The 71,793-nt window shown below is 41.1% G+C and overlaps 1 protein-coding gene across 4 annotated transcripts; it reads left to right on the top strand.

Moving 5' to 3' along the window:
* The first annotated feature begins 13,043 nt into the window (after nt 1-13,043).
* PPM1A (protein phosphatase, Mg2+/Mn2+ dependent 1A) lies at nt 13,044-49,844 on the top strand. 4 transcript variants are annotated; one of them, XM_056492101.1, is made up of 6 exons: nt 13,045-13,492; nt 27,358-28,209; nt 29,921-30,038; nt 35,025-35,133; nt 37,703-37,760; nt 39,988-40,999. In XM_056492101.1, exons 2-6 carry the CDS (start codon nt 27,376-27,378, stop codon nt 40,033-40,035), a joined length of 1,167 nt encoding a protein of 388 aa, XP_056348076.1. In that variant the 5' UTR covers nt 13,045-13,492; nt 27,358-27,375; the 3' UTR covers nt 40,036-40,999. The 4 variants fall into 4 exon arrangements, with proteins under 4 accessions (XP_056348079.1, XP_056348076.1, XP_056348078.1 ...); XM_056492103.1 differs by lacking the exon at nt 39,988-40,999 and adding an exon at nt 49,773-49,844 and having other exon boundaries at nt 13,048-13,492; XM_056492102.1 differs by having other exon boundaries at nt 13,052-13,492; nt 40,060-40,999.
* The last annotated feature ends 21,949 nt before the right edge of the window (nt 49,845-71,793 follow it).

Here is a 71,793-nt window from a genome sequence, read left to right as displayed (position 1 = left end):
CTTTAGGCACTGGAAGATGCTCTAAGGACTCACTGAAGCCTTCCCTTCTCCAGACTGAACAATTAGGACAGGATGAAATACTGTGTCTTCTATCCATTTGTAAAACAGTAAATACAGCTGTGAGCCACTGCTTTCTAGTTTAACACAGCCTGTTCCCAAGCAGTAGATGGTAAACTAGAGACATTGCACTTATTTTGCCAGAGTTAGCTGCATCTGTACCAGTCAGTCAAACAGGTCCAGAGAGTGGAGTAGTACACTGGCATCTGGTCATCCATACCTTCAATCTGTTACTGAGGTTCTTGCTATGGCTTGGCACACAAACACTGTCCCCAGGAATGTGGGGCATGTCTGTCAGCTACACAACAAGCCAGGTCAGCCCAGCTGATATCTGTACTAGAAAACTCAAAGATTGCTTTACTTGCCAGCAAAGACAGAGCAAAGGTGATTACACAAGTCTTTGCAACTCTTTAGTTATGTGAAGTGTAACTGTGAGTAAATCATTCTCTCCTCCTCTCCCCTCCTTACACCTCACTATTTGCTCCCTCAGAAGAAAAAATAGAAAATTATATAGAAAAATGTCTTATAACAACAGAGAATCACAGAAAAATACAAAATAGCAATGTAAAATACACAGGGGTAAGACAGTGCTTACCCAGAGAGCCAGGCCAAAAATAGGAGCATCTTCAGGCACAGAAGATTGTGTTGGTTGTTGGTCAGTGACTTTTTGTGGCATACCCTGGGCAGGATTTGCTCAGTATAAGAAGCAAGAGCCATTTTCCACCTTGTCCCTGGTGTGACACTTGTGTTTGAAGCAGTGAAACTCTGCAGTGATCCCAGGCACCTGCAGCTCCACTTGGCACTGCCCTTCCTCCCAGTTTCACATCCATGGCTTTTCAACTGGATTGTAAACTGCTTGGCTTTGGGTTCTGTTTGCAAAGTGCTCTGTGAGCATTCACTGACACCTGCACTAACTGTACTTATTTAAAAGAGGCACATTACTCTTGAAGGACAATCTTTCCCTCCAGACAAAGAACTCCTGCACATCAGGTCTCCCCCCTGACCTAACCAGATGTTTTATTGTGACTGAAGTGATCCAGATGTGTCCTGCACATAAGGGTGAACTCCAGTCAGGTCTGCTGAGACTTAGACCATTCCTCCAGACCACTCTATTTTGACTTCTCTTCCTGTTTATTGACATTAAAAGCACTTTTACTCAGAGAAATAATAAAAAGGAAAAATGCAGAAAAACTTCAAGCTTTTTTGCAGGAGATGGGCCATCTATATGAAGATAAGATTTGTTTATTATGATGGGACAGTGATGGAACCCAGAGTCCTTGAGTCATATTATCCATTTCCTTTTCATAACATACTTTTTTTGGTTTATATTAGGGGTGTGACTAAATCACCTGTGTTTATTTAAATAACAGAAATAGAGAACATGTTCAGGTAAATTGAAGAAAATCCCATTTGATGATAATGGCATTTTGTTACTTCTACACAATTCTTTATGATTATTCAAAGGAAACATTAGAAGAAGTCAAGATAGAAGTTGTTGATTCTGTTTTGCTTTAAAGGAACAGCTTTCTTGCAAACAAACCATCTTCTCAGGGTGAAGAGGCAGACAGATCACTGTTATTTACATTCTGATTCTTAGATCCCTGTTTTGTGTCTATCACCTTGGGGTGGTTTTTCCAAGGTCACCATATTCAATGGAAAGATTTGCATTCCCTTTCCACATCTGGAATTTTATATATGTATATATCTCTACATATGTGTATATATACAATATTTATTCCATTTAAATCTGCTGTGATAAATCTAGAAAGGTCTTTTTTTCCATGTGGGCTCTGTCAGTGTACTAGAACAGAAAGGATTACTCTAAGGGAACTTTCTTGCAACATTGAGCATTGTGACTGACGGGCAGGAGGAGGAAAAGGAGAATTTCCAAAAGGCTGATTCTGCAGAGTTTTGCCTCCCTGGGCACCTGCATTAGTCAGCAGAAACAAACTCCACCATGGGGGTGGCCAGGGAACAGAAGCTGGGAGCCTGCTCTAAATCCTGCACTAAAAGATTCTTTTCTTCCTCCATCTCCTGACACAGAGGTACCTTAAGGAGCAGCTTGTGGAGGGAATGTCTTCCAAAACGCATGAAAAGATACTTCAAGGAATCAGTCCTTTAGTAACTGTTAGCCAATGACAGAATCATAAAATTTCTTTCCCAATTGCCAATTTTTTTTTCACTTAATAATTAGTACTACTTTTTGGACAGCCTCTTAATAGTGCAGTCTTCCTGAGACAGCCACTTTTCCTTCCTTTTCATAGGTGTATTCTTCCTTGATTTTAATAGAGAACTAAAATAAAGTGGGGCTGGTTTGGGTTTTTGACACTGATATTGTTCACAACTCCAGCCCAAATCTGGGATGGGGTTTGCTCTCTGGCTTAGGCCCCCTCTGCTGGTCTTCCCAAAGCAAAACACAAAATACCAGGGATTTTTCAATACCAATGAACCTTTTCAAGAGAAAAATCCAGATTTCTCTTTCTTAACCTTTTACTATCAGAATCTAAATCACAAGGAATATCATCTTTGGGGCTGTGAACCCAGCACAGGGGCAGTTTTTAAAATGAATTCAAGAAAATAATTGCATAATCAAGCATGTGAACCTGTGGAATTTCTCAGGCAAAAAGTCCAAAAGTGAACGAGGCCCAAAAAGTTGATTCCAGTCTGATCTGGCTCTTAACAGCACCCTGTGATTGGCATTTTAATGAAGATATTATGTAAGGAGCTCGAGAAGCACAGGCTGCTGGGGATGGGGTTTTTCTGTCTCAGCTAACAAAATCCAGAGGCAGTAGTCCTGCTCAGACAGCACATCTTTGAAGGAGATAAACAGGTAAGGAGGTACAGTGGCTAAATATTAGCAACCATTCCAGCAAGGCTGTAAAACAAAAATCTAATTATCTGAGGAAATCCCTGGATGTCAGAGAAGTGAATTAAGGCACAGTGCTTTCTTAAGCAGGTGAAGGACAGGACACACTGGCATTGGGAGAAAGGAAGTTTGGTACTCCAGGAGTTCCTTTTTGCCATCCAAAACTAAGAAAAAAAAGCTCTAAGACTGCTCTAACTAATACCAATACCTAAAATGTTTCCTGCATTGCCCAGGATCAGGCAGAAAACATGGTAGAACAGGTGTCAACCCAAAGATGTTCAGGAGAGTCACAAAAGACAATAATGGTTTGTTTTGCATGGGAGGGATTTTTAACGATGTTAAAAAGCATTTCACATGTCACAGCAACAGGTGAGGTCCTGGCCATGGGTATTTAAATCAAAGCTCTCTAAGCAGCCTCCTGGTACTTGCCCTGGGTGAGTAAATTCTTGAACATACTGGAGGAAATACAGTGGAGGCCAACCAAGCTGGAGAGAGACTTGGAGAACTGTCTTTGCTCAGCTGTAAGGGGGGAGGGACAAGGGAAGGTTTTATTGCTGTCTTCAATCACCCTTTTCAGAGTTACACAATGATAAGAGACAACACAAATTATTACACAGGAAGTTCTGATGGGAAACACAAAAAGTAAGTGCCCAGCCAGGTGAGCTTTCCATTCTCAGAGATATTTGGGTTGGATGTCAGGGAAAGGTTCTCTACCCAGAGGATGCTTGGCACTGAAACAGGCTCCTCAGGGCAGTGGTCACAGCACCAAGGCTGACAGAGCTCAGGGAATGTTTGGGCAATGCTCTCAGGCACAGGCTGGGATTCCTGGAGTTGTTCTGTGCAGGGCCAGGATCTGGATTCCATGATCCTTCCAACCAAGGATACTCTATGATTCTATGGTTTAGCTGGATAAAAACTTAAGCAACTCCTCACTGGACCTGCTTTGAGCCAGGGATTGAACCAGGTGACCTCCAGAAGTCCCTTCCAACCAAAATTATTCCATGATTTTATGGTAAGTGACTACTGGATCATTAATCCAGCTTAACCTGATGGAAGTTACTTTGACAGTTCTAATGCCTCCCTGAGCAAATAAGAAATTTAAACACAATCCAGACTCATTGAAGTCAGTGGGAATCTTGAGCTTAACTTGAAAGGCACTGGATCAACATCAATGCTTTTAGGATTCACGTTCAGAAAAGATACAAAACTTTAGTTTTGTAGGTGACACTAGAAACTGGTTTTCTGTTTTTTACACTATGGGTTGTCTCTGCAGTTGGATGAGAACTGCTCTCTTTTGAGTAGTCACAAATTCTGCCCAGAGAGTCACCAGCAGATCAGGAGTTTGTTTAGTGCTCTGGGGGGTGTAACTCCACTTTTCAGTTTGCACTTGCAGGAAAATTCCCATTTCCCAAGTGCTATTGGTAGTGAGCCTCTTGTCTAACGTGGGTTCAGCTCAGGTCAACTGCTGCTTTTGCATTGAGACACTGTCTATAATAACTGAAATTTATGTCATAGAATGGCGATCCTGAGACCACTGTAGAGTGAGCTAATGGTTCAATCCTGTTTTCAGCAGACTGTGAATTAACATAGCCGTGCTTTCCCTTTTTCACCTCATCATTTTTCTTTGTAAGACAAGCTTTTTTCCTCTTCCTTATCTTGTCTCTTACAAGGGATCCTGTTATTTATCTTCAACATGAAACAGAGTAAAACAACACAAGGGAGTAATTACAACACAATAAATGTCAAGTACTAACCAATTATTTTGATTATTCCTATGAAGGTTAAAAATGGAAAAAAACCCCCACATGACTTTGTAAAAATATAGTGAAAACCTTTACACACACAAAGAGAACAGAAAAATAGACTTATCTTAATAAATATGGGAGTCATATGCTACAATGAAAAAAAACAAGCAAGGAAGCCAACATGTTTCAAATCCTTAAAAGAAATCACATCCACAATCCCTCAAGAAGTAGCTGTCCAAATCCCTTGGATTAACTGAAATTTCCTGAGAAGGAAGGATACCTTTCTGGTTAGGGTGGAGACTTGGATTATCTCCAAGTAGCATCCATGTTTTGAGTAATCCTTTGATATGAAACTGCACCACACTACTTGCACTTAAATGTTCTCCAAAAGAATGTATGCTAATGTGACCTGCAATACGAGATTTTCCTTTCCTGATACTTCCTTCTCCACAGACTCTGGGCTTGAACTGCTTAAGCACTTTCTTTTCATAGTGGCCCCTGTTGTTTTGCTAATATTTTGTCCTCCACCATCCCCAATGAAACAGAACACTGTCATTGCAGGGTGAGGGTTGTCATAAAATGCTTAAAATCCAAATTGCTTCTTGTTTCACTTTCCTAAGAAAGCCAACTCATGGAATTTGTGATCTCATATCCATTTTTACCACGTTCTTTATGCCAGCAAACATGAAACAGAAACAATGTCTTTACTTCTAAGTCATACCCCACCAGCACCTATGTAATGGAACTAAATTTAAACTTTGGTTATCCTGTCAAATAAAAAGAGGCACAAATAGCAAAAATCCAACTTCAGGCCAGGATTATCCTGTAATTCTGGGACTCTCCAGAATCCTTGGTACTGTGGAAAATTTATTTTGCAAAATACCGAGTAATGTTTAGATTTGAATATCTCTATGCCTTGGTTATTTGATTTGGATATGTTGCTTTTAGCTTAATTTAACTGTTTAATTGACACACAAAAAAAATTAATCTGCTCAGCTATGTCCCAGCTAAAAGCTTGTTAAAAGAGACAGCTGATAAAACACATTTATGTGAATGAACATAGCAAAGCATAAGTTGTGTGTGGTTGTACAAAGAACTGTACATGCGACTGTTGAAAAATGGACTGGTAAGACAAAAGGAAAAAAAGTGAGTTTACAGAAAAATATATAAAAATATATAAATATTATCCTCTCATCCAAACTAATCTCCTTCCCATCTGGAAATTCCAGTCTTTTTCAAATTTCAGAGTCTCTTGCCTGGATGTTAATAATTATAAACCCCTTAAGAGCATCACAAGACTCCTGATGACTCAGGATGAAGTATTCTTACGCGTCGTCAGTCCCTCATGTAATTTCAGCTGTGATTGCTAAGCTAATTCTTAGGTTAAATAACCGGCAATTGTGGGCAGGCCCATCGCATTTGGCTGGGCAAGAGTGGTTTTTACAAGGCGCTAATAACCGGGGATTGATCCTGCCATGCTGAGGTCATGGCAGCTTTGTCACCGGCTCCAGTGAGCAAACAAAACCAGCAACTTCCACGTGCCTCACATCTTGGAAAAAAAAAAAAAAAAAAAAAAAGTGTTAGAATTTTGGAAGTGTTAGAATTGGGAGTTTTGAATTTTTTGTGTTGTTTGGCAGTGATTTTCAAAAAAAGTACTGTTTTTGATTTGAGGCTTTAAAGAGAGTTTCTAAAATTAAATAATAAAATTAGAATTACTAGTGTGTAGTTGAAATAAAAGTGTGTAATATTACATGGTAAAAGTTTTGAATTCGGGGTTTAGAATATAATAATAAAGGGCAAAATAAAATTTTTAAAGTAAAAGGATTTTTTCTTGTTCTTCCTAGGTTTAAGCAGTACTTTCTAATAAAATAAAAATGCTATATTACAAATCACAAGTTTAGTTATTAAGTTAAAAGTAAAAATAATTTAAGTGTTAGCTTTTAATGAAATTGTTTAATTTTAAACAACTTTGTAACAAGTAAAATAAATAATTATTTTTTTCATTTTTAGTTTGTTAACTAAAAATACTGTAACACTCACTGTAACTTTGATAAAAATTAATAAATAATGGAGTCTGAAAATTCTGTGTCTTGTGCTTTTAATCACAACTCTGACTAAAAAGAAAAAGAAGATAAAAAGTAATAGAGAAGAGCATCTAATGAATGGAATAGGGGAAAGTCAGGCTGATAAAATATTCTGGGTGTTCTCCACTCCACAGCTTGTCTTGTAGCAAAAGAAGATTTTGTCAAGAGAATCTGACTTTGAGAAATTGAATACCAAGATGCAGGCACTTCTTGGTGTCCAGTGAGGAAGATTAAATGAAGTTTTCCCCTCCATGCTGGAAAGAACTGGAAGGTTTCCCTGTTGGAGTCCTGGTGTGTATTAATGTGGCCCAGCCTTTTAAATACTTCAAATCTATGAATGTTTTCTGCTAACGTGGTTGATGGATTGATGGTCTCTGTGCTGCAGGGAAGCACAGATGGTCCCAAAGAGACCAGATGCATTGTGCTGCCGAGAAACTGGTGGAGAGCTCAGGGACAGGGGCCAAGATGAATTGGCATAGCCAGGCAAGCCATGCCAGAGCTTCCTCAGACACCAAACGTGGTTGTTTGTCCCTTTGTCCATAACAAGTTCAGGACACACACACTTTCTAGCAAGACTTTTCCACTGCAACTACCGAGGCAGCAGCGATTCTAAAGGGAGGGAGGAAATAATCACTGTTTAAATGTTTTTCTTCTTTCCCCTCATTTTTCATTTTCTTGAAAATTCCTGTAGACTATGTTGACACTCTTTTTTAATTTCCCCAAGTCACAGGAAAATTTTCCTAGCCATTGGGTCTTCAGTGACATTTTGCTACAGATTGAAGGAACTACGTGAATGCAGGTGCTTTGCAGATGAGCTCTGAAACCTCAATAAACTGCATTTCTCTTCCTGAGCTGCCTGGATTTTTGTCATCTTTGGGCTCTAGAATAAATTAGGAGATGCCATGCTTTTCCCGTATTTCATATACAAAAAAGAGAAAAATGGAGGGATTACCCCTCCTCAATATTTTAGAATATTAATAATATTTTATATACTAATTTACATTAATAGTAAATATATTACCTTTATTCTACATTTTATCATTTGTCACTTTATAAGATTTACTTTATATGCTTGCATTTTATATGCTTTATTTTTTATTATGCTTGTATTTATTATGCTTTGAATTTTTATTGTGCTGATTTTTACAAGCTTTATATTTTTATTATGTTTCTATATTGAATATGTTTTATATTAATTTTCAGCATGAAAGGATTTTGCTTCTGTTGATATTTTGGTCTTTACTATACTTTGCTTTTGCAGATTTTCTTGAATTATAGGTTACTTCCATCAGCATATTCTCCCTGGAAAAATAAAACTTATGACTGAGCATCACTTGCTTTCTCTTACAGCTAAAATAAGAAAACCACATTGTGATGCCCTAATGATTTTGTACCTAATTTTGTAGTTTGAAAATTACCAGCATTTGGTTTTTAAATGAGGTCATAACTGTTGTTTTTTAAAGCAATCAGCCTCTGGTCTCAGAGGCAACAAAGTATGGCAGGTTGGGAAGTACTTTTCAAGAGTCCAGCAGAAAGGGAATTAAATCAAAAGTGCTATATTTCAAGAATGCAGGATGTTTGTGTGTGATTACCAAAATCTTTGTGACATCCTTCAGATAAATTCAGTTTGGATGCAGGATACCCTCCAGGTGTGTGCTTTTGATGATTTAGACATCATGTGATTATTAATCATCGCTACAGTTCCGGCATTTTATGGAGTTCCCACTGGCACAGCTGCCTGAGCAGATCCCTACAGGTGTCATCCCACCAGGGTGCTGCAGGAATAGCACCAGGAAGATGGAAAGCCTGCAGGGTAATCATCCATCTGACTTTGGGATTCCAAAAATAGGTGCAGCCCCCGGGAGAAAGGATGAGGCAGGGCATCAGTACTTCCCAAGCCAAATATGAAGCTATGGCAACATGCTGCTATTACAGGTCACATATACCATTAATATGAAGATTTCTGTAGATAACCTCTAAGCATCTCTAAGGTTAAAGGTAATTAATTAATTTTAGCTATCTAAAAAATAAGGATCTAGTGTAAGTAGTCATCTCAGTTTCTTCTGAACTCACAGAAACTACAAAAGGGAAAAAAGTCACCTTCAAAGGACTCACCCAACCTGCTCCAGACACTGGAGAAAACATGACAGTAATAATCACCTGTCTCCTTCCACCAAACCAAGGTAGCCTGGACTACAGCTTGATTATACATCTAATATTTAGATGAGTATTACCAGGTGATACAAATCCTCTTCCAAACTAAACAAAACCGCACAGTTTACCAACTTTTTAGGCTGCAGAGTAACTTGAAATGTGTTATTTCCCACCTACATCAGATATTCATGTCAGACCATAAAAGAGAGAAGAAACAGGGACAGGAAGTAAGGAGAGCTGAAACTAAGGTTTCAGGTGAGAGAAGTTCAGTTTTTTTCTCTGAGAAGTCAAGAAATCTAAACGGTGCAATACAACAGTTCACAGTTACAACGGGGACCCTTCACCTCTACCCTGCCCTAGTGAGGCCACATATGGAGCCCTGTGCTCAGTTCTGGTCTCCTCAGTTCAAGAAAGACAAAGAGCTACTGGAGAGGGTCCAGTGGAGGCCATGAAGATGATCAGGAGTCTGGAGCATCCCTCCTGTGGGGAGAGATGAGGGATCTGGGCCTGTTTAGTCCAGAGGAGACTGAGAGAGGATCTCATCAATGCATACAATTATCTCAAAGGTGGATGCCATGAGGATGGTGCCAGATTCTTTTTGGTGATGCTCAGAGACAGGACAAGGAGAAAAGACCATGAACTAAAACACAGGGTTCACCACCACAGGAGGAAGAGCTTCTTACACTGGCAGTGGCAGAGCACTGGAACAGGCTGCCAGGAAGGTTGTGGAGTTTCCCTCTCTGGAGACATTCCTGACCCAGCTGGATGCATTCCTGTGTCACTGCTCCAGGTGACCCTGCCTTGCCAAGGGGTTGGACTGGGTGAGCTCCAGAGGTTCTTTCCAACCTGGCTGTTCTGTGATCCTGTGATTCTGTGGTATTGGTACTAAAAGTCCCTTGTTTGAGGAAAACACAGACAAAACTCCAATACTCCATGATATATCTTATAATAAAAGAAGTTGAAGCACTGGTATTAAACCAGAAAGAGTTAAAAGGAGTGTTGAGCAATACAGCACACAGAGATTACAGCAGGCTCATACAGAATATGGTCATTGCAATGGAAGTTGATTCCAAAGTGCAGTTAAATTGCCATGTGATCCCAGCAGCAACTGCAGTCCCATTTTCTCTCTTTATGGGAAATGATGTCACTGGGAACAGCTTCGTCGAGCTAAGTGTGGAATTTTCTAAATTGAGTTTTAATGAATAGACGTGACAAAGTCATCCCCCTGCCTGCAGTGAGTGTGCATTGGTGACAAAAGGCTGTTTATTTAGATACACAGGTTTTTAAATTTTTTATTTAGAAATACTCTTGGGAATTACTATCCATCTAAATACTTTAAAAACCTGTAACAGGAAACAGAATTAAAATTGTCCAAAATAGTATTTTCTAAAAATAGGCTGGGGAGCAGCACATCATTTTAAGTATGACTATAATGCTAAAAGAATTTTCTTGTTCCAAACAGTGAAATATGATCCTTCTCAATAACTCATAATTGATTTATGATACAGAGTTCAGTTTCACAATGGTTCTTGTTACTGTGGTGCTAATGAGTGTGGTGACTACAAGTCCCAACCATCTGTATCACAACTTGATGTACAGCTAAAGAGAAAATAAAGAGTTGTACACTGGGAGATGTAGTCTCATCAACTGCAAGTACATTTAGTAGAGGGATATGATATACACAGCTATTTTATTCTAATTAAAGTGATGCTTGAGTTTCTTGTAAAATATTTATTACCATTGTCAGTGAAACAGGCCAAGCAAATCTAGGGAACTAAATAAAAGTTATGCTTTAAGAAAATATTTCAGTAATTTGATTTAGTCCAATTTCCCCTGAAAAATGTATAAATAGTAAATGAGAGCAGCAAATTCTCTGCTGTCATTATATTCTTGCAGCTTAAAATGAGGGCATCACTAAAAAGATACCGGGCCATGTTTTCATTGAGTTATATTTTTTAAAAAATCCACTCAAAACACAGATGTAGGTAACATGGAATCTAAAGGAAATCCATGACTGTATATAATTTGAAGTGCTAGGAGAGCTTTATTAAAGTGGAAAAGGGTGGTAAAAAATCAAATTTATTTTTAAATGGAGAGAAACATGGCACGTGCCTGCAGGAACAATTCTGTGTAATCTTGGGATGGGAAGGGTTAGGGATACACTTAAATCTAAAGGTCTGTCTCCACCAACAAATTTTATTGCATTTAACTACAAAGGCCTGAAATTTCTAAACTAAAGGCCCTTAATAGTTACCAGAACATTGAGCACGACTGAGCAGTGCTCAGTATTGTGATAAGGATCACAATTAGGGTGAATACAGAGAGATCTGGTCCAAACATTCCCTCCAGCCACAGGCAGCAAGGGGAAATGGAGATTCTGCAATCATACTGAAACATGGTCAGTTTATCTATCACAGGAAAGCCATACAGAGATGAGGTCTTGCTGTATTTTTCACAGCTCCTTTAGCTCTCTCTGGCAGGGTTTTGCTGTAAAATGCCCTCAGTCACTGATGAACTCCACTGATGGTTGTCACCTGTGGGAACATAACCTGCAACTGGAGCCCTCTCCAAACATTCAGTTTAGGGATTGCTTTGATTTGGAAAGGACCTTAGAGACCACCAAGTTCCAACCTCCTGCCATGACCAGGTACATCTTCCACTACACCAGGTTGCTTCAAGTCCTGTCCAACCTGGTCTGGGACACTGCCAGGGATGGGGCAGCCACAGCTTCTCTGGGCAGCCTGTGCCAGGGCCTCACCACCCTCGCAGTAAAGAATTTCTTCCTAATTCCCAATCTAAAGCTACTCTCGCTTTGAAGCTATTAACATATGGCTGTTTGCTGTGATTACTGTTAAAGATGGAAACTATCTAGACAACCTTGCCAAGCACCCACTTCACCTTTCCCAGACCTCAGCATCCCTCCCTCTGTATTCAATTCCTTCTTCACATCCTCAGAGCTACCGTGCGCTCCTAATCCTCCCCTTGAAGCACTCCTGCTGGCACTCACTCCACCTCAGAAATCCCCAGCCACGAGGTTTAACCCTGGCTTGCTGGAAGAAGCCATTCCTCCCAGAATCACCCCTCTCCCATCCTTGAGCATCCTCCTCCCCTCCTTGAGACAAAAGAGAGGTTTGTCCAAAAGCTTCTCCTCTCAAATTGTTCCCCGCAGACTGCTGGGGGAGTCGCTTCATGAACACACTCCCGTGTCTTTTGTCCACAGGCCAGCCTTCATCAGAGGGGGCTGAAACCCGTGGATTATTAAACCCATTATGCGTTCATTACTGGTAATCCGCTGCTGGTTTTGCCAGCGGTTGTGCTTCCAGCCGGGAGATCCTGCAGGGCTCCGATTCAGGCGAGTCCCTCAGGATTAGAGGACGCAGCCACAACTGTGCCAGGGGACGTTCAGGTCGGACATCAGCAGAATTTCTTCATGTAAAGGGTGATTAGACATTGGGACGGGCTGTGCTGGGAGGTGATGGAATCACCGTGCCCGGAGGTGTTTAGGGAATGACTGGACATGGCCCTTAGTGCCATGGTCTGGTTGACACGGTGGTGTTGGGTCATAGGTTGGAGGCGATGATCCCGGAGATCGTTTCCAACCTAAATGATTCTGTGATTCAGGGAGACGAGGCCGACCCCACCAGCGCCTCGGGACCCACTGCGCGCTCCATCCTCCTCAGGTGGGCTGAGCTGCTGCCGCCACCGCGCCGGGACCGGGACGCGGACTGGGATGGGAACAGGACCGGGATGGGGATTTGGATGGAGATTCGGACGGAGGCTCGGCTCGAGGCCGCGCTCGCCATTTGGATCGGGATGAGGAACACCCGCCCCCCGCTCTCGCGCCAGCCTCTCCCCTCAGGAGCAGGGGCGGGGCCGATGACGTCACCGCCCCGCGCGGCGCGGCGCGGGACCCGGGGCGGAGGGTGATGTAATACCCGTAACGGCCCCGCTCCGTCCGACATCCGGGTACCCTGCCGGGGTGCTGCTTTTTATTTTTTCCGCCTTTTTTATTTTTTTATTTTTTTATTCTTTTTTTATTTTTTTTTACCTGAAAATCTCCATTTGTCGCTTTTTTTTTTTTTTTTTTTTTTTTTTGTGGAGGGGCGTTTTAATTATTTGATTTGTTTTTTTTGACGTGGGAAGGAGACGGCGAGGAGGGAAAGGGCGCGGGGGCGCGCGCGCGCGCTCCCGCCTCCCCTCCCCTGCGGCGTGCGCGCCTGCGCAGAGGGGCGGCGGCGGCAGCGCAGTGCGAGTGTGTCCGTGTGTCCGCCCGTCCGTCCGTCCGTCCGCGGCCGGCGCTCCGCGCGGCGCTGCGCGGGTGGGCGCGGAGCAGCTCGGGCGGGGGACGGGGACGGGAGGGGGGGCCGGCGGCGGCGGCGGGGGCGAGATGAGCGCTGGGCTCCCCCTGGGCACAGAGCCGCCCTGTGAATGAGCTGAGGCGAGGCCGCCAGCCGGGTGCCCCCCTCTTTCTCCTCCTCCTCCTCCTCCTCCTCCTCCTTGTCCCCCCCTCCTTCCCCTTCTCCCCCGCGCACCGCCGGGAGCGCGGCCCTGCCCGCACAGCCGGCGCCGACGCCGCGGCCGGGGGGGTAAGTGGCGCTGCGCAGTGCGGGGCCGGGGCGGGGTGAGGGGGCGGCGGGGCCGGGGCGCTGCGGGGCCCCGGGGCCTGTAAACAACCGGGGGCGGCGGGCAGCGCGGGAGCTCGGCGCCATCCCCGGCGGCACAGCTGGGAGCGGGCCGGGCGGCCGGAGGGAGGGAGGGAGATGGATGGGGAAGGGGAAGGGGGGAGCGATCCCGCTGGGCTGCCGCTGCCCGGAGCCCCCTGCGCAGCCCCTGCATTGCGGGCGCCTGCTGAGGGTGGCGGTGTCCCCGCAGCCCCCCGGGCTCGGCGGGAGGAGGGTGAGCAGCGGGCTCTGGGCCTGGCGCAGGTAGGAGCAGCAGCTTTCCCTTTCTCCCTGCCCCCTCCGTTCCTCGCCCAGAGTTCATTTAATAAAGGCTATAAACAGCCTCCTCTCCCATCGCCACCCAAACGCTTGGGGCACGGCACTGACTGGGGGGGGGGAGAAAAAAAAAGACAACACGCATCTATTTATAAAGCACCCCACCCTGGCGAGGGTCGGAGCATCAAGCGCTCCCCAAATAGTGACATTGTGATGCAGCCGGCGGCTTTCACTCGCCAACGCCTTTCGGGCGTTTAAAGTTTGTGTGAGATTTCGGTGCCTTTGAAAACAATGTCTTGAGCAAAGGTTGCGCTGACGATCTGTGATCTGTCACGGCGTGCGTGGTAAAAGTCCATGGAGGAAAATGCTGTTCTCAGTGAGAAAGTTGTGCGGTGATGTGCTGGGTAATTGGGCTTGCGTGTGAAATGCCAGAGGTTCCGAGCATACATCTGGCCTTTTTGTTACATTAGATTGTATTCTAGTAGCTGTGATACAACGTTAAGACAGGCTGGAGGTTGCCAGTTTCAGGAGAATTGATTTCGATGTGTTTTTGTATTTATTTGGTAGGATTAAAAGATTTCTTAGTGTTGCCATGTGGGTGGCAAAATTTTATGGTTACAGAACTAATGTTTAAGTTTATGGTAGCACTTGGGAAGAACTAAATTTTTTTGAGCTGTACCTTCTGTCAAATGGGAAAGTGCTGGGCGTTGGGTTGGCCTCTCTGGCAACCTTAAGGTCCTTAAAGTATTTAATCCAAAGGAAATTTTTAATTTTTTTAAGCAGAATACAGTTTTAGATCACAAGTAGCTGGAAAGAAGGTAGGTGATATATTTTCCTTAGATTATGATATTTGGCATCAGAGTAAGCAGAATCAATTTACAAAGTAGAAGTTCTCCCTCTTGTGATTCTAGGAAATTAATTTCCAAATAAGAGCCCTTGTAGCGCTTTCCTGAGCTGCTTCAGTGATTAGGCGGCTGAAGCAGGTTTTGTGAAGTACTGGTGGAATTAAGGCTGAATGGCTACTGTTACTCAGGACCCTGAGTGAGTTGCCAAATAATCAAGAATTGTGTAATTTCTAGCCACATTTATTCTCTGATAGCTTTGCATCTGTTGCTATTCATAGTTTCTTCTATGAGTAACATCAGAGAAAACGTGGGCCAGGGAAGTTTTGCACTCTACCTATGCAGTCACAGTGGTGTTCAAAGGGAAGATGTTAAAGGACAGCAGCTTGGATTGGTGCACTAGCATTAGCTGCTCCTAAAGTTTTCACTCCCAGGCCTTTCTGGGTCTCCCTTTTATATATGAGACCGGGCTAAAAGACTTGCTGATGCATCATGCCAGTTATTAATGTTTTCCTCACAGAGATCTCTGTTAAAATCCTTGGATAAACGTGGAGAGAGTTTGTCTGTCCTCTCACTCTCTGCTGGCATAGCCATGTTTTTCTCATAGGCAGGGCCTAGTTCTGGTTTACAGGTTTAGTCCTCTGCTTGGTGGTTGTCAGGTAAATCTCTCCCCTGGAGGTACAGTAGAAAACTATACCTGTTTTCCAAGTATTTCCTTAACTGTCTATAGGTATGCTTGGGATACTTTTGTTGAGAGCAAAGAGAGATGGAAATGCCAAATGACTGGCAAAACTTGCAGGTCCAAACAAGCAGATCTCACTCAGAGCAATTTGAATTGAAGCAGAATACTAAAAAGTTGTTAGTTTTTTGTTTGTTTTTTTTTTTTTTTTTTTCCTATAAAATCGAGCTGGTTGCTTCTTATCTGGAGTGCAGCTTATACAGTGGAGTTGAGTCATTCTTGCTGAGATAGCATTTTGAGAACTGTTGTTAAAATGCTTAGATATTTAACTCTGGCACAGTATAATTTGCAAACTTATGTAACTGGTATGTTTTTGAATGCAGCTGTCAATAAGAGATCTTATTGCACTTTTTGTTTTTAGTGGAACTAGGGAATGTAAAGTAGCTGCTTTTACAAGATGACCTAAATATAAACAATTTAAGAATAGCATGTTTCTTACTAAAATGTTGGCATTGCTGTTGGCTTAATTTTTACGTGTTCAGGTCTGTTCTGATGTACAAAGTACTTACGTAATTGGCTAAGCAGGACAGCATTGCAATTAAGTAATGGAATGATGCAGGTCGTGCTAATAAATAAACAAGTTTTAGAATGGGAAGTACTGTAAAATAACTGTTTTCATTTTGCCTCTGCAAACCAGAGGCTTTTTTAAGACTTGAATAGTAGTTAATGTTTGAAGTCAAGACAATAAATTTTTGCTTCTCTTTTCTCATAAATCCTACTTGACTTTTAGTTTTTTATTTAAAAAAATTGACGTATCATCTGTTTCTTTCTAAATGACGCAACCTGTAGTCTCATTTGTTCTTTTGGAAATTAATCTCTTTTTGGATAGTACTTGGTTGCTGAACTCTTAATGATCTCTGTAGTTTTAATCACATGATCCAAAATTCAGTTTAGAATACTAGGATAAGAAATAAACTTCTGTAGCATTTACACATGCTTAACTACAATCCTCTTCATTGAGTGAATGGCAAATGCAAAGTATCAAGTCTGTGTATACAATATGTAATCCCTGAAAAAATGACAGGGTTCTTAAGATATTTAGAAGATCCAGGGAATGTGCATAAATGTGCATTTTATGTACATTCCATTCACCAGAGCTAAAAAATATTTTTAAAGGCAGATTCATATATTTGAGCCATGATGTGGTACACAACACAGTGGAGATAACGATTTCTATGTGTAGCTTCTTTATGTTGCTCTCTGTCTGTGAAGGAACAATTTTGCATTTATTAAGATTTAATATTTGTAGAGTAAATCACTTGACTCTTAAGACTGGGAAGAATGTGTAGACCAAGGGAGTTGTAATCAGGGCAGAAGAAGAAAGCAAGTGTGATACCATGGGACTGAATAGACTGATTTTTGTTCCTGGGTAGAGGCAGTAACCACTGGTGTTAAACCACTGCTCAAAGTCTGCTTTTCTGTATTTGTCTGCTAAACTCTGCTCTGTGTTAAACCACATACTGAGTTACAGATTTCTGTCAAGTTGCTATCTTTTTTCTTATTCATTTTGTTTGTGTTTAAACACAAATACCAGTACAATTCACTAATGGATATTTCAGCTGCTTGTTGGAGTCTACATAACAGAGTGTGTTTATAAATACATGAAACAGTTGCTCAGATTTTTTTAACAGCTCTTCTCAAAAGGTGTTTATATATGTGACTAAAACAACGGAATAAAAACTTATTTCACTGACAGTTCCAATGAAGTACACTTCTACCATTTAGAGTGTAAACTTTATAGCAGTTTAATCTATGTGTATCAAAAGAGCATCTAAGAGTGCTACAAAGGATGAAGCAAAACTGGTTAACCATGTTTCAATATTGAAATGTAGAGAAATGCAGTTTACAGGGAAGGGAAAAAGTACATTAGCCTCTTCATTGCTAACAGGTTAGTTTTCAAAACTAAGAATATTTTAGTAGATAAAAAGGTCTCTAAAGTCTTCTAAGATAATAATTTACAAACCAAACAAACTCAAGTGTAACATGACTTGTATTTTGATAGCTGCAGTTTAAATAAAGCAAAGCACTTGAGTGTGCTTATGGTGATATGACATGTGCAGCTGAATTATGTGAGACTACTCAGATTTGTGATGTTGCTCTCATCTTAAATACCTTGCTGGATTGTGACCTAGAGAATGAAATGTGTCTCGTGTTTGGGTCTCAGCTGTAACTTGAAGGATTTTCTGTATCTTATGTATGCAATTTATTTTTACTGCCAACTCTCCTTGTCATCTGAAATTCAATTGGTAGCCTGTATTCTTCTTGACCATATATCATAGCTATTTGTCCATTAAGCTCTGTGGTATTTTTTCCTCAGAAATGCCCTAAAATGCAGCGGCCATGAGAACTGTGTAAACTGTGCCTGAGCTCTTTGTGTTGGAGATGAGTTTAAGGAATTCTCCAGCTGTTAAGTAAAACCCAGTCTTTGGAAAGGAGTGCAGAACGTGGAAAAATGTGGGCGGTTAAGCAGCTAGCATTAAATTGTAGGAAAATTTAATGAAGAAAGAATCAGTTGCTGTCAGTAAATAATTTTCTAGTTCCCTCAGTCAATTATAGTAAGTATTTGGACAGACCCTTGTTAAAAATCAACTGCTGCTGCTCTCTGTAAAAAACCATTCTAAGACTGCAGAGCAAGGCCCTGTAAGCTTAGGAAATGCTGGCATTAGCACTGCTTTGATTTTTGGGGAGCAGGTGAATTCAACAATGTGCTCATTAAGTGACCAGAATGTTTAGACCTATCATGAGCTCTGGTTTGGAGTGAGGGGAGCACCTTTACTGCCTGGTTTATCATGGGCAAATCACCTCTTTGCTGGTAGTGATAGAAGTGAACTTGGCAATCAGTGTGCCCCTCAGGGGAAAGCCTTCTGTCCTGAAAGCTTGTCTGCATAAAAGGCTAAGAACAATAGGGTTGTTTTTTTCATTGGTTTCTTTTTTATATTTTTATGTAGTCTTAGGCGAAAAATCTATTTTATTGCAGCAATCATCCTCTGTCCTTGTTCTTTTAATGAGATAGGAATGCTGGGGACGTGAGGGTGAAATAGCTTTGTAAATAAAAGCTCTCTGTGTGTACAAATGAGCAAACTCCAGCTTTTCCTAAGCTTTGAGGATTTGACTTCCAGGTCTTAATGTGCTTCTGGCATAGTTTTGATGTCATTTCCTTGCAAGCAAAGCCAGGTTAAAGCTGTAACTTCAGAACATTTCCTATTTTATTGCCATTTTATTCCCGTGTGTAGTCATCAGGTTTCAAGTCTTTCCTATATGCTGATTTTCCTATATCCTCACAAGAACAGTGTTAATGTTGCTGAGATTAGAACCCCACAAATGTTTTCATGTGAAGTGAAGGGTCTGGGAAATTGCTTGTGTATTATTTCATAATATTGAGTGCTTGACTAAACAGGAAGTTTTGGGGCCTTCATGAAACATCATCTTCTAATTATTGGGTACACACATACTGGTTGTGTTTTCTCAAAATAGTTTATTTTTATTTTACTCCCAAGCTCTATCTGTATAAACTTTATTTTCACTTTTCTGTCATAGTGGTAAAATAAATTCTGGCATATGGTTAAAATAAATTGCTCATGAGAGCAATTTATAGTTGGCTGGTGCTTCTTGTTGAAGTTAGGAAGATCTGAAGTTTGAAAGTTTTAAATATTTAGTTTTTGAAAGGAGCAGTGACATTGGTGAGCAACTTGAAACACAGAGGAGAAATTAAAGAGCAGGTGGAGGGATGATTCCATGTGTTCAATTTTCTTGAAATATATAGGACTGTATTAACTGAATTTTTAAGATATTTGTGGTGAGATTATCAGTTCAACAATACAACAGAGGGAAGGTGGGGTTCTGTAAGAATTTGTACACATTACCACAGGCAACAAACTATATCAGCTGTAAAAAAATGGCAGTTTTCTGAACTGAGAGTGTAAATTATTTCCCATATTTCAGGAATAGTTCAATTAATACAGTTGCTGTTTTGTTGATTTTTAAATTATTGTTATTCGAGCCTCTCTTTGTTTTTGGAGTCTCAGCAGGACCTTTTTCCGTGGAGCATCTTTTTCCTGGTTTATTTTAACACTTAGCTACAACACTGGCAGAGACAAATTGGCAGTAGCTTGACTTCACTCCTGTTGCATTTGAACAACCAGAGCAGTCATGGACAAAAGCCTTTCTGAGGCTCTTTACCCAATATCTTCACTCTTTTGGGCAGGGCAGGATGGGCTAGGACTCCCCAGTTGTCCTAATTTTTCTGAATAGGTTTAGTTGAACTTGATGAAAAAAGTTAATTCTTTTTGTTTGGTTAGATTCATTTTTTTTTTCCTTTGACACAGAAATAGCAGTGGAATTATGTGAGCCTTCCTCTAAAGAAAACATTCCTCTGTGAATCTTTAATGTTTTTTTTGTGGCAAGTATTGTTTGATTGGTAAAACTGACAGTAAATGAAGATATTGAGATTTCAAGCTGTAAATAAGAGATCAAAAAAATAAATTTAAAGAAAAGGGCTGTTTCAGCTATTATTTGAATATTTGGTATGTTAAGATTTATTAAATTCTTGCACTCTAAGTGGCTTGTACTCAAGTAGGAATTTTTAGTTAGGCCCACAGTGTTTAGGAGTGGGGAAATAATCTGTTATGAGAAATGACAGTGGCAGAGCACTCGTGGTATTACAAATACTGGAAAAAATTGTAATTCAACTTTTATGACTTACTATAGCTCCATTCTTCTGGGTTGTCTCTTTCAGTTTCCTTTTCACCCATGTTTTCTTTGTGGTGAGACTGTTGCTGTGTGCAGTTCTGTTGGAATAGCTGTGGAGCACTGTGTATTCCTTCTGTCATGAGCAGCTTGGTTGGAATCCTTAAATTCACTTGTTTGCATTGCTCTTTCAAAAAATTTGAATCTTATTGCATCTCATTGATACATAAACTGAAGCAAGGCCTTTCTTTCTCCTAAGTTCTGTCTACACAGACTGCAGCTTCCTTGGGTCTTCCAGTTCTTTTTTTCTGTTTTTTCAATGGGACTCTGAATTTTGGCTGGAGCCTGCAGGAATTTCTGCACTATTAACAAAGCAGTTGTCTAAGCTGTTTGTCTAAAATGGGTGTCTTTTGTTTATCTTCCAACACTTCTAAGTAAGAAATCTTTGGAAAATGAAGTATAACCAGAAAGGTGCTGAACTCAACACCAGCATGGGCATATTTTCTGCTTATTAATGCTTTCAAGCAAGGACCTTGGTGTTTTCATTCTCATGCTGTTCAGACAGCAGCACATGAATTTATGCAGAGCTACTTCATTGATTTTCATAGTTCTTGTAGTGCCATTTTGGTTGTCTACATAGTTTTTCATAGAGACTGGGCTGCTCATACTTTGATGCTGCTGTGGTTTTTTTCTCTTATGCCTTCCCACTTCTAATTTGTAGTACAGATGTTTTGAAAGAGGCAAGAATTCTGTCTGGGCCAAGGAACACTCAATCATGTTCTGAGGGCTTCAGTCATGTCAGCATCCTGATGAGTGACTGGCACTCGTGGATGCAGTTGTATCTCCTCTCAGAATCAGTGTAGTGATTTTTCATCCCAAGTGGTCTTGGTGATTCTGGAAAGAACTTAGTTTCTTCCATGACTGACTAGACTGCAAAATTGACTCCATAAAGAATTCTTGAGACTATATCACCATCTTTCAAGCTTTTGAAGGAACAATTTGTTAGAGGTGAATTATCAATTTCAATGTCCAGGGCTTCCTTTTGCAAATTTGCAAATTCAGATTTCACATGTCTCTGCTGGAGAGAGTTTGAACCTCAGCCAAAATGCACTCATATTGAGAAGCTTCTTATTTAACCTTGGAACAGGTTTAGTTGTCTGCAGGAAAGGTAGGTAGGAGCAGAAAATAATGTTTTAAGAAGAAGCTGAAACATGTTGTTGGAGGAAGGGTGTTAACTTGGAAATGGTTACCTTCTGTGTACCAGAAGGCTTTAATAATCCTCTCCTAAATCCTACCTGCCCTGCCATACACACCACGTGGGATCAAATATTTTGCTGCTTAGTACAGGGAAGCATTTGGAAGGGCTGTCAGGTCCTAGCAAGGAGGAGGGATTTTAAGCAGAAGTTATGTTTTAAAAAAACAGCTCTTCAAACAGCTTAGCTCAGGGAAATGGCAGTGCCTATGGACCAGTTATTAAGAGGTCAAAGCTCATAGGTGTTTGTATCAGAGGTGCAATGATTTAGTATTTTCTGCTGTGCTGTGAAATTGTAACAGCCATCACTGTTGCATATTAATTACTGGGAGAGAGGGAGGGTAAGTTGGGGAAGTTTGGAACAGTTCATACTTTCCTTCATACACACAGAATTGTTGACTTGCTTCCTCTGTTTTGTTTTGGGTTTTTTTTTTTTTGTCTGCCACAAGCCATACCTCCTATATCTGTCCTAAGCCAAAAGTTCTTAATGTTACTAGAAATTTTCTTACCCATAGTTTATGGATAGTTTATGTTCTTCCTTTTGCAGTTGTCTTGCTGAAATATAACACAGACTACAGCTGTATGCCCAAGAAACAAAAGTTCTGGTGGGGAAATGGTGGGTTAGTCCGTGTTTATTGAAATAGCCCCACTTCTGTCTTTTATTTCTTTTACTTCTTTTTCATAAACAGTTCACGTCTCCTAGCTGGCCATGTGTCTGTGTCTGAAAGTACACATTCAGAAACATCAACTGTAATTTTTTGGTGTTTTATTGATGTTTCAAACTGTGAGTGCCAGAACTCAGTCATATAGCCTCCAATAGTTTTTAAACAGTTTCATTGGCAAGAAGCTTTTTCATGACTTCATTCAGCCCATGACTGTGGTGTAATTATGTCTCCTCATCTGCGTGTTCTGTTTTATTTTAGTCATTCTTCCGATCCCTGGGATGTTCTCTGACATGTTGTTTGTTAAAATTAATTGATTTGGAGCATCCAGTATGTACTGTCAGTTTTTCATTCAAGAGGCTGTAACTTCTGAAAATGTTTCCACGTTTACACCATTACATGCTGTCTGCTACTGCATCCAGCCTGCTTAAGGCAGAGGGAAAAGTACTGCACATCAGGCTGGAGTTGAAGTGAACAAACGCCCTTTTTCTAGTCAGTAGCAGTCTGTATAATTTGGTGACTTGCTCTGTGTCCTGTAGTTCAAGTAAAGGTTGTAATCTTTCTCTATGGTCCTCATTACAACACATGGGGTGTAATGTCACTGAGAGAATTGTTCCAGGAAATTGGAGTGTGGGGGTATTTCTCAGCTTAGAACAAGTGCCTGTGACTTCACTGTGGTTCATGTAAGCAGCTTATCCTAGTGGAATGAATACAACTTGAGCATTGTTTAAAAAGGATTATTAATTTACTTGTAGTTCAAGTGAAAGTTTCAGATGGGGGTGGTTAGTTTTCTTGGACAAAACGATCAAATCTTTGTTCAAATTCTTTGGAAAAATAAGTTTGTATTTTTGTAGGGATATGTGGAGTTGCATTAACTGTCCTTTGTGAATAATTTAGGGCTTATCTTCATTTGAACCTTCAGCAAATGAACAAGCAAATAGCAAAACAGTAAAATTTATTTTCCTGTGTAGCAGAAAGCATTACAGTTGTGCTGCCTGGATAGCACAATTTGAGGAACAAATGAAGGGGCAAAGAGATTTCATGCATTCCAGTGATGTATCTGTGGTTGTCCATGGTTGTCCATGGCCTGGTATACTAATTACCCTCCTTTTTCTTTGCCACTCTGTTCTCCAGTTGCATCTACTTTCAAGGAGTTTAGCTACTGACTCTTTGGCATGCTCCATTCATTAGTTCAGTTTTGTTTCTAATACTGCAGTCCTTTGAATTTTGGCACTCTTGTGTTTTATCCAAGATCTTGTTATTTGTGTTGATTTTTCTAGGCCGTGTACAGTATTCTTACTTTTTTGTCTGCAAACTGCAACTTGAATTTTCTGTGCACTTGCTGGAGAGGCTGTCCTTCAGTTTGACCTCCACAAAAATCAGTGCTTCAGAAATCATGGTTAAAATGCACTTGTAGATGCAGAGATGCACCCCTGTGCGTTCATTTCTGTTCACAGGGGTCCATTTACACATCGAGCTTTGTTCAGATGCCTGTCTGTTGCTCAGAGCCAAAATCCAGAAACTTTGGTTGCAGAAAGCTCTTCTCTTTTAGGACCTAAAACTAATGGAAGTTGGTGATACAAGAATTATCTGGATTAAAATTGAAGCTTGCTTGTCTGATAGCTTTGCATTTGTAGCATCAGATGATGTGAGAGTCACCATTTATGAAGAAAATGTTGCACTTCTGACCTTTTTACAAGGCACAACCCTTACAGTATTATTCAGAATGGTCCTTCTTTAAAGAAAAAAAAAAGGTGGTGTATGTTTGCCACTACACTTCATGATTAAGGTGCCTTTTCTCTTACTTTGCCTTCAATAGGAAGAGGAAGAATATTTGTTTCCTTCAGTACATATGTGCATCATTCAAGCATCCCAAAAGTTGAGGCTTTGAGGGTAGAGGACTCCTATCATGAGGCTGCAGTTTTCTGACATAATTGTAGAAATGTGTGACTGGATTAAGATAGTAAAATTATTTGGAGAATAAAACAAATCATTAAGAGGAGAAGAAAACAAATTATTAAGAGGAGCCCATCATAAAATGAGGTCTCCTCTTAAGAAAGATGACTAAAGACATAAAGGGAGGCTGAGTTAAGCCATGTTCAGGATCTGTTTTATGTATTGCATGCATTGCATGCAGTCTCTTCTGGGTCTGTGTTTTTACATAACAAAGTCATGCTGTAACCTGGGCACTTGCTTTGCTATAGGTTAATCAGATTTGCATAGAGTTATGTGCTTAACCAAAGGTGTCATTCCAACTCAGTCACTGTAGTGCACAAAGCACCTCATCAAAGAATGACAAATGTGCTCATAATTTAGGTAGACACTGGTGTGTGAAAAATGTTTCCATAGATATGGACTCAAAAATAGGTCTGAAAGGTAGTAGGAAGGAGGCATAGCTTTATGTCAGCATTTCCCTGTGTGTCCATCCCTTCTTGTAAAATGAAGATTCTTCTTGTTCATAGCTAAGACTCTTGAAATTCTTCAGGTTTTAACTACACATTAAGGGTATTGGGGGAGAAGTAGCAGATAGTCTTCATCAGAATTCACAGATTTGTCAGTTTTAACTTAAATTTTTTTGAATGGGAATTGAAATTCTGGAAAAAACCTATAAGTCTGGCACATTCGTCCTATCCACAAGTAACAATGCTTTTTCTGCAGATACAGTGAGGCTTTTGAAAACCTGGCCTATTCTCCTGCAGGTTTAGACTGGTATTCTGGTGAAAGTCTGGTTAGCTGGAGTGTGGCAGGGAAGACAACTGCAGTTTTCAGAGGGGGCCCACTTCACGCTGTGGGCAATTTCTGAAGTGTTTTTTTGAAAACCACATTGTGGTTTTCCTTTTGCCCAGCTGTAGTCTCATCCATAGTGGGCAACTCTCACTCCTGATTGTGGATCAACATCTCCCCTGCAAAGCTTATTAGCTTAAAAGACCACCAGCTTTCAGGTTGTCTTCTGGGAAGGGATAAGGCAATTTGGTATTTAAATGGGGAGTGATTTGTTAACTTAGAAGGTGTGTTAGCAGTTCTGTAGTTGTTAGAACTTCACACAGACTGTAGGTATTTCTAATTACATTACAAACTACTGAGCAGGACAGTTTACAAAACACAGCTCTGAATGTTGTGTAGATACTAAAGTGAGAGATTAGAAGAAAAATGGCCCTTTTTAGTCCAAATTTCAACAGTGTTTGTGGTCGGTATAACTGTATCCTGTTCTTAATGTTTTTCTGTTTTATTTTAAATAGAGCAATAATGTCAAATACCTCATAAAAGTATATTTGCCAGGGCAGTTTCTGCTTTTTGAGCTCTAAATTAAGGTGAAAAAGTTGAATATCTGCATTCTGTTTAATGATCTCCTCAACAAAGAGAGCATTTAGTGTTAAACTCTGCTCCTATCATAGAACGAATAAAAAGAATTATTCAGCAAAATAATTCCCCATGTGATTTATAGCAGCATTCTGTAATTATTTTGATCACTCTGACTTCACTAGAGTTGCATGTGAAGATAAAAAAGTCTTAAGTAGTATTTTTTTCCTAGCAACTGCAGTAATGTGAACCTCCTGCCTGTACTTGGGACACAAGACACACCGTGCACACTCGGTTTTGTTGGTTAGTTACAGCTTGCTTGGGCATCAGTATTTTGTGTTCACTTAAGAGACAGAGCTCCAGAGCAGGGTTTGGGGTGAGGGGAAGCAGAGGTGAATCACTGCTGCCATCCCCAAATATGTGTTTTGTTTTTGTTACAAAGGCATGTGAGCCAAAGAGTGCATAACCAGTCCCCATGCCTCACATTTGAATCACTGTTGTGGTGAGATCAAATGTAAACATTCCTTGACTGTTTATTCTAACACAGATGTTTCAGAAAGGTTGACAGTGGCTGGAAGAGACAGTGTAAAGAGCTTTGTTGGATATATGGTGTCACTAATGGCTGATGCTGTATTGCAATAAAAGCATGTTATAGAAAGGTGATGTTGTCACTTAGAAAGTGGTCAGATATATTCCATGGTCAAGTTTAACACTTCTAAAACCACTGGTGTACTGACTTTTCTGCTAGTGCAGCTGCTAGTTGAGGCCTCAGGTAAAATCTGTTTTATTTCTCAGCTAATTTTTGTCCACAGTCTTCAAATAGTAAAGCTCATAGTTTTGTTCCATTACTTTGTATTGTATAACAGTGATTTGCAGATTCTTTGATGCTTCCCAAGGCATAATTTGCAAGTATGTAAAATGTGTGACCTATTTTGTACGATTTTTTTAATAATGAGTGCACAAATAAAGTGATGTGGATTAGAAGGGTGGGTTGGATGGTTAGGGTGTGAAAACCATGAAGATAAACCAGTCAGTTTACACTGCCTGCAAATATAACTCTTATTCTGTTAAGCATGAATATTTGCTGCATCACATCCCAAGGAGGAGAGGGTGTGCAGTGTATGGGTCTGGCCTGAATCTTGATTCACACAAGAGTATACAATATGTGTGATTTTTATTTCCAAACAGATTTCATCAGACTTGTCAGGGGCCGTTGCCTTTCAGTGAAGCATGAATACATGAGGGTTTTAAGTAAATCTGCAGCACAGACATCTGAGAAGCTGCTGCGTAATTTAACCGAAAATCTAAGGATGAGCTTTCACAAGATGGCTGAGCCAAACTAATGGCTTACTGCTGCCTAAAGGGACAGCTGCTCTGTTCCTTCCCAGTCCTGCTGCTAGTTTATCCAGTGTTGCTTTTTCCTTTATGCAGACTCTGGCATCCTCTTGGTCATTCTTGGAATTTATTTGTTAAAAAAAAAAAACCAAGTAACAACCGAACCCCTAAAAAACCCTGAAATCCCCTTCTTGAAAAGAAAAAACCTAATCAGTTTGTTTTCATTTTCCTATCACAATCAGAAAAGCAGTGTTAGCAGGAATTTGTGGCCAGCAGGTAGGGATCTGGGGAATGCCAGTGTCCTGGAAACATTGAACTCTTTCATGGCTCAGTAGCTGCAGGGAACAGCCATTCAGATGTGTGCCAGTTAACAAGTCCTCTTTGAAACTGGTTTCATACATAGTTCTGTTTGAGGCTTTTGTCAAAACCATGAATGACAGTGAATATAAATTTTTCAAGTAAAATAGCTGAAAGTACAAAAATATGAAATGTGTGCAGTTCAGCTAGTAGTAGTGTCCTTGTTTAAATTAGATGAAAGCAATGCAAATTTGACTGGAGACACAGAAAAATCATCTTTATAGCTTTGTATTTTGATCATCTTAACGTTACTTGTACCATTATTTAATATCTTCCAACAGGATTTTTAAATGAGATGTTTAAGAAATACCTTAATAATATTTTTTTTTTCTCCTTTGTAGAACTGAAGGGAGGTCACCATGGGAGCATTTTTAGACAAGCCAAAGATGGAGAAGCATAATGCCCAGGGGCAGGGGAACGGGCTGCGTTACGGTCTGAGCAGTATGCAAGGCTGGCGTGTGGAAATGGAGGATGCACACACGGCTGTGATTGGTTTGCCAAATGGACTTGATGGATGGTCCTTTTTTGCTGTCTATGATGGGCACGCTGGATCGCAGGTTGCCAAGTACTGCTGTGAGCATTTATTAGATCACATCACGAGCAACCAGGATTTTAAAGGGCCAGATGGGCCACCATCTGTGGAAAGTGTAAAGTGCGGCATCAGAACAGGTTTTCTGCAAATTGATGAACACATGAGAGTCATCTCCGAGAAGAAGCATGGCGCAGACAGAAGTGGGTCAACAGCTGTGGGTGTCATGATTTCTCCCCAACACACGTACTTCATCAACTGTGGAGACTCGAGAGGTTTGCTCTGTCGAAACAGGAAGGTTCACTTCTTCACACAGGATCACAAACCAAGTAACCCCCTGGAGAAGGAGCGTATACAGAATGCAGGTGGCTCTGTCATGATTCAGCGTGTGAATGGCTCCCTTGCTGTTTCAAGGGCACTTGGGGACTTTGATTACAAATGTGTCCATGGGAAAGGTCCTACAGAACAGCTGGTCTCACCCGAGCCTGAAGTTTATGAAATTGAGAGATCAGAAGAAGATGATCAGTTCATCATCCTGGCTTGCGACGGTATCTGGGATGTTATGGGAAATGAAGAGCTGTGTGACTTTGTAAGATCCAGACTTGAAGTCACTGATGACCTTGAGAAAGTTTGCAATGAGATAGTTGACACCTGCTTGTACAAGGTAGCCAGACTTGAGAGAAGGAGTTTACTGTGTTTTCACTTTTAGAAGTTTATGAACAAGTTATTATTAACTTTTCTTCCAGTCTATAAATATTCAATGGTTTATGGTAACGTGACTTTGACAGTGATGACCATGTTTCCTACAAAAATGATGACAGAGGGGGAAGGAATACACAACAGAAACAATGTTTTTCTGGGTGGTTTTGGTTAATTGAGAGGTTGTAATCATGGACAGATAAACTGTGATCAGTGGAAAAGTAGAAGCTGATGGGAATTTATGGGAAGCTGAAGACAATATCTGCCCTTTTCTGTTTCATAACATACTTTGCAAAACCTTAAGACTTAATCAGGCTAGAGAGTATTTTTCCCCTTCCTCATGTTCCCCTGCTTTCTTGGGCACATAGTAGTAACATTACTGTCATATTTACATCAAGATAAATGCAGAATCAATGAACCTTGACTTCATATTTTGAAGACCTGGCTTCCTAAGTTAGTTTTTATTTTGGTTTAATTACTATATTTTTTATTCACTTTTTATATTTTGTTGTGTGATACAGCTCAAGTAGAAGATGAGACTATTAGGTTTAACAAAACTATGTAACTTTGTCTGCATTAACTTCTACTTTGTATTAATAAGTTGCAGTATGATGCAGTTACTGAGTTTCATAGCTTGATACTTACTTTGCAAAGGCAAACTGGAAGGCATAGAGTAAAGCCAACATTTTTCTAAAGACAAGGTCCCTGTTCTTCCCACGTGGCTAACAAAATCATTGTTTCCCATCTGGAAAATTGTCATTGCTTTCCAATACCTTGGCAAATTGATGATGGTTATATTTTTGTTTACATTTTTTTGTTTGGTAATCCTAAAAACAAACACCAGGAAAGGAGCAGTGGCTTGTGGATGCTGTAAGCTTTGCAGGAGCAACTGTCAGCACCTCCTCATACCCATACACTGTTGTTCTGCACACTGGCTTGTTCATGATCTTGCTGATATCAGTGGAGTTAATTAGTGTTAAAAGTTAAGCCTATGGATTCACGTTTTAGCCAAAGCACAGGGGTATTGAAAATAAACCAAACAGTTACTTTGCAAATGCAGAATGTGTTTGTATGTTTAAATATTAAAGTATTTGGGTTCCTTTTTTTGTGATTTTAAATGTAAACATTTTTTGCAAAGATCTGGGTACCTTACAGCTGGTTTTCTAGCAAATTCTCTCACTTGCAACTTTTCTTGTTTTAAATGAAAAGGACAAGAAAAAAATTTAATAGCTGTGATTTTTGGTGGAAGCACTGTCTGAATTCAGCACCTTCCTGATTAGTGCTTTTGAGCAGTAATGGTTTTGTTCACTCATTCAGCTGTTTTCCCCAAATGCTTGGATGGTACTTAAAACAAGATGGAACACAACTTTGTAATTATATATCACTCATTACTAATGTCAGTTTTTAGATGACAATGGGTTGTGTGTAACTGACTCCATGTAGTCTTCAGAACATAAGAGAGGAAAAAACAATGACTTGAGAGTTGTACCAAATGAATGGGCCTGAAATTCTGTAAGGCCTACAGGGAGATTAATTCTAATGATAATATTAATCCATAATAGTGAAAGTTGGATTCTGATACCATGTGATTTGTGAATTTCTGTGTTCAAAATGCTTTGATGTGTGTTTAGCCTGGTGTGTATACATTTCTCAAATCATTTTTTCTTTTCCACCAGGGAAGTCGAGACAACATGAGTGTGATATTGATCTGTTTTCCGAATGCACCAAAGGTATCACCAGAGGCGGTGAAAAGAGAGGCAGAATTGGACAAGTACCTGGAAAGCAGAGTAGAAGGTGGATCATTTAAAAAAAAATAAGTAACTTTGTTTCTAAACAGACCCCTGGCCCCCTTCCCCTTCCAACAATTAAACCCTTAACACGTACAGGCTTCTTAGTAGACCTTCAAGTGCCATTGGCCATCCTGTGTACCTCTGAAAAAGGCACTGATATATGTCCTAAAAAAGTTCTGCTATGACGGTGCAGCAGCCTGTAGCCCTGAAAATTATTCAGGATGGCAGAGAATTAATTTGTGGTCAGTGTTGTTGCTGAGTCTGTTGACAGCACTAGCTAGCTTCAGACCAGTGAATCCTGGTCCCTGTTATGTGAAGTTAAATGAAATAATCACAATATTTTACAAAGTGTCTGTGAAGATGGTAATTTGAGTGCCATTTTTCCGTATAGTTAAGTACAAATCAGTTAGCTGTAACATTTTATTATCGAGTAATAGTAGGGTTACAACTTGATTACTTTAATCTTTAAGCACCTGCTTACATATTTACTTATTTGAAAGTACGTCAGAAATTTGTCAAAACTAATCTTTAAGCATTCACAACAAACAAAAGCTGGGAACTCATCTTACTCTGATAGTAACTTAAAAGTTTTTCTTTAAATTTGTATTTCAAGAGCTCTTAAACTTTAAATTGAAACTGGGAGTCTGGGGCTTTTGGATTACATAAAAATGATGTTTGAAATCAATCAAATAGTTTCTGATTAAAACTGCATTTATAGTGCCTTTTGATATTTAAAACCAGCTACAGCTTGGAGTTTGCTTCTGAAATCTAAGACATGCTGTATGCATTATTTGCATAGGTTAAGTCTATTTTTGAAGTGGACTCCTCTATATGTTACAAGTCTAGTTATGTGTGTGTCTACTCTCAAAATCCTTAATAGCACACAGGGCACGATAGGCAGAGTTCTCCACAACTATGGTAGCAATGATTAGTAAGTTAGAAGAGTACATGATGTGCTTTTTTCCTCCTTAACTTGCATGAAGGTAACACAGTGCAGCTCCAGAAATTTCACAGAGAGCTTGCCTGCATGGGAACTGTGGGCTCAGACAAACCCATGTGCAGTTTTATAAAGCACTTACAACCTGTGTAGGTGCTCGTGCAGAAAGTGCCACGTTTTTCTAAGGCCTCGCTCGCCAGGTCTCTGCAAACTGCATCTGTTCTGCTGCTGAACAAATGCCCAGGCAGACTTTTCTGTGCTTTACTCTGCACACTTGCCTGAGAGGAGAGGTTGGTGCACAGTCAGCGTGGTGTGAATGTCCCTGACAGCATGGCAGGAATATCCCAGGCAGGAATATCACACTGCAGGAGGGAAGTGTCAGATGGCTCCCCCCATGCAGAGCAGGCAGCAGGTTTGCACCAGGCGTGTGTGGAGCTCGCTGTGTGTGCCCACCCACAGATTTGGTGAAGAACAAGTGTGCAGGACATTCACACATTGATTCACAGGGTGGTAACTCTCCTCATCTGGGCAAGTACTGCCTTCTTATCTTAGATATTGTGTCTGAGTTCAGACAAACCTGTGACCTGGAATATGAAAATACGATGAAGCCAAGGCTGCATCTTCAGCTGGCCTCATCATACCCCAGGAATATTAGAGTGGGGAAAGCTGGCATTTTTGTACAGCTGCTTCATTTATAAAGGAAGAGCCTAAACACTGGACCTGCATGAGATTATGGTACATACAAGGAATTTGGCTGCTGGTACTTTGCATTTATACAAATAGGAAATTTGCAGGAATGAGCAAAGTGTGATAATTGCATGGAGGCAGAAGGATTCTGTATGTAGTTATAAAGCACTTTAATACTAATTTAATGGGATGATGTCTGAATAACTTGAGGAAATATATTGTACTTCCCCTCAAGGGTCTTTGCTTAATTTTTAGAGTTATCTTCAATCTTTTGTCTATTGTTGCACAAAAATATTATTTAAATTAATGAATAGTTAGTAAACACTACTCAACCCAGCAGTGATTTGTATCAGCTGTTTGCAGAATTTGGCCTTTTAGGACTTATGAATGAGGAAAGTTGAAAGGCCTGAACTAAGGCAGAATTTCAAGAACAGGAGCTGATAACTTCATTTTATTTAACTTAATTCCTGTGCCATTGCATTGTTTCTGAAGTAAATGATAATGCCTTATTGACCAGTAAGGTAGGACTGCTGCAGCATCTGAAACTTTATACACTACAGTGAATAATCTTTCTCTTGTCTTAGGATACTATAAGAGTGGCAGTGCTTAACTTTAAAAGCCTGATTTTTGGCTGAAGGAACTAAAAAATATATAGATTACTTTTCGAATGATCTTACAATCTGTAATATCAATTTAAATTTAAAATTCATTAAAATGGAAACTTGGTCAAAATGCATATTACATATTTTTATGCACTTCAGTACTCAGTGAAGTCCAACAAGTAATGAGAGTCGATCCTTTCTAAAGTGCATTTTTTTTTTCTGGTTGTATTTTTATCCTCTCAGCCCAGAATATACCTTTATACTGTTAAAAACTAGTGCACATTTTAAGACTGAATAGTATTTAATGATGATGGTCATCTTGAATAAGGAGAGATGATTCTGATTTCCAAAAATGTAGAAACCTTTCTACTCACCATGTCACTTAAGACTCTCCTGATGTGTTGGTGGTCCAGACTTGTAGCTGCAACAAATAATGGAAGAAGCAGCAAGTGTGGAGAAGCATCTTTGTGCTATTACTTGCAATAAATCAATGTTACTCCTGAAGTATCATGTGAACTTCATGGTAGAAGTAATCAGTCATTCCAAAATGTGTTGCTGTTATTTGCACTAATATGTGTTATTGATGTGTTGACTCTAAAAAGAAACTTGTCTAAGCCTTTTTTTTTTCTGTTTTCATTTTTTTTTACATAAAACCATTCCATACAAGATAATCCCTGAAATATTTATACTTATGTAGAGATAAATAATTTTAAGTTAGCTGTTATATGTTCCTTCCCTAATTTTCATAAAAACAAAATTCTGGCCTTTTCTTAAACTTTGTATGGAATCCTTTTTTGAATCCTTTATTTTAGGCTTGTAAGTACATTTTTCCAGTACTTGATGCCATGAAAATGTGTAGAAGGTTTAAAAGTAAATTAAAGACTGGGGGGAGGGTTAAAGTTGTATTGAAACAAGATAATTCAAATAAATTAAACACAGCTAGCAGACCGACTCCATTTGTTGTGTCTTCAGTGTTCATTCAGTCTGTATCTATAGTTTTATCAAAATATAAATGTATTCATTTAGTGGAGACTGTATGTTAAATGTACTGCAGTTACAGGTTGTGAAACTGTGTAGTATAGGTCAACTATAAATTCCTTATTTTTGTACAGCAGAACTTTAGCACTAGCACAATGTAGCATATTCTAGATGTTCAAAATTGCACAATAAAGGAACTTGGCAAACCAAATCTGAGATCTTGGCTTCTTATTCAGATTTAAGATTCATAGATTATTTATTTTCTAAATATTAGATGGTAAAATGAACTTTGTAGATTTTGAGGAAATGGCAAGGTTTTGAGGTGTCTCTGGTGTGCAGTGTCATGTACTTAAAATTTAGGTTTTGGAGTAAACAGCTTAAAGCTTTGTGCTGCAGAGTTTGATGCTGGTTGAGGACTAGGCAGTGTTTCCACTATACCTTGCAAATAATTTACACAGCCTGACTGCAAAACAGAGCTGATGGTTTTTGTAAACACACACAGCCCTGAAAAACCATTACATGCATAAAAAGTAATTCACAATTGTTGTTTTTTAGGTTTGGTTTTGTTTTAACTAAAAAGGACTGGTTACATGTTGGTTTTAAGAGCTTTCAATGTGCCTTATCTCACAATTTATAAAATGGAAACTTGGTATATTCTTCTGGAATTTAGGGCAAAATCTGAATGCTTGTGTGTTTTTTCAAAAGAGGTACTAATGAATTCCAGCTACTTTCAATCTGTGTAAATGCTTTATTACATGAATAGTAGTGTGCATGTACATACATGCATGTGTAGATGTGCATATATGTGTACATTATTGTATGCATGTTGCAGTACTCACTTGAAGATGAGCAGCACCAGGTCTTAAAAATTCATGTGTTTTGCAATTTCTGAGAGCTCATGCTTACAGAGAAGTGAATGAGGCGCATTTTTAAAAATGTTCTTGTTCTGTAAACTTCATAAAATTGCTGTTTAAAGAGTGACTCTTCAGGGGTGGTATGGTCTGAAATGTCTTGAATTCAAATAAAATTGTATGCTTTTGGCTTGAGGAGAAAAGTGAAAAAAGCAAACACCAAAAAAACAAAAACCCAAACCAACCAGGCCTAAGAATAAAGTTAAAGAATGAATGCCTTGACAGATGTGGTTGTGGCTCTAATGCAGATTGTCTTCACCCAGAAGCTGGAGTGGATCAGCTTTAAGTTTCTGCCCTGAATTTAAGTATCCCTGAGTTGAGGATGAAACTGCCAATTAGATGTGATGTCCCTGGCTTTTAATTTATGTGTAATAATTCTTAAAATTTGTATGTTGCTGTAATGCAGTGAGGTACAAGTATTGGTTAATACACATATAGCCATGGGAATTACTTCTGACGTGTAACCTTTTATTTCTTGAAAATCCTATGTTTTCTGTGATGGCAATAATAACTTACCTTGTGTTGCAGCAATAAAGCTGATGTTAATATCTGCCCCATGCCTTGGGCATACTGTGGGAAGATATTACATCTTCTATCTAATGTATAGCAGGAAAGCCATTAAAGTTATTTTTTCCTGTTACTAGGTAGCTGTGTATTTCTAAAACCAAGTCAGCATGTTTAACAGCAGTAAATCTGTGTCAAATCTGTTACAGGTTTTTCCTTATGGAACCAAAGTTAACAATTACCATGTTGAGTACGGTCTGTCGCTTTAATTTTTTTTTAATGTTAAGCTGCCTTTTTATAAAACTGAGTGTTTCAATCTTTTTAAGTTAAATTTGGACTGCACTTACAAAAAAAGTACTTCTGATTCCCAGAGATCATAAAGAAGCAGGGTGAAGGAGTGCCAGACTTAGTCCACGTGATGCGTACGTTAGCAACTGAGAGCATCCCAAACCTCCCGCCGGGGGGGGAGTTGGCAAGCAAGTGAGTTCACATCAGTGTACATGTGGGGTTTGATTGAAATCACATCTGAACTGCAAGGCCACTCTTAAAAGTTGGGGGGCAGGGAGGGAGGAAGGGCACAGGACAAAAGGTTGATGATCTGTTCTCCAGTTTTTATTACTCAGCTGTTCTGGATGAAAAGGACAAGCCTAAGAATGGAGTTGATTATGAATCATTGCAAAAATTAAATGTCAAACTGTAGTTTTGGGAAGGAATGAGGGGTTTTTAAGGGTGGCCTGAGTGTCTGTTTTATGTAATTAACTGGGCTGGGGGGATTTACATTTGAACATGTGAAAATAATGCCCTGACTTTAATTACTTGGACTGAAGTGTTATACACTTCAACAAGAAGTGATATGCATAAAATGTTTTGCTTGGCAGCTTTCTTTTCTTGTCTGTAGCCATGTTGTAATTGCTTAAAAATTTGCTTTTGTTCCTCTCTGCTTGTGACAAATCTGAAAGTGAGATAGAAGTCTATCAAAAAGGAAAAGTGAGAAGTTAAATTTGTAGCTTTATATAGCTGACTTTGTCCTTGAAGGGTTCAGTGATGATGCTCTGTAGTTTCTCAAATATTCAGTCTTTAAGGAAGGAATATGCTCAGCTTGTTTACACCCCAAAGCAAGTGCTTTTTGTTCAAAAGATTCTTCATGAGCCTGTGCTGTGTTAAAATGCATTGGGCACATATGATACTGAGTATTTTTGGCCTTTCAGTGATCTTTTGATCAGGACTTTAGGCACGTAACTAAATAAATTATAAATTAATAAATTATAAAATTATAATTGTAAAGATGGCTTCTAGAAAACAATATTGTTCCTATAGGAACTATTTGACTAGGAGAAGGAGAAATGGCAATTTAAAGTATAATAGCATCTATTTATGATGGGCTGCTGTAGTGTTGAAGTATGAGTGAGTCAGTTACTCATGAAATGCAGCATACAAATTGATTTTTCTTAATCTCCTTTGGCTAGAAATAGCATCATGGTTGTGAAGAAATGCTGAAGTGATGTGACTTTAGTGGGATTTTGTGTCTCAGTGATGCTAGTTTGAGTAGGGACTTAGAGAAATATTGATTTAATTGGCTGTTGATGTAACTTAAAGCACTATTGCCAATTTGAAAGGAAAATAATGCTTTCCAAGAAACCTGCCTGTATTTAGAATCAAAGATACCTATTTCTTGAATGATATGGGAAACTTTCCAATCCATATATGCAATGTACTTTGTGTGTAATTGCTTGATTTTATTGCTTTAAATCCAGCCTGTTCTTTCATGCCCTATAATCATTCACTATGATGTTTATACATGGCAGTTCCTGACTCTTCAGTGTTGCAGGATGATTACAAAGCTTGTCATCTGCTTTTTTTCTTCTCTTGCACTCCTTTGTGATTGCTCTGCATGCATTCATCAGTTTAAAGGTTGTTCTTTGAAGTTTGTTTTGTATCACGTCTGCTACTTCATCTTACTTGGTTCTGCAGAAGGGAATCCAAAAGAAAGTTGCATTTAAAGTCCAATCTGTAATTTCTGGTTTTTTCTCCCCACTTTCATTACTGTTCTCCCTCCAAAGTTTTTTTCTTACATACTGAGAAAGACAAAGGCAGCTTCTTTCTTCAGCCTCACATTGGGTTGTGTTTTGTTGTTTTGGGTTTTTTTTCTTACCAGTTTTCAAGGGTTTTTTTTGTCTCTCAGTTTTTCACCCTATGATAAAAGAAATAAATAAAAATCAGTTTGCTCATTTGCGTGTTGATTGCAAATGTTGTATTCCTATTTTATCAATCCTTATCAATTTTATATCAGTATTAGAAAAGTCAAGAATCCCAGAGATGAAGGTTAATTTTAAGCTATCTTAAGTATGCTAAGCATGGGCCTTTTAAAAAAGAGGTAACTGTCAAAATGCTTGAATTAATTTTTTGATTTTTTTTTTTCCACCAGACAAGATTTATCTTGGTCTGAAGATACAATACACAAAACTGCAATTTTTGGGGTGTTTTGTTTTTTTGTTTTTTTTTTTTAAGAAAAATTGCAGGAGAGTATTTGGCACATCATTGTAGAAGAATACTGTTCTAGAACTACATTTTTTATGTTTGCACGTGGAAAGTACATTTTAGGATGTAACACAAACAAAGATGTACTTCAGAATGTAATTTTTGTGTGTCTAGAAAATAACACACCACTGTTCCCCTATGGAAGTAGTACATAATACATACCATAATACATGAGGCACTGCTGCAGTGGTTTTTGGGCACACAGATGACCAGGACATTCAATGTCCACTGAGGTTTCTGCTGCCCTTTTTCAAAGTGAGGACCTGCCTGTCAGTTTGTGCTCTTCTCCTGCTGAACTCTGAGGGAGATTCAGCCTTGTTTGTCTTGAGCCTAAAGGTTTTACAGGATATGGAAGGTTTAAGGACAGTGGTAGCTTGCAGTAAACATGGTTCTGTGAATTTGGAATCTTCTAAAGTTTGCATTTAAATTAAAATTGGGAATTTTACTTGGGGAAAAAAAAAAGAACACAGCCTTAAAATCTTGTGGGTTTTTTGTTTGTTTTTTGCTCTAGACGGAGTGTGATTGAAGCTGTGTATAACAGACTGAATCCCTACAGGAATGATGATGCTGTAAGTATCTTTTCTCTTACATTCTCTTTCCACCCCACCCCAATTATTTTAGCTGTTTTGTAAAGATACTGCAAATTTCTGTTAAAGAGCCTTCCCCCAAGAAAGGAAAAACACTGTTTTGCTCTTTGGACTGTGCTTTGTTATTGTTTTCTGCTGCCTTGTGCTGATCATCATCTCAAAACTCCAGTAGGGTTGATTCCTTTGTCCTCTGGAATTCCATTATTTCAATCCTGCTTGGGTTTCCAAGTGGTGGAAAGAGTCATGGGGACTTTTTCCCCCTTCTTTATAGGAGACATTTTTCCTTAAATATCAAGAAGAAAAATCTAAAGGTTAAACGAATGTGTTAAGAATATATTAGTTTACCAAATGGACTGTGTAAACACTTTTATTCTTAAGCATAGAGCATCTTACAGCAAGCAAACACTTATATGTCAGTGCTGAGAGAGACATAAATCCACTGTCAGGATGGGAGGAAAAAAACCCAAGCAGTGAAATGAGCATGATTCCAGTGGAAGTTTGATCACCAGAAATAACATTCTGTCACTGAAAGTGCAGTATCTCATAGAGCAGTTAAACTGATCCTTTAACTATCAGCAGAAATTATTTACATGCTTGGATGTGACACAAGTGAAATGCAGCCAGACATAAAGATTGTGCGTTGGCTTTACAACTGTGCACTAGTTTTATTTGGCAACCTTCATTCTATTTTTAGCATAAAAATTCCTGAATAGGGGCTGAAAGAGGATGCTTTACCTTCAAAATACATTCTGTAGTATGTTGCTGTTCTACAAATGTACAATACACAAACTTTTTGCTAATGCTGGCAACTGGGATACAGAAATTTGCATATGGAATAGCTGGCAAGCAGCTCCTGCATTTTTTACTCATGCTGCTTTTATTCTTCACTCTTGAAACAACCATTTTGCTCTTTCATATAATTGCTCTCCTTTGCTACTTCTGGTCTTGAAGGAAAAGCTGGAGGTGGTACTTTTGCAAAGGGCAATTTCAGTTTGTGTTTTTTTTAACTACACCTCCGTGCCAACTGTTCCTCTCTGGTTTGTAATGGATTCTGTGTGCAAGTTTGAATGAAGGGTGCAGAACTTCAGTGCTAAGAAATTATCTTGTGTGGCATTGCTAGAGACTTAATTATCCTCTTTCCTCTCCAAGGAGTCAGTAAGGCAGTGCTTTTGAAGAGGAGTAATATTTCCACCTCCTGCAGCTTCAGTAATAATGGGGAGGTGTAGCAGTGGAAGCACCAGGATGTGCTGTTGTAAAAGTCCATCCTGCCCCTTAATTGCTTAGGGGAAAGGAGCTGAAGGTGATGCTGAAACCACCAAAGGTGATGCACAGCAGCACTTTGCTCTGATTCCTGTGCTGCTGATACAGCTCTTACTTCAGCTGCAGAGCTGTGGCCCCACTTGCTCGTGGTTAACCTGTGAGCCCACCTGATGAGGCTGGTAGAGAAAGATGGATATAGAGCAAGGGAAAAGGAAACAGGCCTGACACAAAGGCAAATGGATTTAAAAACTCTCAGCAAAATTAAGTACTGGTTAAACCAGGAATTGGTTAAACATTTGTCAGGCTTGTGGTAGTTATACAAAATCTGCTTTTGCCTGTGGGCCTAAATTGAATGAATTTTTGGGACACTCAGGATAGGTTGGAATACCAAGTAGTGTGGCCATGCAATTATTTGGAGCACAACTTGTCTCTACTTTCAATATCTGTTTTTTTTTTTGTTATATACATTTAATTTCTTCCATTTGGAGTTTATTACCATCCAAAATTACAATTTCCTTCGGTTGCCTCAACTACTCTTCTGTAACCTTAAATTAAAAGTGTTAAAATAGCTCTGAGTTATAACAGGGTGTCAGTTGATGTCTGTATCTTCCCATGCAGCGAGGGAGGGCTGAGAACACAAAAGATGATAATGGTGATAACACATGGCATGAGCACATCCTGCTCTTTTCTCACACCTGTGAGCTGAGTGTATCCATTTTGTATTGCTTTGAACTACTCAGGAAATAGCTAGAAAGGCTCTGGAAATGCTTTTGAGTAACATTCCTAGGATCTTATTTTCAGGATTGATTAAGCAGTCATATTTTGAAATTTCTTGGTTCTAATGTTTCTTTAATTAAGAATATATGGGGTTTAGATACTTTTTAGAAGCTGTTTCTGAAGGGGAGAGAAAACAGACTCCTGAAATGATTTAAGTCTTTACCCTTTTCAGTCTGGATTATCCAGAAACTGCCGCAAGGATGGGCACTCCAGACTTTAAAGGGTTCCTTCTTTTTTCTTTAAGGATTCTGCCTCAACTGATGATATGTGGTAAAACTGCTCATCTAGCTGTGGAGTTCACCTTTCATCCTGCAAATGAAAGTGCAGCCCAACCTCAGTGACCCTTCTTAACATCCATCCTCAACCTTAATTAAAGAAGGGAATATGATGTGTTGGTGAGAGTGACTACAGCAGTACGACATCTAGCCCAGGAACTGATCTTTTTTGTAAAACAGACTTCTGTAAACGTGATTTCAAACCATAAATTCATGTTGTAAATCAGACTCCAGCAATTTACGTTGTATGATTTTGTTTTTGTAAAGTGCAATTGTCTTTGTACAAAATGCTCATATTTAATTATGAACCGCTTTAAATCACTATAAAGGTTAGAAGAAATGTTTTGGCTTGTGTGATGCAACAATATATATATCCCTTTTAAAAAAATCATGTTGTGGTTTTGGATTGCAAGGAGCAGCAGCCTAGCCAGCTAGGTGCTCAAGAGGTGCACAAAACTGTTAAAGATAACTTTTTGGTTTATATGAAAGCTGAACTCATGGGCAGCCTACCAGAAATTGCAGTGTGTGAATTTCACTTGGCAGTGGAAAAATAACTTAGGTGTAGTGCACATTCTTCAACAAACATACATCTTTTTCTTGGATGCACTCCTGCTGCATTGAATGGAAGGGATTTGTGATTTTGAGTTCAGTGGGAGTTAAATCATGCCCTATTAACAGTATCCTGTTCATACATGTACCAATCTTGGGATTAGAATGCCTTGGTTCTTTGCACCTCTTTTTTCATTAACCCTTAGCTGAACCTACTAATCACTGAGCACGAAGACAACTTTCTACATTAAGTAGGAGTCTGCAGCATTTTTACAATCCTGATTGGCTGGGTCTGCTGCTGTTCCAAGAAAAGTACTCTGAATTCCATTTTATCAATAAAGCTTGATTTAACAAACAAGACATTTACCCATAAATGTGTAATTCCTTCTTTTCCTGCCTTTTAAAATGTCAGTGCCATTGTAAATGATATTTTACTTGTGGAAGAATATTTTTCTTAATTGGTAGCCCATTTTTAAAATGGGAAGGATTTTGATTATTGCCCAAGACATAGCCATATGCTAAAGGATGATGTGGGATTAATCTGTTATCCTATTTTTTACAAATGTGGGTTTTTTCAGGCTTTTTGGTGTTGGGTTTGGTTTTGGTTTTTGTTTTTGTTTTTGTTTTTGTTTTTTTTTTTTTTTTTTTTTTTTTTTTTGCCCCTCCCTACTGAAGATGTGCATTGGTTTGAATTTGCCTACTGTTTGATAAAAATACATTTGTTAAAGCCTGACAATCTTTAACATTTTATGGTGTGTGTTTTTAATTGATCCACTTACTTAGAATGAGAGACTAGTGGTTAAACAGTACTTGTGATTTGAGGTATAGCATGTTGACAATATTTAACTGTTTGTTGTTTAAAATTCTAATTTAAAATTTTATAAGATAATAAACTAATTTGATTTAAGCTTAGCTTTCTCCCATTGAGCATACAAAAATTAAGTTTTCAAGTCAGTCGTGTTTGCAAAACTGCTGTTTTGTGCACCTTGTATTGTCTTTTTGGTTGAGAATATTGTATTTAATATGTAGTTTACTCATTTAGTAGGCAGATTCCTCAAAAGGAAAATCAGTAAAACAAGTAGATTGTAACATTTACTGCAGTTAAACAGAATCAGAACTTGGTGTATAATTACTTTTTGATAGGAAAATGTAGTACAATGCATTTTGCTATATTTGTCTTTCCCTAACTTTGACATATACATATTTGTATATATAGCCTTAAAACTAATGCAGAGTTAGGGAACACTGAACAGTGAAAAAGTAACTTATAGTGTCTTGGAACTAAGTATAGTATATACCAGCAAACTTTTCTTTTATCCCTCTTGTCTATGTGGGGTGCTTAAACGTAACTTCATTGTATTCAGTTTGTAATCTGTTCAAGCATGAATGAAGAAAACATAAGCACTATTTGTATTTATAAATTTATAGCAATTTTTGCTTAAAGAACCAGTTCCTTACCTACCTATGAATAAATGCTTAAAATGTCTAATTTTGTTGTAGAGTGCAAAACTATAATGATGTTAAGTTATAGCTTCACAGGCACCTAATTAACGAGCATATTTAATAATACATGGCGTATTAGTGTGAAAAAGCTAAACTTAATTTAGGACTAGGCAGATAAAATTCTGTCCTTTTTTTCATAGAGACTAAAGTTTAGTTTTGGAAACTGCTAAACCTTGAACTGGACTGTGGAACCTTTGAGTTTTAAACTTTAAAAATCAGAAGCAAAACTGTGGTGTGAAAAGCCATACTTCAAACCATAATCACTTAAACTGTCTCAGTGACAAAGGAGATTTCTGAAGCCTCTTCTGACGAGGTCTCCTGAAGGTTAGAAAGAAAATCATTCTGCTGTTGTACAGGCGATGTGAGTAGGTTTGAGGGTAGTGGCAGAAAGCCCGTTTCAGGCCTTTCTCCCGCCTACATTCAGCTTTTTGATGAACTCAGAGCACTGAACTATGATGTATGCATCAACACTGCCATTTTAGATACAGACTTTGATTACAGAATAAACGAGTTAAGTGTGTAAAGCATCCTAGAAAAGAGGCAAGCTGTACTTTTTTCACTGCTCTGAAAAGAAAAAGGCACTTTTGCACCTTTGTGCATCTCCTTCTTGCACCAGAAACTTTTTTTTTTTTAAATGCTAAAAACATTAGCACCTCAGGGGCAAGGCAGCAATTTTTATTTTGAAATATTGTGTGCTATTTATTTCCCTCTTGGAAAAAGATTCCTGTGTGACAAAAATGAAAATTGTGTGATGTTAACAGATGTATTTTTAAATACATGTTCAAATAGGATGGTCCCGATTTGCTTGTTTTTAAAAGGAAATGACATTTGTAAAGCTACTTTGCTTCGTATGCCATGCAACTTTGTTTTCCTTCTACATTTGACAGCTTCACTGGCTACAGTTTCTGTGAATTTTGTTACAGTCAGATTAAATGTTTCGCTGATCTTTCTGAGAGAATACCTGTAAACTGCTTTATAGACAACTGTTCCGAATAATTCTCGCTAATTCAGCATTGAAAAATATGTTCAAGACAGAGGCTTCTAAAATGTGCTTTTACCCATGTTGGATGAGCTAAATGCAGTGACTTTAAGTAGGATCCTAGGTTTGCAAGGCTTTGTAAATCCTTTGTATCCTAGAGTCCTCGGTACTTACGCTGGGGCAGAAACAGAGCCTGAGCCTTTCAGCTGGGCTTGCTCGCAGCTGGCCCAGGAGCAGCACCACCATGACCTTGAGGCACAGCCATCATTCAGTTAAACTTTGAGCTGGAGTCAGAATTGGAGGGAGGAATTTCATCAGCTGGTGTTAAACGAGCTGCGGCAGTCGTAGGTTGTGTCAGCGAGGTGCTGCTGAATACTGAGCAGCAGATGAGTCATGGTATGCTTACCTTGAGAGTTCCTGCAGGTGCCAAAACTGATCTTTTCAAATTTACACTGACTTCAACGTCCATTACATTGTTTAGTGCAAAGCTGGTGCTGTCACTATATGGGGTCATGTCTGAGCCATTTTGCTCAGTTCAAGATCATTGAACAAAATTAGGGATCAGTTTTCACTTCAGTTGATTCCCTGATAAGAATCTCGCCTTAATTTTATACCCTGGATAGGAGATACTTCCTATTGCATTCCCTTTTTAGTAGTTTATGGTCTAAGGATATGGTTTCATGATCTTATGCCAAGACTAAATCATTGCTCCTAATTTGCCCCTATTGCCTTTCTTTTGGTGCCAGTGCTTGTCCTTAGGTGGGTGTGCAGTTAAGGAGAAAGAAAAAACCTGTCCTCTAGAGCTGGGTGAATTGATAATCCAGCTGTGGGGTGCTGGTGCTAGGGAAAAATGGAGAGTGGGGAGACAGGACTGAGAGCAAAGGAATGGTTGCCCCGCCCCTCCTGCCGCAGTTTGGGAAACCACACCCAGATAAATTATGGCCTCTGTAGGGAGCATTGAAGCCTTTGCAGATCTTTCCCCACTTAAGACAAACATTTTGCTTTGATAAACATTTCTTTAAACTGGAATCATCAAACTTTGGTCTCAATGTCTTGTGTGTAAGTTCTGTGATGACAGCTTTCCTCTGTGTTAGCATTCTGTAGAGGTTTGGAGCAGTGTGCTGTGGGAAAGACAGCACGGCTGCCACAACTGGGTTAATGATATGGTTGTTACAGTTTACCTTAGTTCAATGTACATCAGGATTTCATCATGCCAAGATGTTCACCTCCATCCCTACCTGCACCTTCTTGAGCTGCTTTTGTGCACAAATGACTTGTGTATTTCAATTCCTTGGTATTTAAACTTGGCCATGTCTGAGAGGGGCTAACCTTTAGGAAAGCAGTGCCCTTTTCCTCATCTTTTGACAAATACAGTGTTTGAGACAAACCTTATGTACCTTGCACAGGTTCAGAAAAGCACACTGTAGAGCTACAGGGCTGTACCTGACAATCTTGTGTAGAAAATGAGTTATTACTTGATGCCAAGCTTCACCAGGTATGAAGATAATGTCTCCTAGGTAAAAGTGTGGCTCTTTATTACAACTACCTGTGTCTGAGGTGATCATACCTGAGCCTTTATAGCCCACTTCAGGGTGTAAACTCTCCTTCTGGCTGCAGGGGTTTCTTGACTCTAAGTGGGAAAAAGAGGCTCCAGACATGAATTTCCAGGATGCTGTAGCACAGAGAAGGAATGTGATTGCTGCTGTAAGCTGTTAAAAAGGAGCAGAATTTAAAAGTATCACTCTGTGGCTAAATAATTTTGACTGACCTGTCTGAAATACTGATCAGAGAATCCAGTCTTTTGTGAGCTTTTTCTGTGGAGTGCTTGCACAGTCTGCAGCTTTCTGCAGACCCAGGTGTGCACATCTGAAGCACTCTGTGGCCTTATTTTGCCAATAACATTTCTTTGTAAATGAGGTAGCAGCCACCTGGGCTATGGCACATGTTCACAGGAGGTCAGGAAGCTGTGGGAAAACTTGAAGGTTCTCTTTAGTGTCATAGACCACTAAATGCATTCAAGTAGAAAAAAAATAGACATGTTAAAAGTTGAGTTTACATTGTCTCCCATTGACAATTTGTTTCTAGGAAAATGACAAGTATTTATACCATTTACTTAGCACATGAAGAAAATGTCTGGAGCATTAATCTCCTGATTGTGTCAGAGCTGCTGACCTGTAGTTACTTAGGCTTTGTGCATATTCCTCATTTTCCCTGTGTTTTTGTTTGATGTTCCTTTTGAGTAGCAGTAAAACAGATCTTTCTTTTCCCAATCTCTTGTACACATTCTTCTGAAGTCTTTGCTTCCAGGCTAAGGGAACAGGAGTGATGATGATGTCTTAGGAAAGCGTTTTGGGAGAGGCTTGCTTTAAATGCTGTGACCACAAAACCCCCTAACTTTTGCACCACAAAAGTTGGGAAAGTGGGTTTGACTTCAAAAATGCCTTTTCTAGAACCAAGAAAATCTGAAGGTGTCAAAACTTGGATAGAAGTGGGATGACAGGTCAGATTTCTAGAGTGATTTATGCATAGCCAGATTTTTACACATAGCTTGAACTGATTCCTGCCCAAATGCTTTTTAAAATATCACTAGGCACCTGCTTTCTTCTTTATTCTTTTTTTCCAAAATGGGAAGAATAAAATCAGTGATCCTTACTAGTGTGTAACCAGCCATTTATCTGAAGTGTGGGTGCTGTGTCAGCCAGTACCATGTTCCTTTAGGAGCACAACATCTGCACTTCTCAGCTTGCTCAGTAACATTGAAACAAAGCTGAAATTCCTTTTTGCTTCCTTGAAGTGTTGGCTCTGAAGAGCTTGGTGGGGCTGTGGGGCTTTTACAGGTGGGCAGGACTCCCCATGTGTATTGTGAGGAGGCCTCTGGAGTTGAAGAAGCTGCCATTGTTATTTATTTTGGGAAATAGTTTTAAGAAAAATGAGAAAACAGACTGGCAGGTCCTAAACCATTCAATACTTTTATTCTACTGATGACTATAGATTAAGGTCCAGAGTTTCATTTCAGCTGATACTGAATTCCAGCCAGTCTGAGCAGTGCAAATACTGGGTAGCTGATTTCATTTTTGCTGTTGGGATTTCAGGCTGGATCACATTATTATTGTTCACACAACAGGGGAAAATTAGATCGACTTGGGAAAATCAGGCAAAAATTTAACTTTACATCCTGCTGACATTGATGGAACTTTTGCTAACAATGAAATACAAATTTTGAACGTGTTGTTGGATCCTTAACTGTACCACTTTTTCTTGGAGTGAAAAACAAATGTAATCTTTATTCAGTTTAGGTTTTGAAAAAACTTTTCAAAGCCAAAGGGAAGACAGTGGTAATGTTAAAGCAAAATGTTTGATTAATCTGAGATAATTTCTTAATTCTTTAAATGTCTAAGAATTTTTTTGCTTTTAAAATCTCAGAAGAGCACTGTTTAAGAGGTTTGATCTTTGGTACAGTTCTTTTAGCTGCAAATAAATGAAATCCAAAATGACATATCTGGGATGGAAAGACAATGAGATCCTGAAAATGTAGGAATAAAGGTCCTGAATTCACATAAAATTATGTCCATGTCCAGTGAAGGGCTCCTGAAAGGTTGGAACTGGATGATCTTTAAGGCTTTTCCAACCTAGACCATTCTATGGACCATTCTATGGAATCATCTTTGACAGTGTTTATAGGGGAACTTTTTATTCTTGCTGAGTGATGCCAGACTGAGAATTCTGCTGCAATTTGGAATTTCCAGCCTCTTACATTGGAAACTGGGCATTGCACACCAGAGTCCCCAGTGTTGGGATGCTGTTACCCCACATTTGCAGGTTAATGCCCTGCAGCCCCCAGGAGCTGGAGTTGGGGTTTCCCAGCCTGTACTTGCTGATGACCTTGGGCACCCAGAGTTAAATTGTGTTTGTTCACCGGATCTAACTCTGTGGTGCCAGGAATCCGGTTTTTGGAGTAAGTGCTGAATTATGCAAATGTTCTTGGCGGGTATTTCACTGCTCAGAAAACTCAATTACTTGTGACCAAGAGCTGATAGGACACAAAAGCCAAGGTTCTCCTAGCCAGGGTGTGCTGGATATCTGAAAAGTGTGAGCTTTGACTTCCAGGACTGGCTATTTTATAAATCTTTATAAGCAGAGATTTTGGGTTCTAGCATCTGTCTTGTTCCTAAGACCACGTACAAACATGCTGAATTAGAGAGTTTTCACCTGTCTTCTCACAGAATTGACTCCACACTGTACCATAAGAGTCTCGTTTGTAGTGACATGCTGTGCCTGTCTTTTTAGAAAATTCATGACCTCTTTATATCTATTTTGTGGAAAGTGTAACTTTTTTCATTGATGACCTGTATAAATGTGTGTTACGAATGGAGAGATTTAAGCTTGAAAAGCATGTTTGCAGATTACACAGCTTCATTATGGAATTTATAAATTTAACAGAGTAATATACAAGAGCATAACTATTTTCCTTAAGTAGAATGTATAACAATATATAATAAATTATTCTCCACGTAGTTCACCCACTATTTACAGTTTTACACAATTCAAACTGTGTGTTTACAGAAAGTTCAATAAATGTATATTTTGTACTATGTACAGATTCCTGGTCCCAAAGAAAATGTGTGAACTTAGTTTCTAACTTAACTTTTGAGATTGTATTTCTTTTTTCTTTTTTTTTCCTTCTTTTTTTTTTTTTTTTTTTTTTTTTTTTTGGTTTGGAATCAGTTGAACAAACCGCGTTACGCCTGTCGATGGTGGAGGCTTGCATTGGAGTAAACGGGAATTGGAAATATTTCTAATCTTCAAAAGTGATTCCACTAAATAAAACAGGCAATTACATCGTGTGTGTGTATTTAGTGCAATGCTACACAAACCATCATCACATCTCTTTTCTTGTCCCTGATTTACAAACTTTCCAGGCCTCCTTCAGTTTTCTGGCTCAAGGGAGTTAGATTAAAATGAAATGCTGAGGGCTTATCATGATCACTATTAGTAAAACTCCCTCCTTTTTGCTGGATTTTCCCTTTCATGTTGAAATTCCAAGATAAAGCTGCATGTGCTTGGCTTCAGCTCCAGCATTCCCCAGAGGTCGCCTGGTCTGGGGCTTTCAAGAGAACTAGGGATGGATTAGGATGCTCAACTTCTGAAATACTACATCACACAGGAGCAAATTACATTTGTATCTTTTGCCCTGATTCACTACTGTAAAATAAAAGCCAGATCTTTGTAATGTAATTTCTAAGAATTTAAGGATGTTAAAGGCTAAAATAAATAAGGGTTTAGCCTTTATGATTTAAAGCAAATATGAGCCTGTATGTAACCAGCTCACATTTGTCATCTGTGGAAATCTTTATAGACAGAGCTGGAAGGATTCTGACATGGACTAAATAAATTAAGCCTTGGGAAGGGGCAGGAGGGGATTCTGCTGTCACCTGAGACCTGAAGCAAACTTTGTGAACAGAAATTAAAGATACAACCCCATCCCTTTAAGGGTTAAAACTCAGAACCACTGAATCGTCTAGCAAAATAAAACAGTAGAGTCTGTGGATTTAAAAAAATGGAATTGCTATGATAAGATTGACTGTTAGCCTTGGTTCACATTAATGCAGCAGACATAGGGGAGAAAATATATCCCTTTGTTTTCCAGCTCAGAGTGTATGAAAAGACTGTTTTTTCCTATCTAACTGAAAATATGCATTTTAATATATTTTTCCTCAAAGCCAAAGAATAATATACCTCTGAATAGCATTGTTGGTTTGTTTAAATTGGTTTCTTCAATCCTGACATGTAATAATAAAATTGAATGCTATCCAAGCTGTTCAGATAGAAATATTAGGCCAACTGCAGATGTTCCTGGTGGCTGAATTTCATGAGGCTGCATTTATGTGAGCTAATTTAAGAGAGGCAGAACCCTGAAGCCTGGTTAAGTCATTTAACTCATTTCCGTTTTAGTTTTCAGCAATTTTTTAAGAGTAGAGGAGATTATTCTAACAATTCTGAAGGAGCAGAGGTGAATTTGGCAAAAAACAAGAAGATCTTGCTTTTACTGAAGATTTGACTCTATGTCAGAGGTCTTTTCCAACCTTCATGATTCTGTGATAGAAATAACTAAGACAATTATCCCTGCAAATACACAGGAGAGTCTCTGGGACTTGGGTGAACTTGGTGCTTGGCTCTTATTTGTGAGCTTGCAGGGTTGGAAGTTCACCAATATAATGAGAATTCCTATATTGATGAAGTTAATTTGTGCATACTAATTTTAGTGGAAACTTTCCAGTGTTATTACTGGAAGTGGGAGAGCTTTAAAATTATCTGTAGCCTTTCAAAGGTCCTACTTAGCCACAGCTGTGGGAGAGATTTATTCTCTTTTCCCAGTTAACAGTTTTTTCTGGGGTGCTGCTCTACTTGAAGAAAATGCTTGCTGCAGGTTTTTAATCCTATTAAACAGGACTGAAAACTTTGTGACCTACAAGTTAGACATGTGTGGAATTAAATGTTTGCAGAACAGACATTTGAAGCAGGGAGTTTATTTGTACAGTAGGGGAGAGATAAAGAAAATACAATTAGCTCTGTGTTTTCTTGTCTTTACCTCTGCTGCTCAGCAATAGAAGTGTTTGTGACACTGTCCAGTGTCCTGCTGATTCTTTTTAGTAGGTTTCATCTTGCTGAAGCTGCATCATGGCTCTTCCCTCTTACTCTGAGCAGGACACCTGAGTTTGTTCTGGCTCCGAGTGGAGCTCGATGAGAGCACTCACCTTCCTCTGAGATTTGAGTCCTGTCCCCTACTGTAAGAAGGTAACAAAACAATTCACAGTATATCACAAAAACATGCAATAAAACATTTTTTAAAAAGCTTTTAAGGAAACAAAACATTTTCTGGTCTCTTTTTAAAACAACCTGTGGAATCTCTGGGCCAAGTGTAATAAGATTATTTGGATAAGCTTGTCCTTCAGGTCTTTTGAGCTGTGCTTTTTTTTCCCCCTGCATTTCCTGCTTATCCAAATTACCTTTTCCAAAATGCTAGAAGCTTTTTGAAGTATTCTTTTAGAAGAGTAATTTATTCTTCTGGTGATCATCCATGCCAGGGTTACAGTAGGAATCTGTTACCTGATTTTTAACCCTGAGAATGTTGTAGATTGTGTTGTAAATACCTGGAAGTGTGCAATTCAGAGTGGTTTTTTTTGATCTTTGTATTTGCTGTTGTTACAAAGTTTTTATGATTTGGGGGATTTTAATGCTCACCTACAGCTGTCTTAGCTGGAATAGGAAAGCAAGTGAAGTCACCCTCCCCAGGGTTCCAACAGTTAACTCCTAGTAAAGAACTGGAGACAGATCAGATGTCAAGAATCAGTTGCAGGGAGAAAAAAAACAAACCAACAACAACAACAAAGCAGAAGCCTGATTTAGAAGGGTTTTGGTGATAGTAATATCAATTAAATGTGCAGCATGAATTAACATAATGTAAATATTTAATAGCAGAAATATATTAACTTAATGCTCTTACACTCTTAAAGCTCATGGAAATTTCATTATGAAAACTTTATTGCTCTTTAAGGAAATATTGATAGGTGCCAGCCTGGTGGGCTGAATCTTTCCCTTTTTCAGATATTAGGCTGAGGGTCTCAGTTTGCCTGCACCCAAAAACCTCAGTATGGGCATGAGTTCAGTGCCAGAATAAACCTGCCCCAGGCCACAGCCCAGCTTTTATTGTCTAATAGCTAATGTGGAGCTTTCATATTAGCATTGGATAAGGGGCTGTACTCACCTGATCACCTGGTTTCAAGATAGACTGTAGCCTTTAGCCTGATTTTTATGTTCCCTTTACCCAGGGATCAGCTGGGTCTTGTCCTGTGGCTGCCTCTGGCTCTGCCTGCAGTGAAGCACATTCCTTCTGCCACCTCTCCTGTGCACCTCATCCCTTTGATTTTTCTCCCTTGCCCATCTCTTTTTGGCCTGAAGCTGGCAGACTATTCTGTAAAAGTCTGAAAATCCCTTCAGTGTTGGGAGCTGTGTTCCCTCTTGCATCTTCTCTACAATTTATAGGTTTTCTCATTCTAGGAACAGTATCATTCTCCATGGCCCCACCTGGCTGCACCCTCCCTCAGGTAGCTGTGGAGAGTGATAAAGTTCTCCAAGCTGGACCCTCTCACAGGTTTTGGGGCACTGCTGAAAAGCCAAACTCTTCCTGCAGGCAGGTAACTCACCCCTGGTGTGAACACCTTGTCTCAGCCCCTCTGGCTGTGCAGTGCCCATTCCCAGTGGGTGCATCCCAGGCTGGCAGAGCCCAGCAGCATGTGCTGAGCATCCCTTCCCAGCTGAGGCCAGCAGCTCCTTGCGTGCTCAGGAGTAAATCCCTTCAGATGTTTGTGTGGCACAGAACTCACAATTCATTTCCTCTGCTGCTTCTGCTGCTGTGGGGGATTTTCTGAAAGAAAAAAGAGAAACAACAGAAGACACAGTTGCACAGTCTGTGTTAGCTGACACACAAAAAAAAAAATTAATGGAGCTGCTTCTGACCCTTTTTGATTTTTTTTTTATTTATTTCAGTGCTGCTTGACTTCAAAAGTTTTTACACCATTTCCTGGAAAATGTGCTTAGTCTGGTGAACTGGTGCTGCTGTATCATGTTATCAGTGTTTGAAGAGTGTGTGTTTTTAAGTGATGTAATCCCCGTGCTCCAATTTACGAGTTCTGTGCAAGTAATGCTGTCCAACCTGATTTCCAATTCATTGAATCATAGAATCGTTTACATTGGAGAAGATCTCTAAGATCATCAAGCCCAGCTGTTAACCCAGCACTGCCAAGGCCACTGCTAACTCATGTCCCCAAGTGCCACACCCACACATCTTTTAAACACCCCTAGTGTTGGTGACTGCACCCCTTCCTGAGCAGCCTGTTCCAGTGCTTGACAGCTCTTCCAATGAAATTTTTCCTTAAAACCCAATCTAAATCTCCCCTGGCACACCTTGAGGCCATTTCCTCTTGTCCTGTTCTTGTTCCCTGGGTGCAGAGTCCACCTCCCCCAGCTGCCCCCTCCTGTCAGTGAGTTGTGCAGAGCCACAACGTCCCCCGAGCCTCCTTTTCTCCAGGCTGAGCCCCTTCCCAGCTCCCTCAGCTGCTCCTCATCAGATTTGTTCTCCAGGCCCTTCCCCAGCTCTGTTGCTCTTCCCTGGACAAACCCCAGCCCCTCAATGTCCTTCTTGTCCTGAGGGGTCCAAAACTGACCCCAAAGGTTTGGGGTGCAGCACTGATGGAGAGAGCAGTCTCAATGTGTGTAACTGAACCAAAAACTTCACCAGTTCTACTCTGATGAGGGTGATGGAAACAGTTATCAGAAGCAGAGTATCTGCACAACCAAACTCATTTTTCTGTGTCTGTTGGGAGCATCAAGAGTCTAACAGTTACCACTCCTTTGCTACCCAAATCACCATTCTATTCTCCCCAGAGAATGACCAGGGGTTCTCTGCTGTGTCTGACTGCTCTGCTCCCTGGCACCAAACCTCATCACTGTGCTGGTCACAGCTTTCACTGCCTGAGCAGAGCAGCTGTAACTGGGCAGGAGCTACAAATCCTGGAAGTGCAAAAAAGGAGACACTGGCAATTGGGCACACCATTTCACCAGTCCCAATTCTCCTGTATTTGCAGCCAGAGAAAACCTTAAGACAAAGGCACAGGGCAGCCCAAGCCTTGAGGCCAGCTGTCTCTTTTGACATATATTTCACTAGGCAGTCGTAGTTCCTGAATTACACACGTTCTTTGTCTATTACATCCTGAGCCCAGCACAGCTGGTGATGTTTTTCCGAAGGGGAAGAGGAAAACTGGGGTTCATCTATTTTCATCTCATGGAAATCAAATCTTTTTGAAAAGAAAGCTCATGTTTTCATCTCCTGCTCTGAGAAAGAGTGGCTGGGAGGGGTTGTTCCCATTGTTGTCCCCTTTTCCTCACCACCATGAGGATCTTGGGCTGGGACCCCTCGTCTGTCTGAGCTCAGAGAAGATGTGGCTGCTCTCTGCTGCCGTGCAGGGAGGGGGTCATTGACTCCATTCAGCTGAAGGCCTTCTGTAATCGATTTTCAGAACAGTCTGAGGTCGTTGCATGCTGTGCCCTACGGCATCACAAGGATTTGTATATTGTGTGCTGTGACCTGATTCTTTTTCTCCTCTCTCCCAGCATCCTGAGGTGGATCTGCCATGCTTTGTTGTCCCTAGCACGTGTCTGGAGGGGGTGGGGTGGCGATGATTTGATTTGATTTTTTAATTAATGCCTAGAAATGTACATGCAGCATCAGCTTTTGACTTTCCACCGCCCAACCTTTGGTGTCATTGCCCTGAAGTGCTGCCCTGGTGGAGCCTTTTGCTCACTGTTTGGATCTGTTCTGGAGCACATTCACAAAAAATATTTATGGAGCCACAAGCCATGGGTTTCTAAGATGTAAAAAAATATAAATTTTGAGTCATGCTCCTTAGTTTGTTGCAAGACCCAGAGATACAGCTTTGCTTTGTGTAGATGCTTGGTCTCAGCCCATTAACTGAGCCTCCAGGAGAGCTTTCTTCATCATTTCAGCCAGCTCAGAATATTTTAATTTGATACCTGGAGGAGTTAAAATGTTTATATGGATCTGCCCATACATGTGGCTGGTGCTGTACACTCAGACATAAACAGGAGACACCAACCCAGTACTTCTCACAGCAGAAATTTAGAAACAAAGGAACTTCATTCAATGTTAAGTGTAGGAAAAAATTTGCAGTGAAAAGAACCTTAGAACAGCAAAAGATTATGTTATTTCTCTAGATTAAATGTTAATTAGTTAGATTAATATTTTCACATATTGCATACTTACAGCTAATATTTGATTAGAGTATGAAAGTAGGATAAATACTTCTTTTAATAAAGTTTGGCAAACAAGCTCAGCCCTGTACAAATGTCAAATACAGTCTGTGTTTAAATGAAGTCACTGCTGTCAAAAACAGAAAAAAAAAATTCTCAAGACATTACCCAAGCAAATCCAGTTCTCATTTAGGAGCACAATCTCTAATTGCAAAAGTGCTTTTGAAAACTGTATTAGGAATTTTCTCCACTGGCAAATCAGCAATTTTCTTTGCAGAAGCAAACAATGGAGAAGTGACCTAAATACACACAATTATGCAGGAAATTTAGCTTTGGGGCACAAAATGGAATTGTAGGCTGGGTATGAAAGTTAATTTGAATTTCAGACTGAGTCCCAACTGTTGCAGAAGGGAGAGTCAAAGGAAAATGTATTTGAGGGGTTTTTCCAGCCAGCTGTGAACGCTGAACTTTCCTGCAGTAATCTCCTGTTTTATAAATGTAAATGCTTGTGGAACAGGCTCTCTCTCACTCCTGAAGTTTTCTCAGCCCTTTCCCTCCTGTGCTTAGATAATTGTCTGCCTGTTCTCAGGGAGATGTCCTAGAATAGGATGGCCTCGTTCTCCTGTTAGTGGGGAATGCTGGATCTGGGATGTTGCCACAAAGTCTGGCTGCTGCAGGGCTGAGCAGCAGAAAAAGCAGCTGAAAACAAGGTCCAGGTATCTCAGCAGTAGAAAACTGGAGAGAAATCTGAGGGTCAAAATGCTGTACTTGCCTTCTCTTTCTCTTTGCAGACAGGGTATGGTTTCCAGAACAAAAAGAGAGAAACAAGGTAATGAAAACCAAAACAGTCCCATGTAATCAAGGGGAAGAGGCCAGAACTGTCTGTTCATCTCAGCTGATTATAAAGCAGAATGATGAAAAAGTAGCAGAGGAAATGAAACAGAAGATCAGACTAATAGAAAGATTATAAAAAAACAAAAATAGAATTAATAGAAAGTTAATAGAAAATCAAATGTAATAAAGAGAAAATTAATTGACAATCCAAAGCTGGTGGTCTCCTGTTTTTGTACAGGTGAAACCTGTAGTCTCTGATTAATAAAAAACCCTTTCATTTTCAGTGTGCTCCAAAGATCAGGGTGTTACAATATGATAAATCCACACCTGTGGTCTGCAGTGCTTGTAACTGAACAAATTCCTTCACACAGAGGTGTCAAAGCCTTTCCATAGGAACAATGTCTCCAATTCTGCTCCTGGGCTGCCAAAATGTTCTTCTGGGAGAGCCAGGCAGAGCGAGGCAGTGGGGTGGGACAAGCAGACAGGCTGTTGTCATGTCTGGGATCCAGGTGAACCTGAAAACTCCAAGAATGCTGCAGTGCAGCCTCTCACCCATTTCTGTGCTCCTCTTTTCAGCAGCTGAGGAAAACTTCTAAGGGCAATTATGGGTGACCTGGGCAAACCATGGAGAAACAGGCAAAAACCTGGTGAAGGCTTCATATGGAATAGGATCCTCATCCCACTGAGATCCCATTTCCTACAGTGCTGGGGATCAAGTCCAATTTGCAGATAGGCAGGTTTTATTACTTTTTTTATGCTTTTCCTTTCCATTTTAGAATAACTTGTCCATGGGAGAAATATTTACTGCATCAAATGGCAATTCTCAGACTGCTGTTTCAAATACTCAAGAAAAGGAATTCCCAGTGCTCCTGGTTTTAAGTCACACCAGTCTCAGAGAGTGCACAGATGGTCCTGGGCATGGCCAGGTGTCCTGGGAGCTTTACAGGTTTATAGGGGGGAGGGGGAGGTGGTAGGAAGAAGGGACAGATCTTTATTTGGCCCAGAGAGAAGCTAAATTGGGAAGATTCTCATTTGGGATCTCCACTTTGATGCTGTGCATGTGCTCATGCCTTAATTTCTTTAGGAATAATTGCACTTGGCTCCACTTTGTCTTACAGTTCATACAGATGGAGAATATAAAAAAATGGTGATGTAATATCTCCATTTAAAATATCTGCCCACTTCCTCCTCAAGCCCATGGGTCAGAGGGAGCCACAGAAAAAAGGACATTCCTCCTGCCTCTGTCTGATTTCGGCATTGATAGGGCTCAGACCAATGTTGCTTCAATTAATTTATTTTCTTTTATAACACATGTTTCAGAGCACTTCAAAAGCTGGATTCCCTAATCTCTGGGAGATCAGCATGAGTCAGAAGCATCTGCAGGAAGAGCAGGAAGGTGCCTGAGCTGAATTTTCCAGAGCCAGCAGCAGGCATGCTGCTGGCAGGGGGAGCAGAGCTCAGGCAGAGCAGGGGCTTTAGGAGGAGGCTGTGCTGGGCTCAGCAGAGCTGCTGCTGTGCTGCTCTCCTCATCTGCTGTGAGCTGCTGCCTTTGGGACATTCAGAGAAAGCAGCTTCAGTACTGCTGCCCTCCCCTGGTTCACAGAACTGTGGAATTGTCAACTGGTTTGGGTTGGAAGGGATCTTAAAGATCACTTTGTTCTAACCCTCCTGCCGTGGGCAGGGACACCTTCCACTATCCCAGGTTGCTCCAAGCCCCACCCAACCCAGCCTGGAACACTTGCAGGGATCCAGGGGCAGCCACAGCTTCTCTGGGCCTCACCATCCTCACAGGGAAGGATTTCTTCCTAATATCCCATCTAAATCTACTCTCTTTCAGCTTAAGGCCATTGGGATTTTTATTGTGATTTTTCTGGGAGGGAAAGACAAGGTCACACCTTTGATTCAGGTAGGTGCAAAGAGATTGGAAGAATCTTGCAAGAAATCTCACATGCAGTGGAATGACCAGGCTGGATGGAGCCCTGGGCAGCCTGTCTAGTGGAAGATGTCTCTGCCCATGACAGGGGGGTGGAGATGATCTTCAAGGTTCTTTCCAACACAAACCACATGATTCTATGTGTGCCACAAAGTCAGGGCTAAGAGGGGAGCATTCACCCCTTCAAGCCTGGTTTGTCCATGGACTTGCTGCATCAAATCAACTCAAAGGACAGAGCTGCAAGCCTAAATCATCTCAGTTCTCACTCTCCTGTGATTATCATTGTCACTGCTATTTTTTTTTACAGCAGAGCCCAGGGACACCAGTCATGGATCAGCCCTGGCTGCCACAGACAGAGGGATGGGTCTTGCCCCATGTGGGTGCATCAGGCAAATTCCAGGAGCTTCAGCCAAACAAAGAGCAGCATCACGGGTGCCACCAGCCCCGTGTTCTCTGTTCCTGCACCTGGTCCCAAATGCAGCCATCAGCAAAGCCTGGGGCCACAGGGTGTGAGGCATCCAGAGATGGGAAGCCCTGCTGCCAGGGGGTGAGCACTGCCTGACCTGAGCACCCTCCACCAGCAGCGAGCATCCTGCCAGCTGAAACACTCACTGGAATGGCCCTGGCAGGGTTTGCCTGCAGTGATGGCACACAGAGCTGTGGCTGCTGCAGGTGCAGCTGCCTGCCAGCCCTGCTGCCATGCTGGGAAGGATGAATCAGGAAAACTTATAAATATGATTGCCTAGCAAAAGATTTTGAGAATATGGAAACTATAAGTGAGATTGAAATGAAAGCCTTCTTTGAGATACCAAACCTTAGTTACTAAATGACTAGAAGACAATAGGATGGCCGGCTGAGAGTAATCTCCTCTTGATAGAACAATGCCTTCTGCTGGAGAGCAGCTCCAAAGGTCAGAGAAGACCCTGCTATCTTGGCAGAAGGGGTCCAAAGAGTAGTTTTTAGGGTTTAAAGTATAACACATTATAGTAATGTAATGATTCTTACAGGCTGTATATAAATGCTACAGGATTTGTGTCTTGCATTAGATTGGTTAGTGGGAATTAGAATATTCAACATAGAAGAAGATTTATTGTATTGTGAACAGGAAAATCCCTCTCTTACTTCACTCTCTTTTTTCTTAGAACTCTTACTACCCCCCACTCTCTTTCTGCCCTGCTCCGAGCTGTGGCTGGCAGCTCCCAGCTGAGCCCTTTTCAGCCACTCCCGATGTAATAAACTGCGAACTTCGAGACCAGAATATAGAGAGCGCCTGAGCTTGTCCTGACCTCCAGCTCCGGCGCTGCCGTGCCCGGGCTGTTCCGTGTCCCCAGCCGCTGTCACCGAGCCCTGCGGCAGCGGGCGGGGAGCTGCTGCCCTTTGTCCCCGTAAATCCCATTTCGGTCCCCTCTGTGCAGCGGGACAGCGGACAGGGGGCTGGGACAAAGGCTGCAGATCCAATCCTCCGGTGTGAATGGGAACGGCCCGGGGATGGGCTGCAGCCGTGCACCTGGAGCCGCTAATTACGGGCAGAAGGCAAGCGAGAGCCAGGTGATTGCTGGGGATGGCAAGGAAGGGCTTTTCCTGCGGGAAGAACAAACGCACCGCTAGGGAGCCTGCCCGTGATGGAATGATTAATCTTTTCTCTTTTCCTCCTCCTTCTTTCCTTGGCTTTTGGGGGGTTTTGTTCATCCTCTGCCACCTCCCCCTTTTGTTTGCATTCCCAGAGCAATAACTGGAGGTAGGGAACCCCACAGCGGCTCATTCCAGCTGAGATTGTATTTCAAGTAACCTGTGCCTTGGTTTTCACCAAGACCCCTTTGATCTGCAAGCTGACTGAATGACTGAAGCAGGAATTTGCTTTAGCAGCCACCCAAGCTGGATTTCTTGGACCTGCAGTAGCTGTGTGGCCCTGAACTGATGCTAAAGTGATGGTGGTGATTCTCTGCTCACCAGAGATGTGCAGTGCTGCTGAGCTTACCATGGTCAAAGCTCTCTTTTGGCAATTCTTTGTACTTTCTGCCACTGCAGGAATCAAACAAACTCATGTGGGTGAAATATGAAATAAAGAAACATTTTTAACTGGGAGAGTAACGCTGTGCTCTTCCTTTTGAGAAGGAAAGGAGGCTGGGATTTCTAGGGATCTCTGGGGCTTGGAAATGTGTGTGCAGGCAAATGTTCATCCAAGTTTAGTCTCTCATCCCCAACAGGTGGGAAGAATCACAGAGTCAGGGAATGGTTTGGGCTGGAAGGAACCTTATAGATGCACTGGCACAGATTGCCAGAGAAGCTGTGGCTGCCCCATCCCTGGGGCAGTGGAAGGTGTCCCTGTCCATGAGTTAGAACAAGATGATGGAATCATACACAGTTCCTCTGTGAGGAGCAGGGCCACACCACCCTCACAGGGAGGAAGTTTTTCCTAACATCCATCCTATCTACCACTGTCCTCTGTCAGTTTGAAGCCATTCCCCCTTGTCCTACCCCTCCATGCCTTTGTAAACAGTCCCTGTCCAGCTCTCCTGGAGCCCCTTTAGGCACTGGAAAGGGCTTCAAGGTCTCCCTGGAACCTTTTCTTCTCCAGGCTGAACAGCCCCAGCTCTCTCAGCCTGTCTCCTTAGCAGAGGGGCTCCAGCCCCTGGATCACCTTTGTGGCCTCCAGTGGTCCCTGCACTCACTGCTCTCCTGTCCTGGGACTTGTGCTGCAGTGAGCAACCTCTCCTCTTCTCAAATGTTGTTTTCAATCATACTAATTCACTAATATATATATATATATATATATATATATATATATATATATATGTATATATTTACTGGAGCAGAAGCTATTGATCCTTGGGCAGCAATCCTGCACCTCCAGAGGAGACATGAGGAGCTGTTAGTTTTCTTCCATGCTGCTTCCAGACACAGTGATCCAGGGAAGGACACCCTGAGGCCAAACACACAAAGCCTCTCTTGGTTTCAGTGCTGGAATAGTGTAAGGGCTGGTAAACAAGTCTCCCTGCTTGGATCCTGGGGAAATCTGCTGTGTGCTGCTGGCTTTTCAAGGTGAATTTTTTGACCCTGAAATGAGCATGATAGAACAGGCATTGTGGAGATAAGACTAATGATAGGAGGTAACTCAGCCCTTTAGGAGGGATTATTTATAACTCCTTAAACCAGAGAAAGGTAACCTCAGAAATAAACCCCTTAATTTTTATCTTTTCTTCTTCTCTTCATGTGCCTCATTTTCCAAATTTTATTATAAACCACCAGAATAACAATATTCAGGGTACATTTTACCACAGTGTGTGATCTTTATTTTTTTTATCCACCTCTTTATCTATTCTAGTTCTTCCCTCTCCCTTCCCCCTTTCCCTCTCCCCCAGTAATCACCATAACTCGAGGGGAAAGAGTCAGGATTCTGGCAAAACCTGTTTCTGACTGAACAAGTGAAATCCTGCCCCCACTGACACCACGGGCACATTCAATTTGCCCTTGTTGAGGCTGGAGTTTCAACTCTTATTTTTGTTGATCATTTTGGAGAGGGCATCAGGGAAGAAAAGAGGAAAAGAAAAATTCAATTAGCAGGGACCTCTTGCCCCAGAACAGGTGTAAGAGCATCCACAAGCTGAGGACTTTAACTGAGGAGTCAAATGTGAGAGAGCAGCAAACACGAGCCACCCATGGGTGCTTTTTTCATTGTGACACATTCACCTCCACAATTCTTATTTCAAAAAAAGAGAGGTTTCAAAGCCAAAATAACCCCCCTTTAAACACATTTCATTGCTTTCCACCTTTTAAAAAGTCTGGGAGAGCAGAGGGCTGGGGGAACCTGGCCCTTTCCCCTCTCTGATGTTATTTCGCTCTTGCCATGCTCTGTTTTCTTCTCGTGGCCATTTCGAGCCACTAATGCAGATCCACAAGGCAAGGCAGGGCTCTCCCTGGGGCTGGGATCTCATGGCACCAGGGAAGGACCCAATTCACGTTCACATGGATACATTAAATCTTTTTAGCCCCTTAGTGCCTTGTCAGGAGAGGCTGATCTCTCTGCACAGCCCGTAAACAGCAGTTTGATGTGCTCGTTGATACAGAATGGATTGTCACTAAACCTCTCAGGCACTGTTGTCAAGGTCAATAACACTGATCTGTTTTAGCACAACAGGGGGTTAAGGAAGGGGAATTCTGTCAAGATGTGACCTTTAAAAGACCTCGTCTTCCGAGAATAAAAATTTAAAAAAATTTGTGGGAAGGATGTTATTTTGGTACCTTTGGGCTTATCTGAGCTGGGAGTAATTATCCATGTTAGCAAGAGAAGAGCTGGAGAAATTGCATGATCCATCCAATGAGGCAACCAGGGCACTAATTTGGTGAGTTCACCTAAGGATGTTTAAACTTCATTTTTCCAGTGGTCGTTTTTAGCAACATTCATGGAATCATGGAGTCATTAGGGTTGGAAAATACCTTTAAAATTATTGAGTCCATCTGTTTCACACAGCATCACCGTGTTCACCACAAAACCATGTCCCCAAGGGCCACATCCACACTTCTTTTGAGCCCTTCCAGGGATGGTGATTCTACCAGTGTACTGAGCAGCTTGTTCCAATGCCCAATTTCCTTTTCAGTCGTGAATTTCTTCCTAATGTGTATTTCAAACTTACCCTGGTGCAAGTTGAGGAGGTTTGAAATTTCCTCCTGCCCCTGGTTGCTTTTTCCTCAGTAGGATACAGAGGTGGCACATCCAGCTGCCCTCACCCTTCCCTCCCATCCCAGGTTACCCTACACCCCAATTCTGGTTTTAAACCAACCAGCTGGACTTCACAAGGATTGTGCCTGCCCTGCACAGCCCCTGGGTCCCAAGTGATGACATGAAGCATTTCTTGGGGTCACACCCATGTCTGCATGTTGGACAAAGTCTTCAGCCAGAGAGGAGGCAAAGTAGAGGCAAAGCCAGGAGTTGGACTTTGATGATTCTTGTGGGTCCCTCCCAGTTTGGGATACTCTGATTCTGTGACTCTATGAGATATGGATCAGAACAAGGCTTCACAACCTTTCTTTAAGCACACACTTCCATCACTGCTTCTTCTCCCCTTATCAGAATAATAACTGGGAATGGGTTACATATCTTAAATCACCTGACAGTGAATCACTGAATAACTCACACATCCAGCACCTACAAATATCACCAGCAAAAAGATCTGATATGCAAGATTACCAGGCTGGTTACCCTTACCTGGGGAGAGCTGTAGGTAAGAGGAAAGCAAGTGTGTAGAACAAGCAGTTTTTGCAGCCAGCATAAATAAGTTGTTGCCTACTTTGCTCCAGGGAGCTAATTTTTCATGTGCCACCAGCACTGCCTCTTTCGCCTGACTTGATCTGTACTGTGGCATATGCAGCAAGCCCTTCTCCTTCCTCTGTGTTACATTTATTTTAGGCCAGTATAAACACATCTCTGGAACTCTGGAGAGAGTCTGAAGGTGCTTTGAGCATGGTCTGAAAAAGCTGGGTTGGTGTAGTGTGCTCAGAGCTGCCATCCTGCAGCCTGCAAGCAGAAATCCCACCTGATCTGGGATTTTACCTCAACAGCAGCCCACCCCATTTGCCTTGGCTGCTCTCTTCCAGTCTCATCCTCAGCAGCAGCAGTGGCAAACACAGATCTCACGTCCTTAGTGACCAGAGAATTAAAACAGATAGAGCTGCTCCCAGTAACTGTGCACTGGGGTGGTGAAAGGAACTTCCATCACCTGCTAGATGGATTCTGCCAGCACTTCTGAAACCCCAGCACTGCTACATTTAAAGTCAGTTAAAAGTGTTATTTGCTATCTCTCCAGGGAAATTCTTAAAAATGAGCTTCTGGGAGCAGTTCTATCTGTGTCTCATCTGCACACAAACTGAGAGAGTTTTTCCTGAACAGTTCCCCTCATTCTGGCTGTCCCAAGGCCTCCATCCAATGTCAGATGGGGGATGACTGAGTATGGAACTCCCTCAGAGTGTAAAAGTTTAACTGAAGGAGTTAAAAAATGGCAAAAAGGGAGTTTTAGCCATTATTTTATCTGGAAGTTATCAATTTCCTGCCAGTTGTAGCAGACATCAGGGATGGTGACTATTTGACTCCTACTCAGCTGCAGGACCTTTGGAGACTAAAGCCTGTGAGGACCTTCCCTGTCCCTACTTTGACAGGGTTCTCTGGAGTGGAGAATTCCCTCCCACTTCCCCATCTCATGGTGTAATTGGGAGATACTGAGTATGTAGGGCTCTGTCTATTGAGAAATTTGTCTTTTTGCACAGTTAGGCAGAACTGAATGTTTCCAGTAAGAAACTGGCTCAGAAATCCCTGTGCCACCCTTGAATCTGAGGCTGAATTTAATTTCCATCTCAAAGTCTTTTGCTCTTGGTCACTTAAACATCTCCTGGAAAAGCTGGACTCAAATTCATTGCTATTTATGCTTTACAGCTCTTCACCTTGATCTTATCCCAGCAACAAAATCCCTGGCCCAGGACTGACCCATGCAAGGTTCAGTCCTGGGCTGTCCTGTGAAATTCCTCTGTCTCACCTTTTGGAGCAGGGCAATGACAGAATTCAATTGGAAAGTATTTCTTGGGTCACTGAGTAAACTTTCCAGCATGAGGACCCAGGTCCTGTAATCCCTCTGACAGACAAAGGCAAGCACAGGGAGTGCAATGGTTTTAGTCTGGTTGGATTATCTCCTGGAGTATAAATGCACAGACATATAAATGGATGACTCAGTCAGAGCAGTGAGTAAGCACAAGATAGCAATATTTCCATAGCTTGGGGAAGTCCAGACTGTGTGTGCTGTTTGGTGTCAGCTGAGATGAAAAATGGTGGGTTTAGCTAAAATACATCTGCACAGGAACATGGCTTTTCACAAAGCAGGCAAACACACACAGTGCTGCCTAACAGAAATATTCCATCAACCCCATGCATTATACTTTCAAAAGAGGGACCATATGTACAATTATGTGATAAAGTTTAACAGAATCTGTGAGCTCTGCCAGTGTCCTGAACCATGAAAGCTGCAGATATTTATAAATGTCAGCAAGATCTCCAGTGAAACCGTCACATTGGTATTTACTTTAGGACTTCATTACTATTTATTAATGTATAAGATCATAGATTTGAAAGTATAAATAGATGGAGGAATTTTCAGTGGACAGCAAAAGCATGATTTGGAATATATGGGTCTGGGAGGCAAGTGGAATATCTGATGCACAGGAAACATTAAACAAAGGCTTTTTCTTGGAAATCTTTTTATACGCTCCAGTTCAGTTTATGTTTCCACCATTGCAAGCAAGGCCCAAGCACAGGCAAGGAGGAATTACATAACTTCTGTTTATATTTCCATTATTTTAGTTGGTGCATTTAGAACAGCTTGATAAATTAATCATGACTCATGGTCCAACTCACAAAAGTTTGTCGGCCAGTTTGTATTCCTACGTTTACAGAACCTAAAACGTGATGCTCTTAAACTTGGGACCCTCAGCAAGTCCTGTGTTGAACTAACCTGTGCCCTAAAACACCTGCTCACAGTGGGCTATGAACAGGAATGCAGTGGCAAGAAGGGAATTACCCTAGGTTTATGCAAAATGAAAGATTTGCCTTTTCAGGAAGCTGTTTCCTGACTGCTGTCTCCTTCCTGCCCTGCACATGCTAAAAAAACCCATGGTGACAGTCATGTCACTGAGAGAATTACACTTCAGATCTAGTCATGCTTCAATGCATCTGGGTGTATTGTTGGGGTGTTTGAACAATGAGATCTCTTCTGCAAATTTTCTTAAATCAAAAGAAAGATTCCAGATCCAAAATGATCCTTGCCTCTTTTTCCTCTGCTACTCATTACCCACGTTTCCAAAGGGATGCTCTGTTACTCTCCTGGAATTTCTACCTTAGCCACTGGTGTGCATCCTTCTGATGATCTGTCCCCAGAAGTAAATAAGGTTCAGCTTCAAAAAGTGCAAAAGAACTTGTCATTTTTCTCTCCAGGTTTCCAGCTGCTTTAGCTCCTTCAGGTTATCTCTCTGACCTCACTGTCAATTCTCATGAATTCTCCAGGGCCCCAGGAGGAGCAGCAGCAGCCTCTGACATTGCAGTGCAGTGTCACAGCTGCCCCTGCCCCCACACCAGACCCTGCCTGCCCTCCCATCCACCATTCCCATTGCAGAAGGCTCCTGGAGCAGCAGAAGCCTGGGAGAAGCTGGGCACTTGCCCTGATGCCTTGGGATTTGGCTTTTGTATTTTTCAGATTCTCTGTTCCTTAGTGTGTAACTCTGAAACTTCATATGAGGTGTTAGTAAGGTCTCTTCACAGAATAGTGACAAAACAATCCCTTCCCAGCTGGAGAATCAAGGACACCCAGTACCCAAAAAGCAGAAACAACAGTGAGGGAAAGGGGGCAAGGCAGGGGCTGAGACTTCATAGCCTGGGGCTGTGCTTGGACAATTGACTCCAAGATGAACCAAAACTTATAAAAGTGTAAAAACTCCAGGATCCATCTTAGATTTGATTTGGGTATAGCCCCAGCCAGGCTCTTGCACTGCCCAAGGTGAATCCTTTCAATAAATTCCTATTTTATCCCTTTTGCTCTGTCTAGTCTCTGTTCCAGGTCAGCCTTTCATCAGCCCTTCCATGGGCTCTGGGGGTGGTTGTCCATTCCAGCTTCACATCCCATGGCATGGCATCCTGTGATGGATGGTGTCAGCTTGTAACCACCTGCACCTCTCAAAAGGGGCAGAAAAATTGCACACAGAGCTCCTCTTAGTTTCAGCAGCCTGTTCACCAGCACTGATCTTCTCAAGACAAGAGTTACCTATTTGCAGTCACCAGAGACATTAAATTAAGGCCATTAAAGACCAGCCATTTAATTAGAATCACAGACTCAAAGGGTTTGGGTTGGAAAGGACTTTAAAGAACATCTTGTTCCAACCACCCTGCCTTGGGCAGGGACACCTTCCACTACCCCAGGTTGCTCCAAGTCCCATCCAACCTGGCCTGGAATGCTCCCAGGAATGGAGGAGTCACAACTGCTGTGGACAGCCCAGTGGAAGATGTCCTTGCCCTTGACAGGGCTTGGAATGAGATGATCTTTAAGTTTCCTTCCAGCCCAAACTATTCTATCATTGTGTGACACACAGGTCTGAGCACAAAGCTCAACAGTGTCCCCATGTGAAAGAGGGAGAAAGATTTAGCTTCAAAATATCTTTGCCAAGATGAATATCTAATGAGTAAACAAATAATTACTGGTTCAAATATTTCAGGAAGTTGTGAATCATACTGATGCAATTAAGCTGTTCATAAAAACCATTTTGCCATTAGTAATATTAAACATTTTGATTTCTGGGAGAATTTTTCATTTTAAGATTCTTTAATTTTAAGGAAAATTGGATCAAGGAACTTTGAAGAAAATAAAGCTCCTTATTTCAAGATGAAATTAAAACTACATATGACATTTGCAGCTTAAAGAAACCCTGACTTTTTATAAAAGCAGTAATGTATTCTGCAATGTAATCTGAGTGGATGGAAGGGATGGGAAGAGGATCAGGCTTTAATTCTCCTCTGCCCAGCAGTGCAGCTGCTGAGCAGGAGTAGTTCCATCAGCTTCCCACAGGACAGACACCTACAGCCCCTGGCCCACTGGTGATGAAGTCAACCATGATCTAACAAAGTGAAGGTGGTGGAGGGAGGTATTTGGAACAGGGTTTGTGCAGCAGCAGGAGGAGGAATGGATGCTCTCATCTGGATGTGTGTCTTGGTTTGAAGGACAGGTGTCTGGCAGTAAAGGCAGAAGCTTCTCTTTGAAATGGAGAATGTAAACCCCCTTCCTCCAGATTATTATAGTTTTGAAATTAAGGAGCTCTCAGGCAAATATATGGGAATTAGGAATAACAGTTCTGTACTAGGAAAATTAAAATAGAAATGCAGTATTACAAAGAACAATCCCAAAGCACTGCCAGAGTCAGAATCCAAGCTGACACCCGTCAGTCAGTCAGGGTGTTGGCACAGTCCCATTCAATGGTGGCTGCATCCTCCTGCAGGGGCAGATGTGGTTCAGCTGGAGCAGTGCTCCTGGAGAAGGTGCAGTTTCCTCTGAAGCTCCAGGGATGATGTGGAAAGGTCTGGCTTTCCTCTGGAATCCAGTGGAAAGAAGGTGCCTTGGTGTCCAAAATCTGTTTTTATCTGGGTAGGAAAGGCTTGGCTCCTCCCCTGGCTGGAGCATCTCCCAGTGGGATGATGTAATTTTATCAGTCATGCCCTGGGACTCAATGGCCATTAACAGGAGATATCTCCTGGAGGGAGGATGGGCTGTGGGAAGATAAAGATGATTGCCCAGCTGGTTTAAAGATGGCCCATGAGCAGATAATGTGTGCCAGGAGATCAGGGTCACTGCCCCACCTGGTTTAACAGATGGGGACAGAATTCACATTTCTGGCCACATCACCCAACACAATGTGAGAGGAGAGGCTGGCTTGCAAAGGATGTTTGAGGAATGAAGCCTGCAGAGGTCAGGGGAGCAGCAGAGTGTGATCACTGAATGTGTTCATTATCAGCACATCCACCCCAGGCTGCTGCTCTGACTCAGCTGCTCTCCAGGGCCTGTGTGTAACTCAGGTTATGCTGCTCTGCAGCCATTAGTATATACAGTTATTAATATTTGCTCTTTTTTTTCCCCATTATGAATGGGTAATCAAGCATGTTTATTGCTCTAACAACTACAAACCCAAGTGTTAGCTCTTTTCTGAGATCAGCAGTGCTGCCTTCAAGTGACAGGTGACTTTGTGCTGACCTTGGGCTTGGGACAAGCATTTCACTGAGAAGATGCATCCAAGAGGTAAATGATGGGAATGCTGCTGCAAAGCTTGTTCTGAGCTGTCAGGTTTCCACCAAGGGACAAAGTTTCTATGCACCCTTTTTAAATTTTTAAGAATAAAATAAATGGGAAAATACTGTAATGTGGGCGTGTTGGCTTGTCTCAAATTGTATTGAGTGCAAATATCTTAAATATGGAGTTGTAAATAGGGCCATGGCACACAGCAAGGAGACTCTGGAGTGTTTAACATGCTACTTTATTTAAATCAGCAAGTCCCATTAGAGTACATTACCATAATTCTTCTGTCAGAGCCTTCCCTTCTTGCTTTGGCTCAGACACTCAGCTGCTGCTGGCAGGAGGCATTAAGGGCTCTCTCTCAGTTAAAGGTACCATCAGCATCAATTATTTCCATTTCAGCTGTGCTGGGGTGGGACTCAGCCACTGCTCACTGCCACTCAGGCCCTGATGGCTCTGAAAACCAAACCTAAAAGCTGAAATACCCACCTTACCTCTTCCAGCTGCTGCCACAGCAGTCCTGAGCTGTAAAAGAACATTTTGCCTGTAGGTGTTGTGTTTAACCACAAGCAGAGGAAATGCATCACCTGCCAAAGATGTTTTTGTGGCAGATTATAATCAAGGGCTTTGACATGGGGTGAGAACCAGGAGGCAAAATGGAGAAAGATCAAATATGACCTTCACCTGTACTGAATTTATCTATGCTAACAACCAAATGCAGACAGATTTTTAATGATTAATGTTTGGGGGCATTTTTATCTTCCTTTTTTTTTTTTTTTTTTTTTTTTTTTTCCATGAATAAACAACTGGAAGCATCTTAAAAGACCTGAATTGGAGGGGCGATAATAGAAATCCACATCCCATCAGAAAGCTCCAACTGCTGCAGAGAATCTTTTATGAGAAGGGTATTACAACAAATATAAATATCTCCAAATACACAAACCTAAAGCAAAAATCATCCCAGGTTATCCCCAGCTTTGACATGATTGTGGTTGCTTAAGTAACAACTTCTCAAAATAAAATCCTAATGCTCCTGTTTGAAGTTGTTTCAGTATCAGCTTTCACTCTCAAGCTGATACTACTAAATGAGGCAGAAAAGTATTATTTTTGCATAAAAATAATGAAAAGTAACATCAAATTTGCATCAGTTTCCAAAAATCTCAGAAATTCTCAGCCATGAAGATGCTGCCCTTTCCCAAGTGTGTGTGCTGTTCCACCATAGCCACAAACTGGAAGATCAGGTTTAGACAAACTGAGTGGAAACCAGTAGAAACCGTTCAAATTGCACAGCCCTGGAACAGGTGTGAGCAGATTGATTTATCCCATGCATCTTTGAAATTCCAGTGAAATTGCAAATCCTATAGCCGTCTTTCCAACATACACTTCCCACCTATTTGGTACTTATTTTGTACCTTATTAATGAAACAGCAAGTATTTAAAAAGTGGACTTGTTGGAGCAAATCCAGGAAGATGCACAGAGGGCTGGAGCTCCTCTGCTCTGCAGAGGCTGAGAGCTGGGGGTGCTCATCCTGGGGAAAAGAAGGTTCTGGGGACACCTTAGAGCCCCTTCCAGTGCCTAAAGGGCTCCAGGAGAGCTGGGGAGGGACTTGGGACAAGGGTCTGGTGTGCCAGAACATGGGGGAATGGCTTCACACTGATAGAGGGCAGAGTTAGATTAGATTTTAGGAAGAAATTCTTCTCTGTGAGAGTGCTGAGGCCCTGGCACAGGTTGCCCAGAGAAGCTGTGGCTGCCCCATCCCTGGCAGAGTTCAAGGTCACATTGGATGAGACTTGGAGCAACCTGGGACAGTGGAAGGTGTCCCTGCCCATGGCAGGGGGTGGAACTGGATGATATTTAATATTTCTTCCAACCCAAACCATTCTGTGCTTCTCAGAGTCTACGAAAAAGCCACATTTTTCAGAAGCTGAGATTAGAGTAGGAGGGCTTTAAATCCTAAGATTTAAATTTATCTTTTTAGAATAAAACACGAGGCTTTTGAAGCTGAAATCCATTTCCTGCCATTATTATGTGCACTGCTGCTACAGGAGCAAAGACAGGCAGTGCAGATGGGCTCCTATTAATAGCAGCTCGCCTGCAGCATCCCGGTGAATCTGGGGTGGCTTCATCCCAAGGGATTTCCAAAGGGATCCTTGCAGGCTGCAGAACTCAACACAAGAGGGCTCCAGCTCCTTTTGTCAGGGATAAAAACCTCGCAGCTGTGAGGAGGCTGAGAGAGCAGTCCTTGCTCTGTGTGTGCTGGTTCTGCACTCCCCAGGGATGGAGCAGGAGAACCTGTCTTGGTTTAGGGAAAATTTGGGAGGAAACCCCTAAATGGGGTTTTTCTAGAAGCAGTTCCTCCCCCAGCTTGTTTGGGAAAATATTTCTTTGGAGAGGAGTGGAAAAAAAAATGTTTATTTAACAGGCAAAGTGCTTCTCAGCACAAAAATGAACAATACTAAACAGCAAAACCTTTCGGTGTTCTGAAGCGATGGCAAATTTAGAAGAGTTCTTTCTGTGGGTCACAGCCCAGCTCACTCAGGCTGTTCTCAGTCCCTCCAGCCTGGGAAATGTCACAGCCCAGGCCAGGCCTGGTGGGTCACAGGTGTGAGCTCCCAGTGCTTTTTTGGGTTTTCAGTCCAGAGCAGGTTTGAACAATTTTAAGAAAAAGGAAAAAACCTATAGTTTATGGAACTTCTTTGCCTCAGCTAGCCAGAAAAACTAACCAAAAGCAAAGGAGAGCTCTTTCTTGCTGTGCACTGCAGGCAGCACAGTCTGTGTGCAGGAGGTGGGGGAGCATCTCTGATAACAAACTGCACTTCTTCTCTCCCCCCTCACTCCTGGAACCAGTTTTAAAGCTGCAGAACTCAGTATTTAACACCAACAGAACAGACCATTGGGGATATACAAGCATCATAAGGTCACTCCAAGACAACCTGGGACAGGCACAGTGTGAAAGATCCCTGAGCCTGGATGAAAGCTTGTGGTGTGTGAGAGCCTTGGGCTTTGTGTCCACACCCCAGAGCCAGGAGGAATTCACCCTGCCTGCTCCAGCCCTGCTCAGCTCCGTGTCCCTTTGGGGCTCCTGGGACCAGCTGCCAGCTCAGGAAAACAGAATCTGTGCCAAGCTGGGGGTGCTGGTCAGCAGGTGAGCCCAGCTGGGTGAGAAGGTCACTGGCAGCTGGCCTGGGACAGCCTTGGTGGCAGCAGGAGCAGGGCAGGGACTGTCCCTCTGTGCTGGGCACTGGTGAGGCTGCACCTCCAGCCCTGGGGCAGCTCTGGGCTCCTCAGTGGGGCTGGAGTGTGTCCAGAGAGGGGAATGGAGCTGGGGAAGGGTCTGGAGCACCAGGAGCAGCTGAGGGATGTGGGGGAGCTCAGCCTGGAGAAAAGGAAACTCAGGTGGGACCATCTCACCCTCTCCAACTCCTGACAGGACAGTGGAGCCAGGTGGGGGCCAGGCTCTGCTGCCAAGGAACAAACAACAGGACAAGAGAAAACAGCCTCAAGTTGTGCCAGGATAGTTTTACTTTGGATATCAGGAGTAATTTTCTCACAGAAGGGTTTGTCAAGCACAGGCTGCCCAGGGCAGTGGTGGAGTCACCATCTCTGGATTTAAAACTTGTGTGGGGACACCTTAGTGGTGGCCTTGGCAATGCCAGGTTAATGGCTGGGCTCCATGGTTCTGTGATTCTGAATTTACTAGAGTAGACTTCAGAAGCAAGGAAGGGCATTGTCATCCAGGTCTGAAAATAGCCCCAAACAGAAGGAAGGAAATGGATGTCAGTCATTTCTGCTTCTCATCTCTCATTTCCCCTTGGAAAATTTTATTCCACATTCATTACAAGGTAAATCTGCTTTCTGGAGGAGATATTTAGAGCCTTCCACTGCTTTTCTGTGCTCTAAAGCATTTGAACTAAATATTTTGATTGATAGCAGCGTTTAAACTATTTCCCTTGTGATGTGTTTCTACCTTCTGTGTCCAGGACAACAAACATCCCATGGAAGTGCTGCATTCCAGCCAGGAAACTCAGTGCACCCAGTGGGGAAAAAAACCAACATTTCCCTCTGTGTTTGCTGGCAACTGGCAATTGTCTGCAAAAGGTTTGATTGGGCTAAAAACTGTAGTTAGTAGGAATGAAATCATACAGCACTTTATTTACAGATCATGAGAGTATGATAAAGCTGGATGTGTGCAGGGATAATGATGATGATGATAATAATAATAATCATCATCATCATCATCATATAGAATTGGGTATTAATTATTAA

Source organism: Oenanthe melanoleuca, chromosome 5 (genome assembly GCF_029582105.1).
Source record: "Oenanthe melanoleuca isolate GR-GAL-2019-014 chromosome 5, OMel1.0, whole genome shotgun sequence".
NCBI lineage: Eukaryota > Metazoa > Chordata > Aves > Passeriformes > Muscicapidae > Oenanthe > Oenanthe melanoleuca.
The sequence above is the reverse complement of the archived record's forward strand: the minus strand, read 5'-3'. Positions and strand labels throughout refer to the sequence as shown.

Coding starts and splice junctions, on each gene's coding strand:
- PPM1A (XM_056492101.1), top strand. CDS start 27,376: ATGGGAGCATTTTTAGACAAGCCAAAGATGGAGAAGCATAATGCCCAG. Junction 30,039..35,024: donor CCTGGAAAGCAGAGTAGAAG/GTGGATCATTTA, acceptor TCTGATTCCCAG/AGATCATAAAGAAGCAGGGT. Junction 37,761..39,987: donor CCTACAGGAATGATGATGCT/GTAAGTATCTTT, acceptor TACCCTTTTCAG/TCTGGATTATCCAGAAACTG.